This window comes from Arachis hypogaea, chromosome 3, assembly GCF_003086295.3.
Source record: "Arachis hypogaea cultivar Tifrunner chromosome 3, arahy.Tifrunner.gnm2.J5K5, whole genome shotgun sequence".
NCBI classification, from domain to species: Eukaryota; Viridiplantae; Streptophyta; class Magnoliopsida; order Fabales; family Fabaceae; genus Arachis; species Arachis hypogaea.
Window position 1 is genome coordinate 123049774 of NC_092038.1, and position 63812 is coordinate 123113585.

The 63812-nt window shown below is 39.8% G+C and overlaps 1 non-coding gene across 1 annotated transcript; it reads right to left on the reverse strand.

The window, feature by feature from the left end:
* Positions 1-43053: 43053 nt before the first annotated feature.
* LOC112793968 (small nucleolar RNA R71) lies at positions 43054-43161 on the reverse strand. Its single transcript, XR_003198652.1, has one exon. It is a non-coding gene; the product is annotated as a small nucleolar RNA R71 (small nucleolar RNA).
* Between the last annotated feature and the right edge of the window lie 20651 nt (positions 43162-63812).

Genomic DNA, 63812 nt, shown 5'->3' on the forward strand with positions numbered 1-63812 from the left:
TTTTTTTTTGACTGCTTTTTCTTGCTTCAAGAATCAATTTCATGATTTTTCAGATCATCAATAATATTTTTCGTGTTCCTCATTCTTTCAGGAGCCAATATTCATCAAATTCAAAGTACATATTATGCACTGTTCAAGCATTCATTCAGAGAACAAAAAGTATTGCCACCACATATAATTAATTATAAATTTTATTATTAAGAACTCGAAAAATATAGATTACTTCTTTATTCTAAAAAAATCTACTACTTTATTTATGCCTGATGATGATGAGAAAAATAAATTATAGCTTAATTGGAAATAAAATCAAAATAGACATACTAATTACTACTAAATATCTCCTAAGGTGAATTTCTATAATAATACTATCACTAAGCTAAAGCAGAAAAATTGGAACTCAGCAACCTGTTGTTTTGAGGAGTAGATGTTCCTCTAATCTGTGGGGTGTTGTTCAAGGATTAATTTTTGGCGCTTCAGCTCCCTTAGATCACGCCCTTGCTCTTCCTGTTCCTTGAGCAGTTTGCAAAGCATGCTACTTTGATTATTCTGTTCTTCCTTTATTTGATCCATAGCTTCTTGCAATCTGGAAATAGAAGCCTCAAGATGTTCCCAATATTCGAATTGGGGCAGTTCTGGGAGGGCTTCTTGTGCTCTCCTCTTGGCTGAATCCTCTTGTTGCTGTTGTCTGATGATTGATATTCCAGTGATTGGCCTTTCAATTGGGATATACTCTGTTATTCCCATCTTCACTCCAGCATCTTTGCAGAGCATAGAAATTAGGCTGGGATAGGCCAATCTGGCGTCCTTGGAATTCCTGTTTGCTATTTTGTATAGCTCACATGAGATCAGCTGATGGACTTCTACTTCTTTTCCCAACATGATGCAGTGAATCATTACTGCTCTTTTAATAGTGACTTCAGAACGATTGCTGGTGGGCAATATGGAACGTCCTACGAAATCCAGCCAACCTCTGGCTACTGGTTTCAGATCTTCCCTTTTGAGTTGAACTGGGATGCCAGTCGTGCTGGTGGTCCACTTGGCTCCAGGGATGCATATGTCCTCCAGAACCTTGTCCAGCCCTTTATTGACCCTCATCATTCTCCTATTAAAGGAGTCTGGGTCATCTTTCAGTTGGGGAAGCTTAAATATCTCCCTGATCTTGTCAGAATTGGTATGAATGATCTTTCCTCTGACTACAGTCCGATGGTCAAAGAGAGCAGCTCCAATTATTCTTTGCCTTTTTGTCTGCCATAGATTAGCATAAAATTCCTGAACCATGTTCCTTCCCACTTTCGTTTCAGGATTGGCCAGAATTTCCCAATTCCTGTTTCGAATTTGCTCTTGGATCTCCGGATATTCATCTTCTTTCAGATCAAATCTGACTTCCGGGATCACGGATCTGTGACTCATTATCTTGTAGTAATGATCTGAATGTTCTTTAGTTAAGAACTTCCCTTGATTCCAAAGTGGCTTTGGAGTGCTTTCTTTCTTGCCTCTTGGGTTGGGTTGTTTCCCTTTAGGAGCCATGATCTTAAGTGGGTATGTTTTTGTGATCACGGATAAAACACACCAAACTTAGAGCTTTGCTTGTCCTCAAGCAAAAGAGAAGAAAGAAGAGGGATAGAAGGAGAGCAAGTGTTGGATGATGATCAGGAGGAGGCGCCGAACTCAAAATATAGGGAGGGGGTGGGTAGTTTTCGAAAATAAGAAAAAGATAAGATAGAAGATATGATTTTAAAAGATATGATCAGAAAAAGATATAATTTAAAAAGAGAAAGATATGAGTAATAATTTTAAAAGATAAATCTGAAATTTTTAATTTTTGAAAAAGATTTAAAAAGAAAATTGAGTTTTGAAAACAAATTTTAAAAGAGATGGATTGGATTGGAAAGCCATTTGTTTTTTTGGGTTAAGATATACCTAAAATATTTGCAACATGGAATTTTAGAAATCAGGGTTTTTGGAAAACTAACTTTGATATGATGGATGACAATTTGGAACATGTTGATGCAAGAAATCATGAATTGAAACATAAAAATTTTGAAAAATTAGGATTAAAAATGAATTTGTTACCTTCTCCCACCATCCTGGCGTTAAACGCCCAAACGATGCATGTTTTGGGCGTTTAACGCCCACTTGTTGCTTCTCCTGGGCGTTCAACGCCCAGATGATGCTTCTTTCTGGCGTTGAACGCCAGGAAGTCCTTTGTCACTGGGCGTTTTTCTGAACGCCCAGGATGCTAACAGACTGGCGTTAAACGCCCAGAAGGTGCTTCTTTCTGGCGTTTAACGCCCAAAAGATGCTCCTTTCTGGCGTTTAACGCCCAGATGGCTACCCTTACTGGCGTTAAACGCCCAGTGGGTGCTTCTTTTGGGCGTTTAACGCCCAAAGTGTTTCTTACTGGCTTTCTCACACCAGTGAGCTTCCAAATTTCCCTGTAACTCTGTGACTTCAACCAATTGCTATTTCACCTTTGAAGATACTTGGACTCAAACCTGTAAAGAAAAGAAAATTTATTTAATTAGTGAATAAACTTTGTAAATGGCTGGGTTGCCTCCCAGCAAGCGCTTCTTTAATGTCATTAGCTGGACTATCAATGATCTTCAATTAAGTCTCAGTCTTGAGCATTCTTGCTCGAAATTACCTTCAAGATAGTGTTTAACTCTTTGTCCATTAATAATGAACTTTTTGTTAGAGTCACTATCCTGAAGTTCTATGTATCCATATGGTGATACGCTTGTGATTACATATGGACCTCTCCATCGGGATTTTAATTTCCCAGGGAATAATTTGAGCCTTGAATTAAATAGCAGAACTTTCTGTCCTGGCTCAAAGACTCTGGATGACAATTTCTTATCATGCTATCTTTTTGCTTTCTCCTTGTAAAATTTTGCATTCTCGAAAGCATTGAGTCTAAATTCCTCTAGCTCATTTAACTGGAGCAATCGTCTTTCTCCAGCTAACTTGGCATCAAGGTTCAGGAATCTGGTTGCCCAGTAGGCCTTGTGTTCCAGTTCCACTGGCAAGTGACACGCCTTTCCATACACAAGCTGGTATGGAGAGGTCCCTATGGGGGTCTTGAATGCTGTTCTGTATGCCCACAGAGCATCATCCAAGCTTCTTGCCCAATCCCTTCTACGGTTAATTACAGTCCGTTCCAGGATTCTTTTAAGTTCTCTATTTGAGACTTCAGCTTGCCCATTAGTTTGTGGGTGATATGGAGTAGCTACCCTGTGGCTGACTCCATAACGTACCAGAGCAGAGTAAAGCTGTTTATTACAGAAATGAGTTCCCCCATCACTGATTAACACTCTAGGGATACCAAATCTGCTGAAAATATGTTTCTAGAGGAATTTTAACACTGTTTTAGTGTCATTAGTGGGTGTTGCAATAGCCTCCACCCACTTGGATACATAATCCACTGCCACCAGAATATAAGTGTTTGAGTATGATGGTGGGAAAGGTCCCATGAAGTCAATGCCCCATACATCAAACAACTCAATCTCCAAGATTCCTTGTTGAGGCATGGCATAACTGTGAGGTAGGTTGCCTGATCTTTGGCAACTGTCACAATTAAGCACAAACGCTCGGGAATCTTTATAGAGAGTAGGCCAGTAGAAGCCACTTTGGAGGACTCTTGTGGCTGTTCGCTCACTTCCAAAATGTCCTCCATACTGTGATCCATGGCAATGCCAAAGGATATTCTGTGCTTCCTCTTTAGGCACACATCTACGGATTACTCCGTCCGCACATCTCTTGAAGAGATATGGTTCATCCCAAAGATAGTACTTTGCATCTGTGATTAATTTCTTTGATTGCACCCTACTGTACTCTTTGGATATGAATCTCACTGCCTTGTAGTTTGCAATGTCTGCAAACCATAGCACTTCCTGGATGGCAAACAGTTGCTCATCCGGAAAGGTTTTAGAGATCTCAGTGAGAGGGAGGGACGCCCCTTCCACTGGTTCTATTCGGGACAGGTGATCTGCCACTTGATTCTCTGTCCCTTTTCTGTCTCTTATTTCTATATCAAACTCTTGCAGAAGCAACACCCATCTGATGAGTCTGGGTTTTGAATCCTGCTTTGTGAGTAGATATTTAAGAGCAGCATGATCAGTGTACACAATCACTTTTGATCCTACTAAATAGGATCTGAATTTGTCAATGGCGTAAACCACTGCTAGTAGCTCTTTTTCTGTGGTTGTGTAATTCTTCTGTGCATCATTTAGAACACGGCTGGCATAGTAGATGACGTGCAGAAGCCTGTCATGCCTTTGTCCCAACACTGCACCAATGGCATGGTCACTGGCATCACACATTAATTCAAATGGTAATGTCCAGTCTGGTGCAGAGATGATTGGTGCAGTAACCAATTTAGCTTTCAGAGTCTCAAATGCCTGTAGACACTCTTTATCAAAGATAAATGGCGTGTCAGCAGCTAGCAGGTTGCTCAGAGGTTTTGCGATTTTTGAAAAATCCTTTATAAACCTCCTATAGAATCCTGCATGCCCCAGAAAGCTTCTGATTGCCTTAACATTAGCAGGTGGTGGTAATTTTTCAATTACTTCTACCTTAGCTTGATCCACCTCTATTCCCTTGTTCGAAATTTTGTGCCCAAGGACAATTCCTTCAGTCACCATAAAGTGACATTTTTCCCAGTTTAAAATCAGGTTAGTCTCTTGGCATCTTTTCAGGACAACTGCTAAATGGTTAAGGCAGGAGCTGAATGAGTCTCCAAATACTAAAAAGTCATCCATGAAGACTTCCAGGAATTTTTCCACCATATCAGAGAAAATTGAGAGCATGCACCTTTGAAAGGTTGCAGGTGCATTGCACAGGCCAAATGGCATCCTTCTGTATGCAAATACTCCAGATGGGCATGTGAATGCCGTTTTCTCCTGATCCTGGGGATCTACTGCAATTTGATTGTAACCTGAATATCCATCCAGGAAGCAGTAGTATTCATGACCTGCTAGTCTTTCTAGCATCTGGTCTATGAATGGTAAAGGAAAATGATCCTTTCTGGTGGCTGTATTGAGCCTTCTATAATCAATACACATACGCCACCCTGTAACTGTTCTTGTAGGAACCAGTTCATTTTTTTCATTATGAACCACTGTCATGCCTCCCTTCTTAGGGACGACTTGGACAGGGCTCACCCAGGGACTGTCAGAAATAGGATAAATAATCCCAGCCTCTAGTAATTTAGTGACCTCCTTCTGCACAACTTCCTTCATGGCTGGGTTCAGCCGCCTTTGTGGTTGGACCACTGGCTTGGCGTCATCTTCTAGTAAGATTTTGTGCATGCATCTTGCTGGGCTAATGCCCTTAAGATCACTGATGGACCACCCAAGAGCTGTCTTGTGTGTCCTTAGCACTTGAATTAGTGCTTCCTCTTCCTGTGGCTCTAAGGTAGAGCTTATAATTACAGGAAAGGTATCACCTTCTCCTAGAAATGCATATTTCAGGGATGGTGGTAATGGTTTAAGTTCGGGTTTTGGAGGTTTCTCCTCTTCTTGAGGGATTTTCAGAGGTTCTATTATCTTCTCTGATTCCTCCAAATCAGGCTGAACATCTTTAAAGATGTCTTCTAGCTCTGATTCGAGACTCTCAGCCATATTGGCCTCTCTTACCAGAGAGTCAATAATATCAACACTCATGCAGTCATTTGGGGTGTCAGGATGTTGCATGGCTTTGACAACATTCAACTTGAACTCCTCCTTATTGACTCTCAAGGTTACTTCCCCTTTTTGGACGTCAATGAGGGTTTGGCCAGTTGCTAGGAAAGGTCTTCCTAGAATGAGAGTTGCACTCTTGTGCTCCTCCATTTCCAGTACCACAAAGTCAGTAGGAAAGGCAAATGGCCCAACCTTGACAATCATGTCTTCAATCACTCCTGATGGTATTTAATGGAGCCATCAGCAAGTTGAAGACATATCCTGGTTGGTTTGATTTCTTCAGTTAAACCAAGCTTTCTGATAGTAGATGCAGGTATTAGGTTGATACTTGCCCCAAGATCACATAAAGCTTGCTTGGTACAAGTGCCCTCTAATGTGCATGGTATCATAAAGCTCCTAGGATCTTTAAGCTTCTCAGGTAAGCTTTTCAGAATGACTGTACTGCATTCTTCAGTGAGGTAAACTTTTTCAGTTTCCCTCCAATCCTTCTTATGACTTAAGATCTCTTTCATGAACTTAGCATAAGATGGTATTTGCTCAAGTGCTTCTGCAAACGGGATCTTTATTTCAAGAGTCTTGAGATAGTCTGCAAAGCGGGCAAATTGCTTATCCTGTTCCGCTTGGCGGAGTTTTTGAGGATAAGGCATCTTGGCTTTGTATTCCTCAACCTTAGTTGCTGCAGGTTTATTACCTACAGAAGTGGGTTGGGAAGCCTTTTTAGAAGGGTTGTTATCAGCACTTGTATGTGACTGATCACCCACTGGCATTTGAATGCTAGGGGTGGAAGCTGGAGTGGCGTTAGACGCCACTTCCTTATTCGTTACTGGCGTTTGAACGCCAGAACCATGTTCCCTTTGGGCGTTCAACGCCGGATACATGCTTGTTTCTGGCGTTGAACGCCAGGAATGAGCATGGTCTGGGCGTTCAGCGCCAGCATCATTCCTCTCTGGGCTCTGATTGTCCTCAGAGGGATTTTGAGTAGACATCTGTTCATTTCTTGGCTTCCTACTGCTTTGAAGTGAGGTATTTAATGTTTTCCCACTTCTTAATTGAACTGCTTGGCATTCTTCTGCTATTTGTTTTGACAGTTGCTTTTCTGTCTGCTTTAATTGCACTTCCATATTTCTGTTGGCCATTCTTGTCTCCTGTAATATTTCCTTGAATTCGGCTAGCTGTTGAGTTAGAAAGTCTAGTTGCTGATTAAATTCATTAGCCTGATCCACCGGACTGAGTTCTGCAGTTACTGTTTTAGCTTCTTCTTTCATGGAAGATTCACTGCTTAGGTACAGATGTTGATTTCTGGCAACTGTATCAATAAGCTCTTGAGCTTCTTCGATTGTTTTTCTCATGTGTATAGATCCACCAGCTGAGTGGTCTAGAGAAATCTGAGCTTTTTCTGTAAGCCCATAGTAGAAGATGTCTAATTGCACCCACTCTGAAAACATTTCAGAGGGGCATTTTCTTAGCATCTCTTTGTATCTCTCCCAGACATCATAAAGGGATTCATTATCTCCTTGTTTGAAGCCTTGGATGCTTAGCCTTAGCTGTGTCATCCGTTTTGGAGGGAAATAGTGATTCAGGAATTTTTCTGACAGCTGTTTCCATGTTTTTATGCTGTTCTTAGGCTGGTTATTTAACCACCTTTTAGCTTGATCTTTTACAGCAAATGGAAACAGTAATAATCTGTAGACATCCTGATCCACTTCTTTATCATGTACTGTGTCAGCAAATTGTAAAAATTGTGCCAGAAACTCTGTAGGCTCTTCATGTGGAAGACCAGAATACTGGCAGTTTTGCTGCACCATGATAATGAGCTGAGGATTCAACTCAAAGCTACTAACTCCAATGGAGGGTATATAGATACTACCCCCATATGAAGCAGTAGTGGGGTTAGCATATGACCCCAGAGTCCTCCTGGACTGATCATTCCCCCTTAATTCCATAATGGAATAAAAGAGATGGTATGTATGTTGCTATTGTCTATTTTATAAAAAAAATTAATTTTTATAAAATAAAATAAAAACGAAACAAAAGAAATTGAAAAATAATTTGAAATTGAAATCTGAATTTTATAAAAAATTTCGAAAAAGTAGTTCAAAATTAATTAGAAAAAAAATTTTGAATTTTGAATTTTATGATGAAAGAGAAAAACACACAAAAGACACAAGACTTAAAATTTTTAGATCTAGTGCTCCTTATTTTCGAAAATTTTTGGAGGGAAAACACCAAGGAACACCAAACTTAAAAATTTTAAGATCAAGACACAAGAAAACTCAAGAACACTTTGAAGATTCACAAGAACACCAAGAACAAAAGGAAGAACACCAAACTTAAAATTTTTAGAAAACTTTAATAAAATGTTCGAAAATTATAAAAAGATTAACAAGAAAACACCAAACTTAAAGTTTGGCACAAGATTCAATCCAAGAAAAATTATTTTTGAAAAAGGTTCCAAAGGGTATAACCAATTGCCAAGAACAACTTGAAGATCAAGGAAGAACCAAGAACACTAACACGAGATTTTTAAAGAAGATATAAAATATGCAATTAACACCAAACTTAGAATAAGACACTAAACTCACGAAAAATTAACAGTTAATTAAGAAAAATAATATTTTTGAAAAGAAATTTTTGAAAAGAAACTATCCTATTAGAATTTAATGACTCTATAAAAATAAATTATTCCTGATCTAAGAAATAAAATATGCCTTCAATTGTTCAAACTCAATAATCCCCGGCAACGGCGCCAAAAACTTGGTGCACGAATTTGTAATTCGCACAACTAACCAGCAAGTGCACTGGGTTGTCCAAGTAATACCTTACGTGAGTAAGGGTCGATCCCACGGAGATTATTGGTTTGAAGCAATCAATACTTATTTTATTTATCTTAATCAGGATATCAATAGGATTCTTTAACTTCGTATTTTAATAAAGAAAAAGGGTATAAAATAAATGATTATTACTTTAATAATGGAGAATAAAAACGTTACTTGTTGTGCAGTAATGAGAAATATGTTGGAGTTTTGGAGATGCTTTGTCCTCTGAATTTCTGCAATGTAATATTTAACTCAATTGTTTGTAAAGCACATCTACGGCAAGCTGCATGTAGGGTGTCACCATTGTCAGTGGCTACTTCCCATCCTCTCAGTGAAAACGTTCCTATGCTCTGTCACAGCACGGCTAATCATCTGTCGGTTCTCAATCAGGTTGGAATAGAATCCATTGATTCTTTTGCGTCTGTCACTAACGCCCATCCTTCAGGAGTTTGAAGCTCGTCACAGTCATTCAATCCCAGAATCCTACTCGGAATACCACAGACAAGGTTTAGACTTTCCGGATTCTCATGAATGCCGCCATCAATCCGGCTTATACCACGAAGATTCTGATTAAGGAATCTAAGAGAAGTTCATTCAGTCTGATGTAGAACGGAGGTGTTTGTCAGACACACGTTCATAGATTGAGAGAGGTGATGAATGTCACGGATCATCACCTCTTTCATAATTAAGCGCGAATAAACATCTTAGATCGGACCATACACACGTTTGAGTGAAATAGAAACAATTGCATTAATTCATCGAGACGCTGCAGAGCTCCTCACCCCCAACAATGGAGTTTAGAGACTCATTCCGTCACAAAGTATGTAATTCAGATCTGAAAATGTCATGAGGTACAAGATAGGTCTCTAAAAGTTGTTTAAATAGTAAACTAGTAACCTAGGTTTACAGAAAATGAGTAGACTAAGATAATTGGTGCAGAAATCCACTTCTGGGGCCCACTTGGTGTGTACTGGGGCTGAGACTAAAGCTATCCACGAGTAGAGGCCTTTCTTGGCGTTAAACTCCAGGTTATGACGTGTTTTGGGCGTTTAACTCCGGATCATGACGTTTTTCTGGCGTTTAACTCCAGACAGCAGCATGTACTTGGCGTTCAACGCCAAGTTACATCGTCTATCCTCTCGAGAAGTATGGACTATTATATATTGCTGGAAAGCCCTGGATGTCTACTTTCCAACGCCGTTGAGAGCGCGCCAATTGGACTCTTGTAGCTCCAGAAAATCCATTTCGAGTGCAGGGAGGTCAGGATCCAACAGCATCAGCAGTCCTTTTTCGGCCTAACTCAGATTTTTGCTCAGCTCTCTCAATTTCAGCCAGAAAATACCTGAAATCACAGAAAAATACACGCTCTCATAGTAAAGTCCAGAAATATGATTTTTTCCTAAAAACTAATATTATTCTACTAAAAACTAACTGAAACATGCTAAAATCTACATGAAATTACTCCCAAAAAGCGTATAAAATATCCGCTCATCAGTCAGCTGAGTAAGAAAATTACTGAACTCCCTCCTAGCACTCTTCCAAGCAATACAGAAGAGAATCCAAAAGAAGAGTGCAAGGCCATTAACATGACCTACATGTCCGAATTTGGAGAAGAGGAAGAAGCAGTGAGCGCCACTGAGGAAGGCCTCAATGGACGTTTACTGGCCTTCAATGAGTTTCCTAAATGAGGAACCATGGGAATCTGAGGCTCACACTGAGACCATAGAGATTCCATTGGATTTACTTCTGCCATTCATGAGCTCTGATGAGTATTCTTCCTCTGAGGAGGATGAAGATGTCACTGAAGAGCAAGTTGCCAAGTACCTTGGAGCAATCATGAAGCTAAAATGCTAAATGACAAGTTATTTGGTAATGAGACTTGGGAGGATGAACTCCCTTTGCTCACCAAAGAACTGGATAACTTTACTAGGCAGAGATTACCTCAAAAGAGACAGGACCCTGGGAAGTTCTCAATACCTTGTACAGTGGGCACCATGACCTTCAAGAAGGCTCTGTGTGACCTAGGGTCAAGTATAAACCTCATGCCTTTCTCTATAATGGAGAAGCTAGGGATCTTTGAGGTGCAAGCTGCAAAAATCTCACTAGAGATGGCACACAATTCAAGAAAACAAGCTTATGGACTTGTAGAGGATGTTCTGGTAAAAGTTGAAGACTATTACATCCCTGCTGATTTCATAGTCCTAGAGACTGGGAAGTGCATGGATGAATCCATCATCCTTGGCAGACCCTTCCTAGCCACAACAAAAGCTGTGATTGATGTTGATAGAGGAGAATTGATCATTCAAGTGAATGAAGAATCCCTTGTGTTTAAGGCTCAAGGATATCTCTCTGTAACGATGGAGAGGAAGCATGAAGAGCTTCTCTCAAAATAGAGCAAAACAGAGCCCCCACAGTTAAACTCTAAGTTTGGTGTTGGGAGGCCACAACCAAATTCTAAGTTTGGTGTTGAACCCACACATTCAAACTATAAGTTTGGTGTTGGAAGGTTCCAACATTTCTCTGAGCATCTGTGAGGCTCCATGAGAGCCCTCTGTCAAGCTACTGACATTAAAGAAGCGCTTGTTGGGAGGCAACCCAATGTTATATTTATCTATTTTTCCTTTGTTATTTCATGTTTTCTGTAGGTTGATGATCATGGGAAGTCACAAAATCAATTAAAAAAGCAAAAACAGACTGAAAAATAGAAAGAAAAACAACACACCCTAGAGGAAGACCTTGCTGGCGTTTAAACGCCAGTAAGGGCAGCAAATGGGTGTTTAACGCCCAGTCTGGCACCATTCTGGGCGTTTAACGCCAGAAAGGGGCACCAGACTGGCGTTAAACGCCAGGAAAGGGCAAGAAGTTGGCGTTAAATGCCAGAAATGGGCACCAGCCCGGTGTTTAACGCCAGAATTGGCAGAATGAGCATTTTTGCTCGCCACTTGGTGCAGGGATAAATTTTCCTTGACACCTCAGGATCTGTGGACCCCACAGGATCCCCACCTACCCCACCACTCTCTCTCTTCTTCACCCATTCACCAATCACCTCAATACCTCTTCCCCAAAAACCCCTCACCTATCAAATCCCACTATTCTCTTCACCACTCACATCCATCCTTTATAAAACCCCACCTACCTAACCATTCAAATTCAAACCACTTTCCCTCCCAAACCCACCCATACATGACCGAACCTTACCCCTCTCTCCACTCCTATATAAACCCATCTTCACCCCTTCATCTTCACACAACCTAAACACTACTTCTTCCCCTTTGGCCGAACCTCAAAGCCACATCCATCTCCTCTATTTCTTCTTCTTCTACTCTCTTCTTTTTTCTTTTGCTCGAGGACGAGCAAACCTTCTAAGTTTGGTGTGGTAAAAGCATTGCTTTTTGTTTTTCCATAACCATTTATGGCATCCAAGGCCGGAGAAACCTCTAGAAAGAGGAAAGGGAAGGCAAAAGCTTCCACCTCCGAGTCATGGTAGATGGAAAGATTCATCTCAAGGGTGCATCAAGACCACTTCTATGAAGTTGTGGCCTTGAAGAAAGTGATCCCCGAGGTCCCTTTCAAACTCAAAAAGAGTGAATATCCGGAGATCCGACATGAGATCCGAAGAAGAGGTTGGGAAGTTCTTACCAACCCCATTCAACAAGTCGAAATCTTAATGGTTCAAGAGTTCTATGCTAATGCATGGATCACCAAGAACCATGATCAAAGTGTGAACCCGGACGCAAAGAATTGGCTTACAATGGTTCGGGGGAAATACTTGGATTTTAGTCCGGAAAATGTAAGGTTGGCATTCAACTTGCCCATGATGCAAGGAGATGAACACCCTTACACTAGAAGGGTCAACTTTGATCAAAGGTTGGACCAAGTCCTCATAGACATTTGTGAAGAGGGCGCTCAATGGAAGAGAGATTCAAAAGGAAATCCGGTTCAACTAAGAAGGCATGACCTCAAGCCCGTGGCTAGAGGATGGTTGGAGTTTATCCAACGCTCAATCATTCCGACTAGCAACCAGTCCGAAGTTACTATAGACCGGGTTATCATGATTCATAGCATCATGATTGGAGAGGAAGTAGAAGTTCATGAGGTTATATCCCAAGAACTTTATAAGGTGGCCGACAAGTCCTCTACCTTGGCAAGGTTAGCCTTCCCTCATCTCATTTGTCACCTCTGTTATTCAGTTGGAGTTGACATAGAGGGAGACACCCTCATTGATGAGGACAAGCCCATCACTAAGAAAAGGATGGAGCAAACAAGAGACCCCTCTCATCATGAAATCCCTGAGATGCCTCAAGGGATGCACTTTCCTCCACAAAACTATTGGGAGCAAATCAACACCTCCCTAGGAGAATTGAGTTCCAACATGGGACAACTAAGGGTGGAGCACCAAGAACATTCCATCCTCCTCCATGAAATTAGAGAAGATTAAAGAATCATGAGAGAGGAGCAACAAAGGCAAGGAAGAGACATTAATGAGCTCAAGCACTCCATAAGATCTTCAAGAGGAAGAACAAGCCGCCATCACTAAGGTGGACCCGTTCTTTAATCTCCTTGTTCTTTATTTTCCTATTTTTCGAAAAATCATGCTTATGTTTATCTATGTTTGTGTCTTATGATCATTAGTGTCTTAGTGTCTATGCCTTAAAGTTATGAATGTCCTATAAATCCATCACCTTTCTTAAATGAAAAATGTTCTTAATTGAAAAAAGAGAAGAATTACATGAATTTTGAATTTTATAACAGATTAATTATTTTGATGTGGTGGCAATACTTTTGACTTCTGAATGTATGCTTGAACAGTGCATACGTCTTTTGAATTTGTTGTTCATGAATGTTGGCTCTTGAAAGAATGATGAAAAAGGAGACATGTTACTGAGGATCTGAAAAATCATAAAAATGATTCTTGAAGTAAGAAAAAGCAGTGAATATTCAAAAAAAAAACAAAAAAAGAAAGAAGGAGAGGAAAAAGAAAAAGAAATAAAGAAATAAAGTTGTGATCCAAGGCAAAAAGAGTGTGCTTAAGAACCCTGGACACCTCTAATTGGGGACTCTAGCAAAGCTGAGTCATAATCTGAAAAGGTTCACCCAGTTATGTGTCTGTGGCATGTATGTATCTGGTGGTAATACTGGAAGACAGAGTGCTTTGGGCCACGGCCAAGACTCATAAAGTAGATGTGTTCAAGAATCATCATACTTAACTAGGAGAATCAATAACACTATCTGGATTCTGAGTACCTAGAGAAGCCAATCATTCTGAATTTCAAACGATAAAGTGAGATGCCAAAACTGTTCAGAGGCAAAAAGCTAAAGCCCCGCTCATCTAATTAATACTGATCTTCATAGATGTTTTTGGAATTCATTGCATATTCTCTTCTGTTTATCTTATTTGATCTTCAGTTGCTTGAGGACAAGCAACAATTTAAGTTTGGTGTTGTGATGAGCGGATAATTTATACGCTTTTTGGCATTGTTTTTAGTATGTTTTTAGTATGATTTAGTTAGTTTTTAGTATATTTTTATTAGTTTTTAGTTAAAATTCACTTTTATGGACTTTACTATGAGTTTGTGTGTTTTTCTGTGATTTCAAGTATTTTCTGGCTGAAATTCAGGGACCTAAGCAAAAATCTGATTCAGAGGCTGAAAAGGACTGCAGATGTTGTTGGATTCTGACCTCCCTACACTCAAAGTGGATTTTCTGGCGCTATAGAAGCCTAATTGGCGCGCTCTCAACTGATTTGGAAAGTAGACATCCTGGGCTTTCCAGAAATGTATAATAGTCCATACTTTGCCCGCGATTTGATGGCCCAAACAGGTATTCCAAGTCAGCTCAAGAATTCGGGCGTAAAACGCCGGAACTGGCACAAGAATGGGAGTTAAACGCCCAAACTGGCACAAAAGCTGGCGTTTAACTCCAAGAAGAGTCTCTACACGAAAATGCTTCAATGCTCAGCCCAAGCACACACCAAGTGGGCCCGGAAGTGGATTTTTATGTCATTTACTCATCCTTGTAAACCCTAGGCTACTAGTTCTCTACAAATAGGACCTTTTGCTATTGTATTTTCATCTTTGGATCATTTTAGATCTTTTGATCATCTTTGGAAATCTAGTTCTTAGATCAGATCTTTAGATCTTTGAATCTTTTGATCACGTTATGGGAGGCTGGCCATTTGGCCATGCCTAGACCTTGTTCTTATGTATTTTCAACGGTGGAGTTTCTACACACCATAGATTAAGGTGTGGAGCTCTGCTGTACCTCGAGTATTAATGCAATTACTATTGTTCTTCTATTCAATTTAGCTCATTCTTGTTCTAAGATATTCATTCGCACCCAAGAACATGATGAATGTGATGATTATGTGACGCTCATCATCATTCTCACTTACGAACGTGTGCCTGACAACCACCTCCGTTCTACAAGCAAACAAGGCTTGAATGTTTATCTCTTGGATTTCTTAATCGGAATCTTCGTGGTATAAGCTAGAATTGATGGCGGCATTCAAGAGAATCCGGAAGGTCTAAACCTTGTCTGTGGTATTCTGAGTAGGATTCCATGATTGAATGACTGTGACGAGCTTCAAACTCCTGAAGGCTGGGCGTTAGTGACAGACACAAAAGAATCACTGGATTCTATTCCAACCTGATTGAGAACCGACAGATGATTAGCCGTGCTGTGACAGAGCGCGTTGAACATTTTCACTGAGAGGATGAGAGGTAGCCACTGACAACGGTGAAACCCTACATACAGCTTGCCATGGAAAGGAGTAAGAAGGATTGGATGAAGATAGTAAGAAAGCAGAGAGACGGAAGGGACAAAGCATCTTCATACGCTTATCTGAAATTCTCACCAATGAATTACATAAGTATCTCTATCTTTATTTTATGCTTTATTCATAAATCATTCATAACCATTTGAATCTGCCTGACTGAGATTTACAAGATGACCATAGCTTGCTTCATACCAACAATCTCCGTGGGATCGACCCTTACTCGCGCAAGGTTTATTACTTGGACGACCCAGTGCACTTGCTGGTTAGTTGTGCGAATTACATGGGCGTCCTCCTTATGTATGCAAATCTTTGAAGCCTGTTAAAGGAAAAGAAAAAGTTTCTTCTTATTCTAAAATTGAAAATAAGACTTATTCTTTTGATATTTCTAAGGCAGATCAAATATTTGAGGTTTTATTAAAAGATAAACAGCTTATTTTACCAGAAGGGAAAAAGATGCCTTCAGCTGATGAAATAAAGAATAAGAAATTTTGTAAGTTTCATCAGGTATTTTCACACACCACTAATAATTGCGTCCGTTTCAGGGATTTGATACAAAAAGCTATTGAGGAGGGAAGGTTGAAGTTTGAGGATAAAACTGCTATGAAGGTGGATGCTAAACCGTTTGCTACTGATTCAAATTACGTTGAGCCATTCAATTTGTCAGTCAACATGATAGAAATTGACGCTACAGTGACTAGTGCTCAAGATGAAAATAAAGACCTGAAAATTTTTTTAGCAAGACAAAAAGCCAGTTTATCCTCGTCCTGGTGAGGATTTGTTAAGATTTTTTATTGAGAATTAAAGAATCTGATATAGCACCATTGCTATGTACCCAAAGTGCAATGCTGTTTTTAACAAGGAGGCTGCAAAAGAGTTTGAAAAATACATAGTTGAAGAGAAAGAAAAGGCCGAGTTGAGAAAGAAGATTGCTGAAAAAGAAAATGAAACTAATGAGCTAAAGCAGAAGATAGCCGAGGGAAAACAAAAGTTGGGCGGTCAAACTCCTTTGAACAAGTGTGTCAACAATACTGGGATATAACCCATCAACCAGAAGATGAAGACTGTAGTCATGATTGATGGAAAACCTGATGGCTTTTCTTAAAAGACAAAAGTTCCTCCCACCAAAATTTCAAACAATAAATGGGTCCAGAATGTGAAAAATATGCAGAATCAACCTACTATTTTTGCAAGAGGAAAAAATAAATGGGTGAAGCCTAGACCTTTTAAGCCTAGGTACTACAAGTCTCAGTTATGGAACATGAATCATGCACAAGATGGAGGTAGTATATAAATTCCAAAAAATGTGCCTATTCCCTCAAAGCCAATTTATTCTTGTTATAATCCTAACATGCAGCAGGTTCCTAATTATTCTCCTTGGCCAAATTGTCAAAATATTCCAAAATATTCCCCTTTTACAACTTTTGAGCAAAAAGAGAATATACCTGAGTATGTTCCTTTGGATCCATACAAGGGACACAGTGTAGATTTTCCTCCTTTGCCAACTGATGAGCGGATAATTTATACGCTTTTTGGCATTGTTTTTAGTATGTTTTTAGTATAATCTAGTTAGTTTTTAGTATATTTTTATTAGTTTTTAGTTAAAATTCACTTTTCTGGACTTTACTATGAGTTTGTGTGTTTTTCTGTGATTTCAGGTATTTTTTGGCTGAAATTGAGGGTCCTGAGCAAAAATCTGATTCCGAGACCAAAAAGGACTACAGATGCTGTTGGATTCTGACCTCCCTGCACTCGAAGTGGATTTTCTGGAGCTACAGAAGCCCAATTGGCGCGCTCTCAACGGCGTTGGAAAGTAGACATCTTGGGCTTTCCAGCAATATATGATAGTCCATACTTTGCCCAAGATTTGATGGCCCAAACTGGCATGAAAGCTGGCGTTTAACTCCAGAAAAGGTCTCTACACGAAAATGCTTCATTGCTCAGCCCAAGCACACACCAAGTGGGCCCGGAAGTGGATTTTTATGTCATTTACTCATTTCTGTAAACCTTAGGCTACTAGTTTACTATTAATAGGATCTTTTGACATTGTATCTGGACCTCATGACACTTTACACCTTTCTTTGTGTACTTTCCACGGCATGAGTCTCTAAACCCCATGGTTGGGGGTGAGGAGCTCTGCTGTGTCTTGATGGATTAATGCAATTACTACTGTTTCTCATTCAATCATGCTTGCTTGCATTCTAAGATAATACTTGTTCTTAACCCGGATGAATGTGATGATCCGTGACAATCATCATCATTCTCAACTATGAACGCGTGCCTGACAACCACCTCCGTTCTACTTTAGATTAAGTAGTTATCTCTTGGATTCTTTAACCGGAATCTTCGTGGTATAAGCTAGAACTGATGGCGGCATTCAAGAGAATCCGGAAGGTCTAAACCTTGTCTGTGGTATTCTGAGTAGGATTCAATGATTGAATGACTGTGACGTGCTTCAAACTCCTAGCAGGCGGGGCGTTAGTGACAGACGCAAAAGAATCACTGGATTCTATTCCGGCCTGACCGAGAACCGACAGATAATTAGCTATGCTGTGACAGAGCATAGGAACATTTTCACTGAGAGGATGGGAGGTAGCCATTGACAACGGTGAAACCCTACATACAGCTTGCCATGGAAGGAGCCTTGCGTGCTTGAAGAAGAAGACAGTAGGAAAGCAGAGATTCATAAGACAGAGCATCTCCAAAACCTCAATCTATTCCCCATTACTGCAAAACAAGTAACCATTTCATGTTATTTTGCTTTTCACAATCAATCCTGATAATTTCTAATATCCTGACTAAGATTTACAAGATAACCATAGCTTGCTTCAAGCCGACAATCTCCGTGGGATCGACCCTTGCTCACGCAAGGTATTACTTGGACGACCCAGTGCACTTGCTGGATAGTTGTGCGGAGTTGCAAAAGTGTGATTGCAATTTCGTGCACCAAGTTTTTGGCGCCGTTGCCGGGGATTGTTCGAGTTTGGACAACTGACGGCTTATCTTGTTGCTTAGATTAGGACTGTTTTATTTTTGTTGGTTTAGAGTCTTTTAGTTGAGTCTAGTTTCATATTTTAAGTTTGGTGTCAATTGCATGCTTTTGTTTTTCTTTTAATTTTCGATTTTTGCATGTTCTTAGTCCCTTTTTGATTCATAAAAATTCTAAGTTTGGTGTCCTCTTTGTGTTTTTCCCTTAAAAATTTTCAAAAAATTAGTGTTTGATTTTATAAAAATTTTAAGTTTGGTGTCCTTTTGTGTTTTTCTCTTTCCTCTTTTCAAAAATCAAATCTTTTTCATAAAAATTTTTCAATCATATCTTTTTAATTGCTATTTTCAAAATCTTTTTCATTAACTAATTGATTCAGTTCTCAATTTGCTTTGATCTTATTTTCTTTTTGATTTTCGAATTTTCACTTTAATTTTCTTTTGTTTTATTTTATCTTTTTCGTTTAATCAAAAAAAAAATATTTTATCCATCATGGACCTAAGTGGAATTGATCAGTCCAAAAGGACTCTGGGGTCATATGCTAACCCCATTACAGCTGCATATGGGAGTAGCATATGTACACCTCCCATCAAAGCAAGCAGCTTTGAGCTAAATCCTCAACTCATTATCATAGTGCAGCAAAATTGCCAGTATTCCGGTCTTCCACAGGAAGAACCTACTGAGTTTCTGGCACAGTTCTTACAAATTGCTGACACAGTATATGATAAAGAGGTGGATCAGGATGTCTACAGACTATTACTGTTTCCATTTGCTGTAAAAGATCAAGCTAAGAGGTGGTTGAATAACCAACCTACAGCAAGCATAAAGACATGGAAACAATTGTCAGACAAATTCCTGAATCACTTTTACCCTCCAAAGAGGATGACACAGCTAAGGCTGGACATCCAAGGCTTTAAACAAGAGGATAATGAATCCCTTTATAATGCCTGGGAGAGGTATAGAGGTATGCTAAGGAAATGTCCCTCTGAAATGTTTTCAGAGTGGGTACAGTTAGACATTTTCTACTATGGGCTTACAGAAAAAGCTCAGATGTCTTTAGACCACTCAGCTGGTGGATCTATACACATGAGGAAGACAATTGAAGAAGCTCAAGAGCTTATAGACACTGTTGCTAGAAACCAATATTTGTACTCTAGCAATGAGTTCTCTCCAAAAGAGGAAGTCATGGCAGTAGTCAATGACCCTAGTCCTCAAGAACAGATAATTGAGCTTAAACAACAATTGCTCCTGATGACAGAACAGTTAGCAGACTTTAAAGAGAGGCTCCATGAAACTAAAGTTGCTAACAAGAGCATAGAACTGCAGTTAAATCAAGCAAAACAGCAAATATCTAAACAGATAACAGAGGAATGTCAAGCAGTTCAACTGAGGAGTGGGAAGACACTGAATAACACTGCTCAAAAGAACAAAAAGCCAAACAAGGAACAATTGACAGAGGATAACCAAACCACTGTGCAAAATCCCTCTGAGGACAGTAAGAGCCTAGAGAGGAATGTTATTGGCGTTCAAATGCCAGAAAGGGAAGGAAAGCTGGCGTTAAACGCCCATTCCTTGCCCAGTTCTGGCGTTCAAATGCCAGAAAAGGGGGAAAAGTTGGCGTTAAACGCCCACTTTCCACCCAATCCTGGCGTTCAAACGCCAAGGGAAAATCAGACACCTGAGAGTGCTGACAGTAATCCCTCAAACAAGGCTTCTTCAACTACTTCTGTAAGGAATAAACCTGCAGCATCTAAGGTTGAAGAATATAGAGCCAAGATGCCTTATCCTCAGAAACTCCGCCAAGCGGAACAGGATAAGCAATTTGCCCGCTTTGCAGACTATCTAAGGACTCTTGAAATAAAGATTCCGTTTGCAGAGGCACTTGAGCAAATACCTTCTTATGCTAAGTTCATGAAAGAGATCTTAAGCCATAAGAAGGATTGGAGAGAAACTGAAAAAGTTTTTCTCACTGAAGAATGCAGTGCAGTCATATTAAAGAGCTTACCAGAAAAGCTTCAAGATCCAGGAAGCTTTATGATACCATGCACATTAGAAGGTGCTTGCACCAAGACAGCCCTATGTGATCTTGGAGCAAGCATCAATCTAATACCTGCATCCACTATCAGAAAGCTTGGGTTGACTGGAGAAGTCAAACCAACCCGGATATGCCTCCAACTTGCTGATGGCTCTATTAAATATCCATCAGGCATAATAGAGGATATGATTGTCAAGGTTGGACCATTTGCCTTTCCAACTGACTTTGTGGTGCTGGAAATGGAGGAGCACAAGAGTGCAACTCTCATTCTAGGAAGACCTTTCCTAGCAACTGGACGAACTCTCATTGATGTATAAAAAGGGGAAGTAACCTTGAGAGTCAATGAGGATGAGTTCAAGTTGAATGCTGTAAAAGCCATGCAGCATCCAGACACACCAAATGACTGCATGGGCGCTGACATTATTGACTCTCTGGTAGAAGAGATCAATATGGCTGAAAGCCTAGAATCAGAGCTTGAGGACATCTTCAAAGATGCTCAACCTGATCAAGAAGAACCAGAGAAAGCAAAGGAATTTTCGAAAATTCCTCAGGAGGAGGATAAGCCTCCCAAACCTGAACTCAACCCACTACCACCATCCCTGAAATATGCATTTCTGGGAGGGGGTGAAACTTTTCCAGTGATTATAAGCTCTGCTTTAAATCCACAGGAAGAGGAAGCACTGATTCAAGTACTAAGGACACACAAGACAGCTCTTGGGTGGTCCATAAGTGATCTTAAGGGCATTAGCCCAGCTAGATGCATGCACAAAATCCTGTTGGAGGATAATGCCAAACCAGTGGTCCAACCACAAAGGAGGCTAAATCCAGCCATGAAGGAGGTGGTGCAGAAAGAGGTCACTAAATTACTAGAGGCTGGGATTATTTATCCTATTTCTGATAGCCCCTGGGTGAGCCCTGTCCAAGTTGTCCCCAAAAAGGGAGGCATGACAGTGGTTCATAATGAAAAAAATGAACTGGTTCCTACAAGAACCGTCACAGGGTGGCGTATGTGTATTGACTACAGAAGGCTCAATACAGCCACCAGAAAGGATCATTTTCCTTTACCATTCATAGACCAAATGCTAGAAAGACTAGCTGGGCATGACTATTACTGCTTTTTGGATGGCTATTCAGGCTACAACCAAATTGCAGTAGATCCTCAGGACCAAGAGAAAACAGCATTCACTTGCCCTTCTGGCGTGTTTGCCTATAGAAGGATGCCTTTTGGTCTGTGCAATGCACCTGCAACCTTTCAGAGGTGCATGCTCTCTATCTTCTCAGATATGGTAGAGAAATTTCTGGAAGTCTTCATGGATGACTTCTCAGTATATGGAGACTCATTCAGCTCCTGTCTTAACCACCTAGCACTTGTCCTGAAAAGATGCCAAGAGACTAACCTGGTTTTAAACTGGGAGAAATGTCACTTTATGGTGACTGAAGGAATTGTCCTTGGGCACAAAATTTCAAGCAGGGGAATAGAGGTGGATAAGGCAAAGGTAGAGGTAATTGAAAAATTACCACCACCTGCCAATGTTAAGGCAATCAGAAGCTTTCTGGGGCATGCAGGATTTTACAGAAGGTTTATAAAGGATTTTTCGAAAATTGCAAAACCTCTGAGTAATCTGCTAGCTGCTGACACCCCATTTGTGTTTGACACACAGTGTCTGCAGGCGTTTGAGACCCTGAAAGCTAAGCTGGTCACAGCACCAGTCATCTCTGCACCAGATTGGACATTGCCATTTGAATTAATGTGTGATGCCAGTGACCATGCCATTGGTGCAGTGTTGGGACAGAGGCATAACAAGCTTCTGCACGTCATTTATTATGCCAGCCGTGTTCTAAATGATGCACAGAAGAATTACACAACCACAGAAAAAGAGTTACTTGCAGTGGTCTATGCCATTGACAAGTTTAGATCCTATCTAGTGGGATCCAAAGTGGTTGTGTACACTGACCATGCTGCTCTTAAATACTTACTCACAAAGCAGGATTCAAAACCCAGACTTATAAGATGGGTGTTGCTTCTGCAAGAGTTTGATATAGAAATAAGAGACAGAAAAGGGACAGAGAACCAAGTAGCTGATCATCTGTCCCGGATAGAACCAGTAGCTGGGGCGTCCCTCCCTTCTACTGAGATCTCTGAGACTTTCCCAGATGAGCAACTCTTTGCCATTCAGGAAGCTCCATGGTTTGCAGATATTGCAAATTATAAAGCTGTGAGGTTCATACCCAAAGAGTACAGCAGCGTGCAAAGAAAGAAATTAATTTCAGATGCCAAGTACTACCTCTGGGATGAACCATATCTCTTTAAGAGATGTGCTGACGGAGTGATCCGCAGATGTGTACCCAGAGAAGAAGCACAAAGGATCCTATGGCATTGCCATGGATCACAGTATGGAGGACATTTTGGAAGTGAGCGAACAGCCACTAAAGTCCTCTAATGTGGCTTCTACTGGCCTACTCTCTATAAAGATTTCCGAGAGTTTGTGCGTAACTGTGACAGTTGCCAAAGAGCTGGTAACTTGCCTCATGGATATGCCATGCCTCAACAAGGGATATTAGAGATAGAATTGTTTGATGTATGGGGAATTAACTTCATGGGGCCATTCCCACTATCATACTCAAACACTTACATTCTGGTGGCAGTGGACTATGTATCTAAGTGGGTAGAAGCAATTGCTACACCCACTAATGATACCAAGACCGTGCTGAAATTCCTCCAGAAACACATCTTCAGCAGATTTGGTGTTCCCAGAGTACTAATCAGTGACGGAGGCACTCATTTCTGCAATAGACAACTATACTCTGCTATGGTTAGATATGGAATTAGCCACAAAGTGGCAACTCCGTATCATCCACAGACAAATGGGCAAGCTGAAGTCTCTAACAGAGAGCTAAAGAGAATCCTGGAACGGACTGTGATCGCCCGGAGAAAGGATTGGGCAAAGAGCTTGGATGATGCTCTATGGGCATACAGAACAGCATTCAAGACTCCTATAGGAACCTCTCCATACCAACTGGTGTATGGGAAGGCCTGTCATCTGCCTGTGGAACTGGAACATAAAGCCTACTGGGCAACCAGATTCCTAAACATGGATGCACAGTTAGCTGGTGAAAAGAGACTGCTCCAGCTAAATGAGCTAGAGGAGTTCAGACTCAATGCCTTTGAAAATGCAAAAATTTATAAGGAAAAGGCAAAGAAATGGCATGACAAGAAGTTGTCAACCAGAGTCTTTGAGCCAGGACAAAAAGTCCTGCTCTTCAACTCTAGGCTCAGACTGTTTCCAGGAAAACTCAAATCCCGGTGGAGGGGTCCGTATGTGATTACAGGAGTTTCACCGTATGGATATGTTGAGCTTCAGGATATTGATTCTGACAAAAAATTCATTGTTAATGGACAAAGAATCAAGCATTATCTTGAAGGCAACTTTGAGCAGGAATGCTCAAAACTGAGACTTGAGTGATTCTCAGTAAAGGTCCAGCTAAAGACAGTAAAGAAGCACTTGCTGGGAGGCAACCCAGTCATTAGGAGGTTATATGATTTGTTCTTACAGAGGCAAGTATCAAAAATGAAGGAATTCACAGAGTTACAGAAGGATTCAGCTCAAAAAGCAGAGAAAAAGAGCTTACTGGCGGAAAAACGCCAGTAAGGGGCATTTTGGGCGTTAAACGCCAGAATGGGTACCATTCTGGGCGTTTAACGCCAGGAATGGTGCCATTTTGGGCGTTAAACGCCAGAATGGGCACCATTCTGGGCGTTTAACGCCAGGTGTGCAGCATCCTGGGCGTTCAGAAAAACGCCCAGTGATAAAGGATTTCTGGCGTTTAACGCCAGCCAGGGCACCTGGCTGGGCGTTAAACGCCCAAAAGGGGCACCAAATGGGCGTTAAACGCCAGAATGGGTGCCATTCTGGGAGTTTAACGCCAGTAAGGTGGGGGGACCACAATTTTGTTTTCAAATCAAATTTTTTCAAACTTTCCTTTTCTTACCCATATTTTTCTACAAAAATGCATTTCAATCTCTCATCATTCACTTTCAAATTTTCAAATATCCAAAATCACTCTTCAAACCTCTCAAATCATTCCCAAATTTTGTTCAAAAAAATCACCCTTTTCTCAATTTCTTTCCATATCTTCTCAAATCTCCTTTCAAATTTCTCTTTTTCGAAAACAACTCCCCTCCCCACCTTATAAATACACGTTTGGCTCCCTCTCTCCACCACACCATTCGAATTTCCTCTTCTTCTCTCTCTCTTCTTTCTTTTCTTTTGCTTGAGGACAAGCAAGCCTCTAAGTTTGGTGTGCTTTTCCGTGATCACTAAGCCAAGATTCTTCAAGATCATGGCTCCTAAGGGAAAACAAACCAATTTAAGAGGAAAGAAAGAGAATAATCCAAAGAATCTTTGGAATCAAGAGAAGTTCTTAACCAAAGAACATGAAGACCATTATCACAAAATAATGGGTCTGAGGTCAGTGATCCTGGAAGTTAAATTTGATCTGAAAGAAGATGAATATCCGGGGATCCAAGAGCAAATTCGAAACAGAGGATGGGAAGTTCTAACCAATCCTGAAATAAAGGTTGGAAGGAACATGGTTCAGGAATTCTACTCAAATCTGTGGCTAACAGATAAGCAGAGAATGACTGGAACTGCTTACCATACCTACAGAACCATGGTCAGAGGGAAAGTTATGTACTTCCATCTGGACAAAATAAGAGAAATCTTCAAACTACCTCAACTGCAAGATGATCCTGATTCCTTCAATAGAAGGATGGTGAGAGCAGATAAAGGGTTGGATCAAGTTCTAGAGGACATATGCCTCCCGGGAACTAAGTGGATAACCAATTCAAAGGGTGTCCCAAACCAACTCAAGAGGGGAGACCTCAAACCAATTGCAAGAGGTTGGCTAGACTTTATTGGGCGTTCCATATTGCCCACTAGCAACCGTTCTGAGGTCACCATCAAGAGAGCAGTGATGATTCATTGCATTATGCTTGGAAAAGAAGTGGAGGTTCATCATGTGATTGCTTGTGAGATCTACACAATTGCAAACAAGAATTCCACTGAAGCCAAATTGGCTTACCCAAGCTTGATCTCATTGCTCTGTAAAGAGGCTGGGGTGAAGATGGGAGTAGATGAGTTCATACCCATTGAACACCCAATCACCAAGAAGTCAATGGAAGGACAAATGCAAGACAACTCTATCAAGAGGAGGGCGCAGGAATTCCTCCCTGAATTCCTAAGAATTGACTACTAGACCAGCCTAGAAGCATCTATCACCAAGCTGCAAGAGACTATGGAGCAACTGAAGGAAGAACAGCAGAATCAGAACTGCATGCTCTGCAAATTGCTGAAGGAACAAGAGAAGCAGGGGCGTGAACTCCAAGAGTTGAAACGCCAAAAGCTCTCCTCTCAAGTTGAGGGAGCATCCACTTCTCAAAATCAAGGTTGTTGAGTCCTAACTCTGTGAAAACCTCTATCATTAGGAGCCTATGTTTTTGCATTTTTTTTCTCTTGTTTTGTTCTCCATGTTAATTTTTTTAGTCTAATCTTATATCTATTTTTGAGTCTTGTTCTTAATTCATAATTAATAAAATTGAAATTTTATGCCTTAAAGCTATGAATGTCCTATGAATCCATCACCTCTCTTAAATGAAAAATGTTTTAATCACAAAAGAACAAGAAGTACAGGATTTCGAAATTTATCCTTGAAACTAGTTGAATTATATTGATGTGGTGACAATACTTTTTGTTTTCTGAATGAATGCTTGAACAGTGCATATGTCTCTTGAATTTGTTGTTTTGAGAATGTTAAAATTGTTGGCTCTTGAAAGAATGAGGAAAAAAGAGAACTATTATTGAGGATCTAAAAAATCATCAGATTAACTCTTGAAGCAAGAAAGAGCAGTGAAAAAAAAATTCGAAAAAAAAGAAAAAAAAAGAAAAGAAAGAAAGAAAAAGAAAAAGAAAGAAATAAATGTGTGATCCAAGGCAAAAAGAGTATGCTTAAGAACCCTGGACACCTCTAATTGGGGACTCTAGCAAAGCTGAGTCACAATCTGAAAGGGTTCACCCAATCATGTGTCTGTGGCATGTATGTATCCGGTGGTAATACTGGAAGACAGAGTGCTTTGGGCCACAGCCAAGACTCATACACTAGCTATGTTCAAGAATCATTGTACTCAACTAGGAGAATCAATAACACTATCTGAGTTCTGAGTTCTTATAGATGCCAATCATTCTGAACTTCAAGGGATAGAGTGAGATGCCAAAACTGTTCGGAGGCAAAAAGCTACTAGTCCCGCTCATCTAATTGGAGCTATGTTTCCTTGATATTTTGGAGTCTATAGTATATTCTCTTCTTTTTATCCTATTTTGATTTTCAGTTGCTTGGGGACAAGCAACAATTTAAGTTTGGTGTTGTGATGAGCGGATAATTTATACGCTTTTTGGCATTGTTTTTAGTATGTTTTTAGTATAATCTAGTTAGTTTTTAGTATATTTTTATTAGTTTTTAGTTAAAATTCACTTTTCTGGACTTTACTATGAGTTTGTGTGTTTTTCTGTGATTTCAGGTATTTTCTGGCTGAAATTGAGGGTCCTGAGCAAAAATCTGATTCCGAGACCAAAAAGGACTACAGATGCTGTTGGATTCTGACCTCCCTGCACTCGAAGTGGATTTTCTGGAGCTACAGAAGCTCAATTGGCGCGCTCTCAACGGCGTTGGAAAGTAGACATCCTGGGCTTTCCAGAAATATATGATAGTCCATACTTTGCCCAAGATTTGATGGCCCAAACTGGCATGAAAGCTGGCGTTTAACTCCAGAAAAGGTCTCTACACGAAAATGCTTCATTGCTCAGCCCAAGCACACACCAAGTGGGCCCGGAAGTGGATTTTTATGTCATTTACTCATTTCTGTAAACCATAGGCTACTAGTTTACTATTAATAGGATCTTTTGACATTGTATTTGGACCTCATGACACTTTACACCTTTCTTTGTGTACTTTCCACGGCATGAGTCTCTAAACCCCATGGTTGGGGGTGAGGAGCTCTGCTGTGTCTTGATGGATTAATGCAATTACTACTGTTTCTCATTCAATCATGCTTGCTTCCATTCTAAGATAATACTTGTTCTTAACCCGGATGAATGTGATGATCCGTGACAATCATCATCATTCTCAACTATGAACGCGTGCCTGACAACCACCTCCGTTCTACTTTAGATTAAGTAGTTATCTCTTGGATTCTTTAATCGGAATCTTCGTGGTATAAGCTAGAACTGATGGCGGCATTCAAGAGAATCCGGAAGGTCTAAACCTTGTCTGTGGTATTCTGAGTAGGATTCAATGATTGAATGACTGTGACGTGCTTCAAACTCCTAGCAGGCGGGGCGTTAGTGACAGACGCAAAAGAATCACTGGATTCTATTCTGGCCTGACCGAGAACCGACAGATGATTAGCCATGCTGTGACAGAGCATAGGAACATTTTCACTGAGAGGATGGGAGGTAGCCATTGACAACGGTGAAACCCTACATACAGCTTGCCATGTAAGGAGCCTTGCGTGCTTGAAGAAGAAGACAGTAGGAAAGCAGAGATTCAGAAGACAGAGCCTCTCCAAAACCTCAACCTATTCCCCATTACTGCAAAATAAGTAACCATTTCATGTTCTTTTGCTTTTCACAATCAATCCTGATAATTTCTAATATCCTGACTAAGATTTACAAGATAACCATAGCTTGCTTCAAGCCGACAATCTCCGTGGGATCGACCCTTGCTCACGCAAGGTATTACTTGGACGACCCAGTGCACTTGCTGGTTAGTTGTGCGGAGTTGCAAAAGTGTGATTGCAATTTCATGCACCACCAACCATGACCAAGTCTACAGAAACAAACAATTCTTCTAATCACCCTAAATGCAATAAAAATGTAAAGAAGAATCTTGCTAGAAAGTAGGTAATGGTTGGAAACAAGGGAGAAAAGGATGAAGATTTAATTACTAATAATTTTGACACTGGTTTTAATGACATCTTTGAAGCAATATTTGGTGTTAAGCAACCTATAGCTGTGGTGTCAATACTGCCTGAGGAGTATAGTCAAGTCCAGGAAGTAGAGTCATTAGAAGATGATTGTTATGATGTCTTTCCTGGAAGCGAATGCTTATTGTTACATGACAATATGTGTGGTGGAGGATTGTTTGAGAAGCCTACTAAAAATGACAAGGAACACTTGCGTCCACTACATATTAAGGCTCGTATTTATGGAAGGATAGTCAATAAGATTTTGGTTGACAGGGGAGCTGCTATCAATCTCATGCCTGAAAGAATGACGGGAAGGCTTGGAAAGACTAAAAAAGATCTTATTAAAAGTAGCATTGGGGTAACAGAATTTAACAGAAGGACTTCTTCTGTTAGAGGTGTGGTTCTACTGTCCAATGAGGTTGGTTCTGTCAATAGGCCAACTCTATTTGTTGTTGTTCCTTCTAAGGCTGGTTTTAACTTATTTTTGGGACGTGATTGGATTCATGGAATGTGTTCATACCCTGGGTCGAGCTGTCTGACCCGGGATGTTCTACAGACAAAGCGACCGACCTCTTCAGGTCATGACGACCCGACCACTTCTCAGAGAGTTCGGCCAAATCACTAGGAAAGCCCAAAGAAGGGCTATAACAGAGGACAACGTACCAAAGCCCAAGGCAGCCCAAGCCCGCAGGGAGAAGGGCGGTTCCTTTGAAGATAAGATGACCTCACTCGAAAGATAAAGATAAGATAAGATAACTAACTTATATTATCTAAGAAGGTCACTCTACACTATTATAAATACACTGGAGTACCCAGTATAACTCATACTCTGATTCTACTCAATACCTGCTTAATACCCTTGCTAACTTAAGCATCAGAGTCCCTTGCAAGTACCCCCCACCCTCCGGGGACGAAGGATCAGCACCACCATCAAGTCCAACAAGTCAGACACAACAGCTCTGACTAGTACAGAAGATCTCGTCCGAGATCGACCTACAGTTTCAGGTAACCCTCGGAACATTGGCGCCATTGCCGGGGACCTGGAAGTCATCCCATCATCATGGCGGATGACCATGACAATGACCACACTTCAGATCTAGAAGATAGAACACCGCACAAAAATGCGGACACCACACCAAAAGATGCTTCCCAATTTGACAACAAGAAGAACTCTCCAAACGCGGGAGCCATGGACACACTTTAAGACCATTTAAAACAACTTGAAGAAGAAGCCCTACGTCAACGAGAGACCGAGAAAGACCTACAGAGGGAAATAAGGCGACACCGAGAATTGGAGGACAAAGTCCTAAAACTTGAAGCCGATATCAAGACCAAGGCCAACTGATCCTCCCTTGAGGAAAGCTCTCGCAGGGAACAAGATCCATTCACCAAAGAGATCATAAAGACCAAAATCCCAAAAGACTTTAAACTCCCGGATATGACCTTAAACGATGGCACTACAGACCCCGGCCACCATTTTAGCAATTTCAGAAGTAGAATGTACCTCACTGATGCCTCAGATGCAGTTCGTTGCAAAGCATTTTCGACTACTTTGACGAAGACAGTAATTAGATGGTTCGACAATCTACCGCCTAGGTCCATCTTGAGTTTCAATGACTTGGCCAAAAAATTTTTGTCCAGATTCTCTATCCAAAAAGACAAACCTAAACACGCTCCAAGTCTATTAGGAATCAGGCAAGGAGAACGGGAAACCCTTCGTAACTACATGGAAAGATTCAACAAGACATACCTAGACATACAGAACCTACCAACAGAGGCCCGCCATTATGGGCCTCATTAATGGCTTGCGAGAAAGACCTTTTAGCCAATCTATATCAAAAAAATACCCCACATCTCTGAACAAGGTGCAAGAACGAGCAGAAAAATACATCAACATAGAGGAAAATTCTCGATTAGGAGAGACCTCGAAAGCTGGATTCGCCTCCCGGGATATGAACAAAGATTCCCAAAAGAAGGAAGATCGACATGGAGAGAAAATAAAAAATACCACAATTACACCCCCTTAGGGTGTCTCTTGTGGATGTTTATAGAGAGGTTTGCAACACTGAAAAAATACCCCCAGCTCAGCCACTCAAAGGCAAAAAAGGAGGAGGAAACTGGGCTGAATATTGTGAATACCATTGGATCCGCGGGTATTCCACCAATGAGTGTTTTGATTTAAAAAATGTCATAGAGAAACTAGTAAGAGAAGGAAATCTAGATCGATATCTGGTCACCCGTGATGAGGAGCAAAGAAAAAGAAGAAGAGCAGAAGATGTTGGACAAATCGCGCGATCACCTTGTACATCAGAAAGACATGTCCACATGATACACGGCGGATTCGCCGGGGGAGGAATCTCCAAATCATCTCACAAAAGACATCTCAAAGACGTATATCATGTCGCAAGAAATGAGGAAGTACCCGACATCCTCGTGATTACTTTCACCAAAGAAGACGCATCCGGCATCACATCAGGATATGACGATCCCATGGTCATCACTACTATACTGGCAAGCACAAATCTCCACCGCACGCTAATAGACCAGGGGAGCTCTGCCGATATCTTATTCAAAACTGCCTTCGACAAACTTGGCTTGGAAGAAAAAAACTCAGAGCATATCCGGACAGCCTGTTCGGACTAGGAAATACCACAGTTCAACCGATGGGATACATCTCGCTACACACGACTTTCAGAAAAGAAAGCCAGTCAATAACACTTAAGATAGATTACATCGTAGTCGACGTAAGTTCAGCCTACAATGCCCTAATATATCAGACAATGTTGAATCAGCTTGGTGCAATAGTCTCAACTCCACATCTATGCATGAAGTTCCCAACTGTAGGGGGGATAGCTATGATAAAAGCAAATCAGAACATGGCGCGCCGCTGTTACAACGAAAGTCTGAACCTCAGAGGCAGAGGAGAAGAATTCCACATGATCGAACTCAGTGGAATTTAGAGACGGGAAGAACTCCGCCCACAACCTGAGGGTGAAATAGAGAAAATCCAGATCGGGGATACCCCAGACCAAACGACCAATATCGGCACACTCCTAAAAGGAGCCATAAAAGAAGCACTCATACAGTTTCTGCAAGATAACGTCGACCTCTTTGCGTGGAAGGCCGCAGACATGCCAGGCATAGATCCCAAGTTAATATGCCACAAGCTAGCAGTCTACCCAGGATCTCGGCCAGTGCAACAGAGGCGTAGAAAGCTGGGACCAGAATGCTCTCAAGCTGTGGAAGAGCAGGTACAAGCTCTACTGGAGGCAGGTTTCATAAGAGAAGTCAAATACCCACTATGGCTTGCTAACGTCGTCTTGGTGAAAAAATCAAACGGGAAGTGGCGAATGTGCACTAACTACATCGATCTCAACAAAGCCTGCCCAAAAGATCCTTATCCACTCCCCAGCATCGACGCACTGGTCGACGCCTCCTCCGGATATAAATACCTCTCCTTTATGGACGCATACTCGGGATACAACCAAATCTTAATGTATCCACCCGACTAAGAAAAAACCTCATTCTTAACCCCAAAGGCAAACTACTGCTACATGTCATGCCCTTCGGTCTTAAAAATGCAGGAGCCACTTATCAAAGATTAATGAATAAAGTTTTTTCGGACCACATCAGAAAAATAATGGAAGTCTGTGTGGACAACATGCTAGTAAAGACACGAAGTGAAGAGATGTTATTGTCCGATCTGACCCAAGTATTCGACACTATAAGACGGCATGGTATGCGACTCAATCCTGCAAAATGCACCTTCGGAGTAGACGCCGATAAATTCTTGGGTTTTATGATCACACAGAGAGGAATCGAGGTAAACCCGGACAAATGCCGGGCCATACTCGACATGAAAAGTCTGACTTGTGTCAAAGAGGTACAACAACTCAACGGGAGGTTGGCAGCCTTGTCCAGATTCCTGGCCGGATCGGCAATAAGATCTCTCCCTTTCTACGCCACTCTAAGGAAAGGAAAAGAGTTTGAATGGACAGCGGAGTGCGAGCAAGCCTTCCAAGATTTCAAAAGATTCCTGGGACAGCCACCTATACTAACTCGACCACGGGAACGAGAGCCACTCATAGTGTACCTCGCGGTCGGAAGTCAGGCGATAGCTTCAGCACTAGTCCGAGAAGACGACAGCGGGCAACAGCCCGTATACTTCATCAGCAAAGCATTACAAGGATCCGAGCTGAACTATCAGAAAATAGAAAAATTTGCTTACGCTCTCATACTAACATCACGATGACTTCGCCCATACTTCTAAGCCCACACCATTAAAGTTCGGACCAACTAGCCCATAAAAGAGATCTTACAGAAAACAGACCTGGCGGGCAGAATCTTGCAATGGACAGTTGAGTTGTTTGAATTTGATCTCCAATATGAAGCTCGGACGGCCATCAAATCACAATACCTGGCCGACTTCATCGCGAAATTCACGGATACACCAGAAATTCCCACAGAATGGAATCTCTACGTGGACGGTTCTTAAAAAAATAGGAAGCGGTGCGGGTGTGATAATTGAAAGCGACCAGGGAACCCAAATCGAACTCTCCCTCAAATTTGGGTTCCCTGCCTCAAACAATCAAGCAAAATATGAGGCACTATTAGCTGGTTTGAAGCTGGCTAGGGAGGTCGGAGCTCAAAAGCTTATCATCTTCAGCGACTCACAGGTAGTTACTTCACAAATAGCAGGAAGCTACCAAGCCAAAGATCCCATCATGAAAAAGTACCTGGACAGAACCAGAGAGCAGCTCAGACAATTTGGAGAATATAAGGTCTGTCACATACCCCGAGAACAGAATGCCTGAGCCGACGCACTCTCAAAACTAGCCAGCACTAAACCAGGGGGCAACAATAGAAGCCTCATCTAAGAAATTCTACAGAATCCATCAATCTCAGAAGAAGAAAAAGTCCTGGCCATAACAGGTTGCGATCAAGGATGGATGACTCCCATAATTAACTACCTCAAAACTGAAACACTCCCCACAGAGGAAAAAGAGGCAAAAAGGTTAAAACGGGAGGCACAATATTACACTATCATAAATAATACTTTATACAAAAGAGGGATTTCAATACCACTTCTAAAATGCGTGCCGACTTCCAACACAAAGGAAGTCCTAGAAGAAGTACACAGTGGCATTTGTGGCAATCACCTCGGTTCGCAGGCACTTGCCAAAAAAGTACTTCGGACAAGATTCTATTGGCCAACTCTACAAAAGGAAGCCAAAGAATTTGTAAAGACATGTTCATCATGTCAAAAACACGCCAACTTTCACATCGCCCCACCAGAGGAACTCATCAGCGTAACCTCACCTTGGCCATTCGCAAAATGGGGACTAGATCTTCTCGGACCCTTTCCTCAAGGATCGGGACAAGTCAAATTCCTCATAGTGGGAATAGACTACTTCACAAAGTGGACTAAAGCAGAACCCCTAGATAACGCCACTGCTCAAAGAAGTCAAAAATTCTTATATAGAAATATTGTCACAAGGTTTGGGGTTCCATACTCCATCACCACATACAATGGTACTCAGTTCACAGATGCAGGCTTCAGAAAGCTAGCGACTGACTTGAATATAAGACAACAATTCACATCTGTTGAACATCCCCAAGCCAATGAACAAGCTGAAGCTGCCAACAAAGTCATACTGGCTGGGCTGAAGCGGAGATTACAGGATGCAAAGGGAGCCTGGGCCGAGGAGCTCTCACAGGTCTTATGGTCATATCGAACAACGCCACATTCTACCACAAAGGAATCACCCTTCTAATTAGCATATGGAATGGAGGCAATGATCCTAATAGAGATTGAAGAAAGGTCACCTAGAGTGATCCACTATAGCGAAGAAGCCAACTTCCAACTTCAAAGGGAATAGCTCGACCTACTTCCAGAAGTCCAAGAAAAAGCTCGGATAAAGGAAGAGGCATTAAAGCGACGAATGGCTTCCCGATACAATCAAAAGGTAATACAGTGGGCCTTTGCTGAGAACGACCTCATTCTAATCCGAAACAACATTGGAATAACTCGACCTGGAGAAGGAAAGCTGGTAGCAAATTGGAAAGGACCCTACCGAGTCATAGAAGTGCTGGGAAAGGGCTACTACAGGCTTTCTGAACTCGACGGGCGAGAGCTTCCTAGGTCATGGCATGTCTGCAACCTAAGAAGGTACTATAGTTAAGGATGATAAAGGACCTTGGGACAAGGCGCACTCTTTTTCCTGAAAAGGTTTTTTAACGAGGCACCAAGCCAAGACCTACAAATCACCCGACTTAGGAAATTAACCCCCCGCATGTATATATTTGCATTTTCTTTTAATAAAATCTGTTTAGATTTTCTACAAACGCTCAAGCCGCATTATTCTGAAACATTCATCGTCTGATTATAAAGCTACAGATCGACAGAAAGTGAAAATCAAATTCACTGCGCGATCGCGATAAAGACCAAAGATGAAAACCAAATTCATTAAAAGGTCGACCTAACGAGGGTTAAAACCCAAACTCTATAAAATCGGCAAAGATGAAAATAGAATAATGTAAGAAGTTATAGAAAGTGATCCATAGAAAGGACCTGACGAGGTCCTAATAAAATGGATTGTTATAAAATAACTTAAAGACTGGCCGGCATAAAGAAGTCAGACCAGCCACAATAACCAAAGTTATAAGTAAAGCCCTGGAAAGAGGTCTGGCCAGCCTTATAAAAGAGGATTACTATAACTTAGAAGAGTCTGACATGATGAAGTCGGACTCCCACGAACAAGTTATAAAGGTAATCCCTGAAAGAGACCTAAACAAGGTCCAAGAAAGAGGATTACCAAGTAACTCGACAGGGCCCGACATGACAAAGTCGGCCCAAAATATAAAGTTACAAAGATAATCCCTGAAAGAGACCTGAACAAGGTCTAAGAAAGAGGATTACCAAGTAATTTGACAGGGCCCGACATGACAAAGTCGGCCCAAAATATAAAGTTACAAAGATAATCCCTGAAAGAGACCTGAACAAAGGTCCAAGAAAGAGGATTACAAAGTAACTCGACAGGGTCCGACATGACAAGTCGGCCCAAAATATAAAGCTACAAAGGTAATCCCTGAAAGAGACCTGAACAAAGGTCCAAGAAAGAGGATTACAAAGTAACTCAACGTGGCCCGACGAGACGAAGCCAGCCCGAAACATAACTCTACAAAAGTAACCCCTAAAAGAGGGTCACTAACAACTCTTTGGACAAAATCAACGTAACAAAATCAGCAACCTCAGCGAACTAAAGGACAAAATAAATTGCTAAAAATAGCATCAAAGAAAACAAGTCAATCCAGAAAGATCAGTCAAAGGAAAAGTTCTAAAATACTCCCAAGACCTAGAAAAGGTACTAAGCCGAGTGCAAGCAGGCCTAATATAAAAACTGCTAGTTAAGATAAAAGGCAAACTTCAGAGGCCACCAGAAGCAACCCCAAAAGTTCGGAAACTACTCCTTTTTTAATAAAGTTGCTAAACAAAGCAACTAAAAGGGTATCAACAGTCATCAAAATATCATTTGCAAAATAGAAATTTTTAAAAGCCCACAAGCCGGGCTATCTACAACGAGCAAGAAGAAAATTCATTTAACATTCGAAGGCTTCTCAGCAGCATCAACTCGGGGTGAAGGAGGACGAGTCTGAAGAGGCACCGTATCCACCGTCCCATCATCCCGGTTCAAGATTTGGCAATCTGGTTCCCCCTCTGGGCGATTGATCTCAGCAGTGGAAGTCGGAGAAGTCGGCGCAACAGAGGTCTTGGTAGCGGACAGTGAAGGATGATCATCATTATCATCATCAAGATCGTCAGGAACAATCTTACCATCCCTAACAATGTTGTCCAGGCTAAAAAGGGAAAGGTTGAGATCTGGCGCGAGAACTTGAACTTGCTCCTTCAGATTCTCATAAGCAGCAGTAACACTGCCTACAAGATGACTTTGAAGTTCGGTATAATCGGCCCGGACAGATTCCAAGCTACCCATGAGCTCCATCATCTCTCTAAGGTGGTAACATAGCTATCCTTATATTTTAACATCATATCCTCAGCCAGTTGCACAGTAGCCGCCAGACAAATAGCCCGAGCCTTTTCCCCCTTCAACTCCTTTTCCAGCTCGGCCACTTTCGCCTTGAACTCCTCCTTCAAACCCTTAATTCGGTCAAACTTTGATTTTGCCTCCTCCATAAAGGCCTTGGTAGCATAGATAGGAAGATTTTGAGCAGTCCAGTATAAAGACGCTCCCATATGTGCTAGTGTAATACCACTCCGAGTAATGAAGTCTAAATGACGAAGAATGGATACATCGTCAGTAGGCATGACACCATAAGGAGCAATCTGTTGATCCACAAATCCGACAGCATCAAAGTCGGGAGCACCCAGATTAAAAGGCTCGACAGTCCGAGGTCTTTTTGGAGGAGGAGCGGTGGAAGGAGAGGAGGTACCAGCAGAAGCTTGTGAAGGATCAACTAAACAAACTCGAGGAGTGGGGATAACCTTCCTCGGCTCAAGAGAACTTGTAACCGAATGCTTAGATGAAACCTGAGAAGATCCCTCCCCGGCCGCCTTGGCTGAGGCATTCTGAGCTATAGTAGCCTTCCTTGCCCTTTTAAAGGCCTTCATGGATTCATTATTTTTAATCATCTCTACAAATAAAAAACCAAGCTACGAGTCAGAAAAAGATCCCATAAGAGACAAACTCGACAAAACAATAAGCAAAACCAAATGAAAGTATGGACCACTACCCAGCTCAGCTTAGAGGAGGGAGGGGTTAGCTAAAAATTTATTTGTGTCAAGATGAGGAGGCTGCCCTCAGTTTTCTTCCAGCACAGTCACAAAAGCTCGTTCGGCCTCATCTAACATCTCCCATGAATATCGTGATACCACTACATTCTTTTGCCACTCTAAAGGAAAGATGGGTTCATCATTTTCATCCAGGAAAAAGGGTCGAGCTCCTTCAACAGCTCAGACCCTAAAAAAGTAATTTTTGAAATCGCGAAAAGATTCATCAAACATGGAGAAAACCTTTTTCCCTTGGGAAGCTCGGAAAGAAACCCAAGCAGCCTTCTTTTTCACTACACCAGGCTTTGTCAAGACGAAAAGATAAAAGAAGAGAGATTGTGAAGCAGGGATACCAAACTCATGACACAACAGCTGAAAGATTTTTATAAAACCCTAGGAATTAGGGTGAAGTTGGGATGGAGCTACATTATAGGACCATAACAAGTCGGTCTCAAAGGAGGTAAAAGGAAGAGTAATATTCATTTGACTAAAAAAGAAGTCGTAGGCATAGAAAAAGGACGCTCTCCAATAACTCGGGTAGAAAAACAGACCCTTTCCTCAGAAGTTGGAGACACGAGCTCATAATTCTTCTCATCACTACCATTGCCACAAATCCAATGAAATTGCCTAAGTTGTTGACAGAATTCTGAATCAACCAACGAGACACACAGAAGGACCATAGAATCCACCCAACTGGCGATACCTTCGGGAACTTGGGAAGATGTCTCAATAATATTTTTGCGAGAAGACATGAGGTCAACTAGTCCTACAAGAAGAAAAGAATATTGGATTACTCATCTCGGTACACTAATCAAACACCACGAGCATGAATGGAGGTAACTTAAAACTAAAGTACATAGGTGTTAGAAAGCGAACCAGAACAACAAAGGAAACCTCAGGACCCACTCCAAAAAGGATCCAGGGGCATCCTAGCGGGGCAGATTAAAGACTCGAAAAAATCTACAAGCCTACAGAAAGATAAAGCCTCTATTTCAACAAAAAATGACGCTTCGGAAGGCCATAAACCAAATAAAGTCATTTCAGTCCATCAGCAAAGGGAACTACCAAAACAGCAAGAACATGCCAAAGCAAAAAAAAATTGTCAAAGACTCAATCTTTCATCAAAAATCAAAATAAACCATTTTACACAGAAACAGGCAATAACATGCAAAACCTTCAACTGTCAAGGGAACACCAGAGAAGAAACAGCCAGAAATCGCAGCGACAAAAAAGTATAGAAAGGCGAAAAGGTTCAAACTTTCCAAAAATTTACTCAAGTAAAAACCCTACTGTACTAGGAAAACAAAACAATGCAAGCAAAAGAGAGGATGAACCAACCTGAAAAAAGGAGAAGCGTACAGAGGGAAGATTGAAGACGAAGCTGTCGTCGAAAACAAAGAGAGCACCTACGATCACCAAGCAACGTCGCAAAAAGAAACGCGAAAGGGCAAAACAACAAGCGAAAATAGAAAAGTGAGAAAGAAAAGGGGAAGTTACAGAGAAGAGGAAAAACTATTTCTGTGTGTAAAGTTCAAAATAAAAGAAAAGAAACGGGGCATTGAAAACCAATTAATGAGAGCATTAAAACCCTCGTGCATTCCCAAGGCTAGGACGCTAATACAAAAGTGCGGGCTCTCAAAGGAAATGAAACGTTCCGCATTCAAAAAGGAACTCTACAAGGATAAAGTCGAAAAATGCTCGAGTTCGGCTTCACCCGAGAAGGTTCGAAGTCCTAAAAACTAAGACTCGACCTCCAAATAAAGACCGAGCTCGAGCAGGGGCACTGTTCATACCCTGGGTCGAGCTGTCCGACCCGGGATGTTCTACAGACAAAGAGACCGACCTCTTCAGGTCAGGCCGACCCGACCTCTTCTCAGAGAGTTCGGCCAAATCACTATGAAAGCCCAAAGAAGGGCCCTAACAGAGGACCGCGTACCAAAGCCCAAGGCAGCCCAAGCCCGCAGGGAGAAGGGTGGTTTTTTTGAAGATAAGATGACCTCACTCGAAAGATAAAGATAAGATAAGATAACTAACTTATCTTATCTAAGAAGGTCACTCTACACTATTATAAATACATTGGAGCACCCAGGTATAACTCATACTCTGATTCTACTCAATACCTGCTTAATACCCTTGCTAACTTAAGCATCGGAGTCCCTTGCAGGTATCCCCCCACCCTCCGGGGACGAAAGATCAGCACCACCATCAAGTCTAACAAGTCGGACACAACAGCTCTGACTAGTACAGAAGATCTCGTTCGAGATCGACCTACAGTTTCAGGTAACCCTTGGAACAGAATGGGTGCTATTCCATCCACTTTACATCAAAAATTAATTTTCTGGAATGAAGATGGAGGAGTGGAGGAAGTTCTGGCTAATAATAGTACATGTTACTATGATGAGATGTATGTGGAGTTCAGGATGTATAATCTTGGAGTCAAGCCGCTGACGATTGACACCAATGCATTTAATCCTGAAGATATTGAGACGTGCAAAATAGATATGAATGATTTTATGTTGGTCCCTAAGGCTGGGGTGGATACGGCCTCAGGAGAAACTTAGATGAGCTTGACGAGCCAACTGGCTCCACTGTCAGCCTATATGGTAGACAGAGAAGGGTGCATTGACAGTGTACTTTATGATTGTATATATGATGATGGTCGTTTAGGTTTTGAAAAAAAATAACACTGACACTGTAAAAAAGGTTAAAGTGCAGGATCCTTTGGAGGAAGTAGATATTGGTAACGGTGATCATCCTAGACCAACATATGTGAGCAAGATGCTGCCTGATGATTTTAAACAAGAAATGGTGGAAATTTTGAAGGAATATTACGACTGTTTTGCATGGGATTATGCAAAAATGCCAGGCTTGAATCGTGAATTAGTAGAACATTAATTGCCATTGAAAGCCAATGTCAAGCCTGTCAAGCAGCCACCAAGGAGATTTGCTCCTGAAGTCGTGCAGAAGATTAAAGAAGAGATTGAAAGACTTCTTAAGGCTAAGTTTATAAGGACAGTAAGGTATGTCAACTGGATTTCTAATGTTGTTCCTGTCATGAAAAAGAATGGAAAATTAAGGGTTTGCATTGATTTTAGAGATTTAAATTCTGCAACACCAAAAGATGAATATCCAATGCCTATAGCTGATATGTTGATAGATTCTACTACTGTTCATGAAATGTTAAGTTTTATGGATGGATATTCAAGTTATAATCAAATATACATAGTTGAAGAAGATGTGTCAAAAACAGCATTTAGATGTCCAGGTGCTTTAGGAACTTTTGAATGGGTTGTGATGCCATTTGGGCTAAAAAATGCTGGTACAACTTATCAAAGGACGATGAATAAAATTTTTCACGATTTTATTAGAAATTTTATGGAAATTTATGTTGATGATGTGGTTGTCAAATCAAATGCTAAAAAAGAGCATCTAGAAAATTTAAAAAAAAAAGCATTTGAAAGAATGAAAAAGCATAAATTGAAAATGAATCCCTTAAAATGTGGCTTTGGTGTGAGTGCAGGGAATTTTCTTGGTTTCTTGGTGCAGAAAAAAGGGGATTGAAATTGACAAAAATAAGGCAAAGGCTATCTTAGAGGCTCTCCCTCCAGCTAACAAAAAGCAACTGCAAGTATTTTTAGGGAAGGTCAATTACCTCATAAGGTTCATTTCCAATCTGTCAGAAAAAATCAAGGTTTTTGTGCCTCTGATCAAGCTGAAAAAAGAGGAAGAGTTCCAGTGGAAGACAGAGCATCAAGAAGCTTTTGACAACATCAAGCAGTATTTGAGTAATCCTCCTATTATGACACCTCCAAGGCACGGAGCACCTCTAAAACTTTACGTGTCAGCTTCTGAAGTAACAATTGGTGGAATGCTGACTCAAGAAGATGAAAATGGCAACAAAAGAGTGATTTATTACCTAAGTCGTGTGCTAAATGATGTAGAGAGCCGTTATTCTCCAATTGAGAAACATTATTTAGGTTTATATTTTTCTTGTCTAAAACTTAAGTACTATTTGATTCCTAGGAATGCTTATGTAATTTCTAAGTTTGATGTTTTTAAATATATGTTGTCTTCTCCAATATTGCATGGTAGATTAGGAAAATGGATGTTGGCCTTAACGGAATTTTCTTTATATTTTGTTCCTGCAAGGGCTGTTAAGGGTCAGGTTCTAGCTGATTTCCTAGTTGACCATCCTTGTATTGACATTGATGAAAGTTTACTCAGTTTCGTTGGTTTGGTGCCTTGGAAATTATATTTTGACGGTTCATACCATAAGGGTGGTGTTGGTATAGGAATTTTAATTATTTCTCCAAGCGGCAAGCCAAGTAAATTCCTCTTTGAATTGAATTATTCATGTTTCAATAATGAGGCAGAGTATGAAGCATTAATAATGGGATTGGAATTATTATTGGAAAAAGGAGTTAAAAATGTGGAAATTTTTGGAGATTCACAGCTTATAGTCCATCAAATATCACTTGAGTATATGTGTGTTAGTGAAAATTTAAGAAAGTATTTCGATGTGGCCTGATGCGGGCAGAAATTGGCGAATTAAAAATTATTAAAATATATACGTTGCAAGTATAGTTCTTAACTCGCCAGAAATCCACTTATCAATTTAGAAAGGTGTCACAGAAATTTAAAATTAAAATACTGGGAGTATGAATTCCAGGTCGTCTCCCAACGAGTTGCATAAAAGTGTGCTATTTTATTAACCAGATGTTTTCAAAAAGGTTTGAGTTGAGTAAACAGGAAATTAAATTGGAGAATTTGAATAATGTAAATAAAAGCCTTGACTGGGAGTTGATTAGTTGGAAGCCCCATTATTGTTGGATTGCCCTCTAGTCACTAACACCAATCCCTTTTAATTAAGTGGGTTGCAACTTGTGAACGGACATAGCATTCCAATTTGTTTGACTTTCCCTTACCTAGCAAGAGATAACTAAACAGGATAACCTTTAATTATCAATTAATCTAGAGAGTAATCCAACAATAATGGGGCTTCCAACTAATCAACTCCCAGTCAAGGCTTTTATTTACATTATTCAAATTCTCCAATTTAATTTCCTGTTTACTCAACTCAAACCTTTTTGAAAACATCTGGTTAATAAAATAGCACACTTTTCTGCAACTCGTTGGGAGACGACCTGGGATTCATACTCCCAGTATTTTAATTTTAAATTTCTGTGACACCTTTCTAAATTGATAAGTGGATTTCTGGCGAGTTAAGAACTATACTTGCAACGTATATATTTTAATAATTTTTAATTCGCCAATTTCTGCCCGCATCAATTTTTGGCGCCGTTGCCGGGGAGTTGCAACACTGTGCTAATTTATTGATTGGTATTTATTTTTATTGAAATTTTTCTTTTCATTCTATCACTATGAGCTGTACGTTTTTTTCGTTAAATGATGCGTTCACTTCCTGATCCAAGCTTGCCAGTATTTGACCCTGAAATTGAAAGAACTCTTTTACGTATAAGGCAAGCTCGGCGTCGGTGACTCCTCTTTGAGGATGAACCTGAACCGTCATCTAAGGAAGAAACAAGCCCCCTCTCTACTGATCCAGTTCATTTACGTGCAGGTGACATGGCAGCGCCCAGAAGAGTCACTATCCAGGAGGAAGGAGCCCCTGATTTTATGCTCCAACCATTTCAGGCACACCACCCAGCAGTAGCTGTACATTTTGAAATAAAGTTTTCACTACTCAACTTGATACCCAAGTTTCATGGCTTACCTGCTCAAGAGCCTATCAAGCATCTTAGGGATTTCCAGACTGCTTGTTCTACTGTTAAGCGTGATGGCACTGATGAAATCTCCATTCTGTTGAAAGCCTTCCCATTTTCTCTGGAGGGAAAGGCAAGAGAGTGGTACTACACTCAACCCGTAACAACTGTTTCCAACTGGGATACACTTAGGGGGGAGTTTCTGGATAAATTCTTTCCAGCTAAAGTTGCCGATAAGCTAAGGAAGGACATGTCTATGATTGTTCAGGATGAATCTGAGACCCTCTATGAATACTTGGAACGCTTCAATAATCTTCGAGACACATGCCCCCATCATATGATTGACAAGATAGTGTTGCTCGGCTACTTTACACAGGGTTTGAAATCTCAAGATAGGACCACACTAGAAGGTGCTAGCAATGGTTCTATGAAAAAGTATAAGACTACGGAAGAAGCATGGCAATTGATCAGCGACTTAGCTGACTCTACTAGGAATCATAGGCAGAGACAAAGTCGGTCAAGAGCTGTTGCAGAGGTATCCACTAGTAAAGAGACTGCTGCTATAGCTCAGAGCTTATGTGAAATGACTAACTTGTTGAAGCAGATGCAACTGAATCAACAACAGCCTCAGCAAGTTCAGCCTTCTCCACCACAGCACAGCCAGCAGTTGGTTCCACAAAAAGTATGTGGAATCTGTGTATATTACAGTCACTATACCGATGAGTGTCTACAAATCCAACCAGAAGATAACACTGTAGCAGTCACTCATAACTTTCATGACCGTCCCAATCATGGGTACAATCAAGGTGGCAACTATAACCAAGGATGGCAGGATAATTTTAACCAAGGTTGGAAAGACAATTCTAACCAGGGTTGGAGGGACAATTATAACAGAGAAGGCAGAGATAATAATGGAAATCAGAGGTGGAATAACAATAACAACTTCAGGCAGCAGAATCAGAATTAGTCCTACAGAGCACCTCATTTAAGACAGCCTCAAGCATCTCAGCAGACCTCTCAGATCACTTACCCATCTTCATCTCCTAATGATGAGTTACTATAATCCATTGATCGGAGACAACAGGCCATGGAAAACAACCTTACTTCTACTCAGAATGGTTTGAATTTTACTTTGCAAGCCCTTGTCTCACAGATTGGATCAATGAACAACTCCAACAACCAGTCCTCAAGCTCTGGTGGACTCCCCTCTCAACCATTACCCAACCCAAAGGGTGGTATTAATGCCATCACCCTAAGGTTCGGAACCACATTGCAAGAGAGGAATCGGGAAGAGCCAACTCCATCTGAACACACCTCAGCTGAAGAGGTAGTGAAAATAGAAGATGTTGAAGAAGAAAAGAGCATGCAAGACATGGCTGAAGAAGAAGACTCCAAATCACAGGAAGAAGCACCAAAGGGGGCAGATAATATAGAGGACGTCGTTCCTATTCCATTTCCATAACTTGCAAGGAAGCCCAGGAAGCAGTTGGAACCTAATCCCAAAATGGTAGAAATTTTCAAAAAGGTTGAGGTAACTGTTTCCCCTTTTTGATGTCATTCAACAGGTACCTAAATATGCAAAGTTTTTAAAAGATTTGTGCATACATAAAGACAAAATTAATGAACTAGAAACTATCCCTTTAGGAAGTTCTATATCTGCTTTAATGGGAAATATACCTGAAAAATGTAGTGATCCAGGCCATGCATGGTTAACTGTACCATTGGAGGTGTGATATTTTCTGACTGCATGTGTGATTTAGGAGCATGTATTAGTATAATGTCTTTATCTGTATATGATGTTTTGAGGCTCACTCCCTTAAAGAGGTCGGCAGCTCGTTTTGTGTTAGCAGATAAAAGTATTATTACAGTGGCTGAAGTTGTTGAAGATGTATTGGTGGGCATAAAAGGCCTCACTTTCCCCATTGATTTTTACATCCTGGAGATGCCCCGAAATGACTCAGAGAAGCCATCATCAATCCTACTCAGAAGACCTTTCTTGAAGACCTCGAAGTTCAAATTAGATGCTTTTGCAAGCACATACTCTTTTGAAATAGACGGCCGAGTAGTAAGCTTCAATCTGAATGGAGTTATGAAACACCCTCCAGAAGATTGTTCTATCTTCCAGTGTGACATCATAGATGAAACCGTAGCTGAAGTTCACCAGGAAGAGTTTGAAGATAAGTATATAGGACAAGGTCCAAGTGTGGGGAATTCCGAGGACAATGCAGGCACTCTACCACTGCCACTAGTTCCAGATAATCCAGAGCCAGACCATAAGTTAGAATTGAAACCTCTCCCTCCACACCTCAAATACGCTTACCTCGAGGACAAGCAGAAGTTTCCAGTTATCATTGCACAGGACCTCACTTCTCAGCAGGAAGAGCAGTTACTTAGTGTGCTGAGGAAGCACAAAAAAGTAATTGGGTGGAGTTTAGCAGACATAGTAGGCATCAACCCTCAAGTTTGTGAGCACAAGATATTTTTAGAAGAAGGAACAAGACCTGTTCGTCAACCCCAAAGAAGATTGAACCCCACTATTTTAGAGGTTGTCAAGAAGGAAGTGACCAGACTATTAGAGACAGGTATTATCTACCCCATCTCAAACAGTGAATGGGTGAGCCTAGTGCAAGTGGTGCCCAAGAAGTCTGGAGTCACTACAGTGAAGAATGAGCATGGAGAGCTCATAGCAACCAGAGTACATAATGCTTGGAGAGTCTACATTGATTACAGACGTCTCAACCAAGCCACCCGTAAGGATCACTGCCCACTTCCATTCATTGATCAAATGCTGGATCGCCTGTCAGGTAAATCCCATTATTGCTTTTTAGATGGTTACACAGGCTATTTCCAGATTCATATAGCTTCTGAGGATCAAGAAAAGACCACTTTTACATGTCCTTTTGGGATTTATGCTTACAAGAGAATGCCCTTTGGCTTGTGCAATGCACCAGCTACTTTCCAGAGGTGCATGATGAGTCTTTTCTCTAATCTTATTGAGGACTGTATGGAGGTTTTTATGGACGATTTTAGCGTTTATGGTGATTCTTTTAACCTTTGCTTGGATAGTTTATCTAGAGTATTAGATAGATGTGTCAGTACAAACCTTGTATTGAATTTTGAAAAATGTCATTTTATGGTTAAACAAAGAATCCTACTGGGACATGTTGTATCTAATACTGGCATTTCTGTAGATCCAGCAAAGGTGGATGTTATTTCTAGTTTGCCTTACCCCTCTTCTGTGAGGGAAGTCCGTTCGTTCCTTGGACATGCAGGTTTTTACCGAAGATTCATTAAGGACTTTAGTAAGGTAGCACTTCCCCTATCCAGATTACTGCAGAAAGATATTGAGTTCGAGTTCAGTGAGGATTGCAAACAAGCGTTTGACAAGCTGAAAACCGCCCTGACTCAAGCTCCAATTGTGAGAGGACCAGACTGGAGCCAGCCATTTGAAATCATGTGTGATGCTTCCAACCATGCAGTAGGAGTAGTGCTGGCTCAGCGTGAAGGTAAGGATACTTTTGTTATTGCTTATGCGTCTAAGACTTTAGACACTGCCCAGTCCAATTATAGTACTACTGAGAAAGAGCTTCTTGCTATTATTTTTGCTCTGGATAAATTCCGAGCTTATTTACTTGGTACTAGAGTAGTAGTGTATTCGAACCATGCATCTTTAAAGTATCTATTAGCTAAAAAGGAGTCCAAACCAAGGCTCATACATTGGATACTGCTATTACAAGAATTTGATTTAGAAATAAAGGATAGGAGTGGTAACCAGAATCTAGTGGCAGACCACTTGAGTCGCCTTGAGCACATTAAGGATGATTCTACTCCTATAGATGATAATTTTCCATTTGATAACCTGCAAGCAGTATCTGAGGTAGTCCCTTGGTACACACCTGTAGCTAATTATCTAGTTAGCCGCACATTTCCTCTACACTTTTCTAAGCATCAAAGGGACAAGCTGAAAAGCGAGTCTAAATATTATATATGGGATGATCCATATTTATGGAGATGTGGCGCTGATCAGGTAATTAGACGTTGTGTGCCTGAATCAGAATTCCAGTCCATTTTAGAGGCATGTCACTCATCTGAGAGTGGAGGACATTTTGGCCCTCAAAGAACAGCTAGAAAGATCTTAGACTGTGAATTTTAGTGGCCTACTCTTTTTAGAGACGCTGCTGAGTTTTGTAAATCTTGTCTCCCATGCCAAAAATTTGGTAATATATCCAGGAGGGATGAGATGCCTCAACAAATTATGCTTTTCTGTGAAATTTTTTATTTTTGGGGGATTGACTTCATGGGTCCATTTCCAAATTCTAATGGTTATTTTTATATATTGTTAGCTGTGGATTACGTTTCCAAATGGGTGGAACCAATTCCTACCCGCACTGATGATGCTAACACTGTTGTTTCCTTTGTGAGAAACCATATTATTTGCCGCTTTGGATCACCACGAGCAATCGTGAGCGATCAAGGCACCCATTTTTGTAATAGGAGACTAACAGGATTAATGAAGAAGCATGGGATAATTCATAAGGTTGCAACAGCATACCATCCTCAGACCAATGGGCAAGCCGAGGTGTCAAACAGAGAGATAAAGCGTATCTTGCAGAAGATAGTCAAACCTCATAGAAAAGACTGGAGCACCAGGTTACAAGATGCACTATGGGCATATAGGACAGCATATAAAACACCCATTGGGATGAGTCCTTTCCGCTTAGTTTATGGAAAAGCTTGTCATCTCCCAGTTGAAGTAGAGCACAGAGCCTTTTGGGCAGTCAAGGAGTGCAACATGGGAATTGAGAAAGCCGGAGTTGAAAGGAAGTTGCAACTGCAAGAACTGGAGAGCCTTCGCCTAGAAGCTTATGAAAACTCAAGAATATACAAGGAGAATATGAAGGCTGTACATGATCAGCACATCAAGAGAAAAGAATTCCAACCTGGGGATTTAGTCCTCCTTTACAAATCTCGACTGAGGCTCATGCCAGGCAAGTTGAGATCAAGATGGGAAGGTCCATACAGAGTAGAGAAGGCCGAACCATACGAAGTTTATCACCTAAGCCATCCTTCAAGCTTTGAACTTATCAAAGTTAATGGACAACGTCTGAAGCTGTACCATGGCGAGAAGATGCAGAAAAACAAGGAACTTGAGATCTTCCTCTTGGAAGATCCCCACTTAGCAGAAGATTGAGCTAGTGGAGTGTCCAACTTACGGACGTTAAAGCAAAGTGCTAGGTGGGAGACAACCCACCATGGTATGATCATTCTTTTTCTTTATTTTTAGTTTTTCCTATTCAATAACTCTTCTCTTTATCAGTACTTTCGTGCATCTGCATTTACATACTTTTATTTCTCTAAAAAAAATGCCACGCGACGCGACCGCATTAGCGACGTGTCCGCGTCGCAAGGAGAGGGGAGAAAATAAAAAACAAACAGAGAGTCACGCTGAAGCATGGCTGGAGGCATGCCAGTGGCACAAATCGTCCCACGCGACTGCATCGCTGACGCATCCACGTCACATGGGAATAATGGCCTCCCATGCAACCGCGTACCCTGATTTTCGACGTAAAAAGGGTGCACAACAAATTATTGTGCGAGAGTGGTGCTGGATTGGTGCTGGACGCACAATCCCTATCACGCGACCGCGTCGCCGACGCGTCCGCGTCATTCCTTTCTGAAGCCCACTCGTGCGATCGCATGTCCCACGCGATCGCGTCACCCCAAATTTGGCAAATATATAAATTCGAACAGAGAGTTGTGCAGGCGCGAGGCTGCCCTCGCGCTAGAAGCATAACATGGGTCACGCGACCGCGTCAACTGAATTAAAGCGCAGTCACGCGAACGCGTGCCCCACGCGGCCGCGTCGCTTGCGCCGCACAGCTCAACCTAAATTGCCAAAATATCTTATCTTTCTCTTCTCCAAATCCTAATTTTTCTTTTCCCTCCTTATTTCTTCTTTCTCGCTTCTTCATTCTATCTCACCTTTCACTCTCTCTCTCTCTCACCTCCATTAACAAGGTTTTATTTTCTTCTTCCCTCCTTTCTTTTCTATCATTCTTCTTATTTTATATGTTATTTTCTTTTCTTTTCTTTTTCTTTTTATTATCCATATTTTCTTTCTTCTTCTTTCCTTTTTACATGGTGTTAGAAATTTATTTGAGTCATTATTCCTCATTATATGCTTGTGGATTGTTGCAAATTATTTGGCAATTATATATTATTTTCTTTAAAGAGTTGCTTGCATGTTTACTTTAATACTTTCTATACCTTATTTACCATGGATGCTATGTGTTTGTGAAAAAGCCCATATGACATTATGCACTTTTCTACATTTTCCTATCCTACTATTCAATGCATGCTTTTCACAAATTCCCTTTACTATTTTATTAATTGCATTTAATTGCCAATACAAACGTGATAGTTTGTTATGAAGTGATACTTGATCTATGCTACTCATGCCCTTGCCGGCATGCCAATAAACATCTTGCATCTACTTCCCTATCGTGCACTTATTCTATTCCCTTTCTTGATCTTTTCACATGTTGTCATGACCATGTGTTTATTTCATTCATCTTTACTGTGCACTGATTATCACTCACTCAATCCCCTTCCTTGCTTTATCACTTTAGATTTAACTTACTTTCTCTTTCCTTTTTCAGAATGGCCACCAAGAAAGGCAAAGAGAAAGCTACCCCTAAACCCACCGCAAGGAAAGGAACGAAGAGATCATTAGTGGCAGAGCCTTCTTCAACTGCAGTCAAGCCCTCAACAAAAAGAATTAAAAGGATTATCAAGGTTGATGAAAAGGAAAGAGCCTTCCCAGCAAAGGACACTGCACGATTCCCAAATCGCTACTGTGAGCAGATGTTTCCTGTTCTGGCAGCTCGAAATTACAACAATGAACACCTTCTTATCCTTCCGCCTCGTATTGCTGAATTTGTTGAGCCACAAATTACACAAAGACATTGGGGATTCTTACAGAGACAACCACGTCAGGTTAATCTTTCTTGGGTTGTTGAGTTCTACTTCAACTTCCACCTGCCGACTCTGCAGTCCGTTTATTTACGCTAGAGGCAAGTCCCCATTACAGAAGAGGCCATTTAGCAAGCCTTAGATCTCCCCTCTGCTCCAGAAGGATTGGATGCTTTTCAGAAAGCCGCAATCAAGCGCCAGGCATACACCTTTGACTGGGACGCTGTTCTCAGAGTTATCACTCGACCTGGCAGTAAATGGATCTTCAGATACCATCGTTCCCATCCTAAGGGAATCTCGGCTTCCGCACTCACCTTAGAGGCTCACGTATGGGCACAGATTATGTCCCATTACGTCTTTTCGAGTACTCATGAGTCCTCCTTCACGGCAGACATGGCCGTTCTACTATGGTGCATCCTCACAGACCAGCCTCTTAATTTACCAAGACATATCCGGAATGCTATGGAACATGTGCAGATCGCGGGCAACCTACCTTTCCCCGCATTGGTCTCTGATCTTATCTCAGCAGCTGGAGTATCCTACAGAGCTGGAGACACCAAAACCATTCTTCCACGGGATGATCAGTATGTCCCTAACGTGAGATATCTCAGGCCACAACTTGCCACTACCAGCCAGTCCACAGAGGATGCTGCAGCTCCTCCACCATCTACTAGTTAGCTACTGCACCAAATCCTGAAGCGATTGGACCAACAAGAAAAGAAAGCAAAGCTCTGAGAATGCTGCAACCACCGCTGTTTCAAATACCTCAAGGAGCTACTTACAGGCAATCACCGACCCAATGACGATCCAGGCACTCCGGACTCCACTTCTTTCACCAGCACGGGGAGCCACGACGGCTCCGACTGTGGAGACACTGCCACCAGCCCACCACTGTTCCTGACAGATGGCACCGAGGATGGTGCAAATCCTTAAGTGTGGGGAGGTCGGTCAGTACCTGACTTCCGGAGGTAATTTCTCTTCCCTAGCACCAATAAATTAGGATATTTTAGTTAGATTTTCCTTTTTTTATAGAATAGGACAAATTGCATAGTAATAGATTAGTTGCATGCATGTTCTACTTGATTGAAAAGACAATAAGTTTCTTCTAAGACTCTATCTTTGGAACAAAATTTCACTAATTTTAATTAAAAAAAAATTTTATGATAAATCTGCTTGAAGTTGTATTTGGAACATGATTTTGAGCTAAAGAACACACAACCTGTGAAAATTTGAGCCTTTATGCATGGTTACATTATGTAACCATAATTATTTTATTCTTGTGTGTTTACTTCTCTATGATTGTAATCTACATTTTGTTTCATCCTATATGTCCAATATTTATTATGTTTGTATGCTTGCATATGATTGAGGACATTATTTGTTTAAACTCACTTATCCAAATTAAGCCTACCCTTTTCAATTACCTTTGTTAACCACATTTAGCCTTTAAATCCCAATTGTTCTATATTTTACCACATTACTAGCCTTAAGCGGAAAAACAATTGTATATCCCAAATTGAATCTTTGGTTAACTTAATATAGAATTGTGTATGCTAGTTAAGTATGGGAAATTGTGGGAACAAAAGTTATTAAGGGAATGTGTCATGATAATACAATGGGAATTTGGATACCTACTCATGTGAAACTATAAGAATTAAAAATCTATGTGCATTGATAAGCTATGTTTATTTTTATGTCTATATCAAAAAAATGCAAAAAAATTAATAAATAAATAAGGGGACAAAATTACCCCAATGCTGAATTAAGAATTCAAAGATCAATGCACGTATGATAAAAATAAAAAAATTGATACATGAGTATGGAATGTAAAAGGGAATTCTGGGTAGCTAGGTATGAATTCTAAGGTTATATAAAATATATAGGTTGTGTTAAAGCTTGGGTTAATTAAAGATTCAATTTATAAGGTCACTTAACCATATATGTATCCCTACTCTTACCTTGGCCCCATTACAACCTTGAAAAGACCTCATGATGTTTGCATTGGTATATTAACTGTTGTTGATTGGTTAGGAGAAGAACAAAAGTTAGAGAGCATGATTAGAGAAGGATAGAGTGATTACCCTATACACTAGAGAGATTAGAGCATACATACATCATCAGTGAGGGTTCAATTCTTGAATTTCCATGTTCCCTGCTTTCATAAGCTATCTTCTTGCACTTTTATCTGTCTTACTGTATAATGATAGAATTAGTGGAATTTGATTTGTAATTGTTTTGAAGAGCTTATTTATTTTTGATCAAGTGGGCAAGAATCATATAGTTGCATTCATATATATAGGTTGCATTTCATCGCATGAGTTTCTACATGTTCATACTTATTTATCTTATCTCCTTCAGTTAAGCATGAGGACATGCTAATCTTTCTTTTAAGCTTTCCAACTCAAGGGTTCCTTTCAATCAACTCCCCATCAAGTTAGGGAACTACTCGCTCATTGTGAATGTAAAATTCATAACATATGAAAAGGAATTAAAGAAAGACATTGTAAATAAAAATCAAAATAATCAATTAAAAATAAAAGTAATCCTTGTATTAAATAATCCTAAAAATATTTCAATGGTAAAATTAAACAAAGCAAATGACATGGAAGAGTAAATCCAAGTAAAGAAAACGAACTAGAATGACGAAGTCTTGATGAGGTAATAACTCTTCTCAGTATCCCAATGCAAAAAGTGGCAGAAAAATAAAATCCTAAGAACTATGAATGTGTAGAGAGAAAAACCTAGAAGAGGAGTAAAAACTAGATCTAAAACTAAAACTGTCTAGAATGAATTGTTGTCCCTGGTTTCTGCATGTTCTCTGGCTCTAGTCTGCTGTTCTGGGCCAAAAACTGGGTCAAAATAGGGTCCAAATTTGCCCCCCAGCGAATTCTGCAGATTATGCAGATCACGCACGTCACGCGATCGCGTCATCCATGCGGACGTGTCATTCGCGTTTTTTTCCTGCCACGCGTTCGCGTCATCCACGCTTCCGCGTCACTTGTGCTTTTCCAATCCACGCGGTCGCGTGTGCCATGCGGCCGCGTCACTGCGATTTCTCCTCTTTCGCGCGAACGCGTGAGCCATGCGGCCGCGTCACTTCTTGCTTGTTATCTCCTCAATTTCTCGTGTTCCTTTCATTTTTGCTAGCTTCCTTTCCAATCTCCAACTCATTCATGCCCTATAAAGCCTGAAACACTTAACACACAGATTACGGCATCAAATAGAATAAAGGAGAATTAAAATGCATAATTAAAAGTCTCTAGGAAGCAGTTTTCAATCATGTAATAATTTCATAAAGGAAATATAAATGCATGCTAAATTAATGGATAAGTGGGTAAGGATCATGATAAAACCACACAATATAAACCATAAAATAGTGGTTTATCATGGCCACAAAGTTGTTGAGCGAGTTTGACAATGTCATTGTAAGACACGTTCCAAGGGAGTTAAATCAAGAAGCAAATGAATTAACTCAAATTGCTTCAAGATATAAGATCAAGCCCTCAACACTAGAAAAATTGGTAAGGATAAAGGGCATATTTATGCCTGTGAGAGAAAGAGAAGTGTTGTCATTAGAAAAACTAGACCCAGAAGATTGGAGAGCACCAATTATGGAGTATTTAGAAAATCCAAGCCTTAGTGTCGATAGAAAACTTAAATACAGGGCTCAAAGTTATGTTCTAATGAATAATGTCTTGTTTAAGAAATCTGTTGATGGAAATCTCTTGACATGTTTGGGAGAAAAAGAAGCATATTTGGCTCTTGCTGAAGTGCATAAGGGAATTTGTGGTGCCCATCAATCAGGGAAAAAAATGAAATGGGAGATAAATAGGAGAAGATTGTATTGGCCAACTATTCAAAGAGAGTGTATAAATTATGCCAGGTCCTATGAAGAACACCAAAAACATGGAAGCCTTCAACATTTTCCAGCGTCAGAATTGCATGTTATAATTAAGCCATGGCCATTTAGAGGTTGGGCTCTAGATCCTATCAGACAGATTCACCCACCTTCTTCTAAAGGTCATAAGTTCATTTTGGTTGGTGTTGATTATTTTTCTAAATGGGTAGAGACTATCCCTTTAAGGAAGGTGACTCACAATGAAATAATAGATTTTATTGAGGAGCATATTGTGCATAGGTTTGGAATTTCTCAGTCTATTACCACTGATCAAGGAACCATGTTTATTGGGAAAAAAGGTCATGGAATATGTCAAATCTAGGGATATAAAAATACTTTCTTCTACACCATATTATGCCCAAGCCAATGGACAAGGGGAGGCAGCGAATAAAATTCTGATTGCATTAATTAAAAAACACATTGGAAGGCAGGCAAGAAATTGGCACCAAACTCTCAGTCAAGTTCTTTGGGCTTACCGAAATTCTCCAAGAGGTGCTACTAGAAATACCCCGTATAAGCTAGTTTACGGTCATGATGCAGTATTGCCGATTGATATTAATCTGCAAAGTATAAGGGTGACTAGACAAGATGAGATACCCGTAGTAGATTATTTGAATTCTTTATATGATGAGCTCAATGAACTAGATGACTAAAGGTTGAGAGCTTTAGTGCGGGTAATTCGACAAAAAGAGATTATGTCAAAATCATACAACTGCCATGTTAAAGCAAAGACATTTGCAGTTGGAGATTTAGTGTGGAAAACAATTTTGCCTATAGAAAAAAAAGTCAAAAACTTATGGTAAATGGTCTCTTACTTGGGAAGGACCTTATGTAGTTGACAAGATTTATCCTGGAAATGCCTATAAGATTATTAAAGTCGGATCAGGAAGAAGAATTCCTTCAATAAATGGCAAATATCTAAAAGTATATAGGTCAGGCATACATGAGATAAACATTCCACATGTTTAAGGACACGAGAATATCCAGTTGAAGTGTCAAAAAAGAAAGAATAAAGAGCTAACTAATTTTTGCAATTCAGTTTTTTAAAAGCTAACATGTCCTTGTGATTTCTCCAAATTGTAAGTTCCATTGACAGTGTAAAGCATTCAGATTATGAGACAAATGTGTCCAAAGCATTAATTTAAAATAAGAGTCAATACAGAGAATGACATATCATTTTCTGAGTGCAGTATAGTGCATGCCAACATATAGAACTAAAAGTTTAGTGAATAAACATGTATGAAGCTAGAGGTATGTCAATAAATGCACATTTGATTTAATTTGACAGCACTTGAGGCGAATGCACACAAGATGGCATGTACCAGTTCAACCTGACATGAACAGATATGGAGGTCACCCCAAATGGAATACAAGAAAGGTCACTGTGATATTAATAATTGGTTCAGTATGAAGTAATGTAATAACTTCCCAAAAGATAGCAAGTGTCCAGTGTCCAAAATAAGAATAGAGAGCATATAAAGGCAAGTAATAAACAAAAATCTAAAAGTTCAACAAGTGATAACTGCAAGGACATATTAAAATCACAAGGGTTCACATAAGAGATACAAGACTAAGTGTCAAAGATCTCCTTCAAGCGAGTAACTTCAGTTTGGAGAACGGTCTGGAAGATACTAGCTTCTTTGGCAGCTTCCTGTGAAGAGAGCATTTTCTCTTCAAGTGACTGTAAGGCTGCATTGTTACTGTCAAGCATGTTATTTGCTTTGGCAAATTGAGCCTCATTCTTCATCAAAGCAGCATCCAGCCTATCTTTTACTCCTCTCTTGATAATCAGCTGTTGTTCCAAGTCTCGAATCTTCTCATATAACTCAAGAGCCCGGTCTTTAGCTTTTGCAATATGGGCAGCCAGGGTAGCTTTGGCAGTCTTAAAAGAGGAGGTGTCTTGTTTTAACTTAGAAAGAGCTTCAGTTGATTGTTGATATGATGAGATGGCTACTTGAGAATCTGGAAATTTGGCATAAAGGTCCTCATAAACCTTCTGCAAGTGAGCCAACAAAGGATCAATAGTCTCAGGATGTGATGTAGTTGAAAAAGTCTGAAGAATATCAGAAAGTTGAGCCTTAAACTGCGGATCAGTAGCAAGTGTCAAAACAGGTTTAGATAGAATGACACTGAGTTGTTGGGCCAATGGAAGCAAGATGGAATTGTTAATTATCTTGGTTGTAGGAGGTGTAAGTTGACGTTGAATGGTGGAACAAGATTCAACTATGGCCTTTTGTGTATCCATGCTACATGCATATGCCTCATTTAAACTTTCTAAATCAGCCAATAGACCATTCACCACATTAGGGGTCTGAGCATGAATGGAAGTGATTAGTATTTGTTTTTCTGACTGCTCACTTGGGGGATTTCATAAATTTGAAGCTAAACAAAAATGCAAAAATAAGTGTTAACATAAAAAAAAGAAAGAAATTAAACTTATGTGGGTTTAATTTGGTTTAAGCAGTAAGCAGGGATTTAACATGAAACAAGACGTAATACTGCTTGCCAACACTCATGAATAAAAGAGAGATAGCAACATAGCAGAATTGAAAAAAAATAGGATTCAACAATCAAATCACAATTTGAATCAAAGAATATAAAAAAAGAATGTTCTTCAGAGTAAGATTCTAGTACTCATAGTCATAAATAACACAAGGGATATTTTACATGCCATTTTTGGGGTTAGGGTTCTTCACAATCATTAATGGAAAAGAAAAGATAGAGATGGAGCTAGCAGTAAAACCTTACCTGGAATATTGGAAGAATTAAGTATAATCAAACCCTTGTGAACAGAGAAAGTCAATCGTAGTAGATGAAATTTGGGAGAGTACGTGGGGGGTACAGAGTTGAAGAAGAAGCTTAACACTAACGTATTCTCTTTCTCACATGTATCACAAGAAGATAAGAGTACTGAGTGATTTCACTTTTTGTTTAGCCAATTTAAAAATAAATAAATAAATAAACAAAATAACAAAGAAAAGGGGAAAGAATATAGTACTCTTATGTGCTTTCTAAGTGATGTCTCAAAATTTCATTCTTATCAACACTTATTGTTGTCATTTATATGTATTTAAAAATAATAAAAAAATTAATAAAAAATGAAAAATAAATAAATAAACATACGTTTATATATACTTCTTTTATTATTATAAACAACAAAATTTTTCACTTTCAATCACTGTATGACTTCAAGTGAAAATTTTAGGGGCATTATGTTAGAAAAAATATAATTTTTATAAGAAAATTATAAAAAGAAATAATTAGTTACTTGGTAATGTTTCTATATATAATATTTATATCTATTTTAAATTAAATTAGATCATTTGGCAGTTGGCTATCTATTTAATTTTTGAAATTCACAAGAGGTGCGAGAACAGTTACAAGAAATTCAAATTTTTCGCAAGTGGTGTACAAATGGTAACTGTTAGCTGACAAGGTTAGTCTATAAATAGAGCTTTAGGAAAATATTGTAGGTAGTTCAGTTCTTCTTGGAAAACACTTAGAAACACAAAATGCTCTCAGCCCCTTGGCATCACAGAGTAAAATTGGGAATCTTAAGTAATTCCTCTGAACTCAAACACTTGTACTTTGCTTTTTCCCATTTTTTTATTAATAAAATTTCTTTACTTTTACGACTTCTTCTCTTTTACATTCATGTCTCTTCTTTCATCTTCTTTTTAATTTCCTGTTTGTTTCAATTTCTGTAATTTATTTTGCCACAGGCACCTTGCATTTATATGTTTATTTGTTGCTTTTATTCCTTTTAATATTATTTGACGTTACAATTGCGATATTGAGATACCCACATTTTCTTTTAAACATTAACAAAAATTTGAGTAAAACACATTGTAAGGCACGTTCCAAGGGAGTTAAATCAAGAAGCGAATGAATTAGCTCAAATTGCTTCAAGATATAAGATCAAGTCCTCAACACTAGAAAAATTGGTAAGGATAAAGAATATATTTATGCCTTTGAGAGAAAGCGAAGTGTTGTGATTAGAAAAATTAGACCCGGAAGATTGGAGAGTACCAATCGTGGAATATTTAGAAAATCCAAGTCTTAGTGTCGATAGAAAACTTAAACATAGGGCTCAAAGTTATGTTCTAATAAATAATGTCATGTTTAAGAAATCTGTTGATGGAAACATCTTGACATGTTTGGGAGAAAAAGAAGCGTATTTGGCTCTTGTTGAAGTGCACAAGGGAATCTATGGTGCCCATCAGTCAGGGAAAAAAATAAAATGGGTGACAAATAGGAGAAGATTGTATTGGCGAACCATTCAAAGAGATTGTATAAATTATGCTAGGTCTTGTGAGAAATGCCAAAAACATGGGAGCCTTCAACATATTCCAGTGTCAGAATTGCGTGTTATAATTAAACCATGGCCGTTTAGAGGTTGGGCTTTAGATCTGATTGGGCAGATTCACCCACCTTCTTCTAAAGGTCATAAGTTCATTTTAGTTGGTGTTGATTATTTTTTTAAATGGGTAGAGCCTATCCCTTTAAGGGAGGTGACTCACAATGAAATAATTGATTTTATTGAGGAGCATATTGTGCATAGGTTTGAAATTCCACAATCTATTATCACTGATCAAAGAACAATGTTTATTGGAAAAAAGGTTATGGAATATGCCAAGTCTAGGGATATAAAAATGCTCTCTTCTACAGCGTATTATGTCCAAGCCAATAGACAAGTGGAGGCAGCGAATAAAATTCTGATTGCATTAATTAAAAAACACATTGGAAGACAGCCAAAAAATTTGCACCAAACTCTCAGTCAAGTTCTTTGGGCTTATCGAAATTCTCCAAGAGGTTCTACTAGAACCACCCTATATAAGTTAGTTTATGGTCATGATGCGGTGTTGCCAATTGATATTAATCTGCAAAGTATAAGGGTGTCTAGACAAGATGAGATACTAATAGTAGATTATTGGAATTCTTTGCATGATGAGCTCAATGAACTAGATGACGAAAGGTTGAGAGCTTTAGAGCGGGTTATTCGAAAAAAAGAGATTATGTCAAAATCTACAACCGCCGTGTTAAAGCAAAGACATTTGCAGTTGCAGATTTAGGGTGGAAAATAATTTTGCCTATAGAAAAAAAGTCAAAAACTTATGGTAAGTGGTCTCCAACTTGGGAAGGACCTTATGTAGTTGACAAGATTTATTCTAGAAATGCCTATAAGATTATTGAAGTCGGATCAGGAAGAAGAATTCCTTCAATAAATGGCAAATATTTAAAAGTATATAGGCCAGGCATACATGAGATAAACATTCCACATGTTTAATGACACAAAAATATCCAATTGAAGTGTCAAAGGAAAAAAAATAAAGAGCTAACTAATATTTGCAATTCAGTTTGTAAAAGCTAACATGTCCTTGTGATTTCTTTGAATTGCAAGTTTCATTGACAGTGTAAAGCATTAAGATTATGAGACAAATATGTGTCCAAAGCATCAATTTAAAATGAGAGTCAATACAGAAAATAACTTATCATTTTGTGAGTACAATATAGTACATGCCAACATATAAAACTAAAAGTTTAGTGAATAAACCTGTATGAAGCTAGAGGCATGTCAATAAATACATATTTGATTTAATTTGACAGCACTTGAGGCGAATGCACACAAGATGGCATGCACCAGTGCAACCTGACATGGACAGATATGGAGGTCATCCCAAATGAAATACAAAAGAGGTCACTGTGATATTAATAATTGGTTTAGTGTGAAGTAATGTAGTGACTTCCCAAAAAATAGCAAGTGTCCAGTCTCCAAAATAAGGATAGAGTGCATACAAAAGCAAGTAATAAACAAAACTCTAAAAGTCCAAAAAAGTGAAGATTGCAGGGACATATTAATATCACAAAGATTCACATAAGAAATACAAGACTAAGTTTCAAAGATCTCCTTCAAGCGAGTAACTTCAGTTTGGAGAGTAGTTTGGAAGTTCTTGGCTTCCTTGGTAGCTTCCTGTGAGGAGAGCATCTTCTCTTCAAGTGACTGTAAGGCCGCATTACTACTGTCAAGCATGCTACTTGCTTTGACAAATTGACCCTCATTCTTTATCAAAGCAGAATCCAACCTATTTTTTACTCCTCTCTTGACAGTCAACTGTTGTTCTAAGTCTCGAATCTCCTCAGATAACTCATGATCTTGATCTTTAGCTTTTGCAATATGGACAGCCAGAGTAGTTTTGGCAGTCTCAAAAGAGGAGGTGTCTTGTTTCAACTTAGAAAGAGCTTCAGTTGATTCTTGATATGATGAGATAGCTGCTTGAGAATCCGAAAATTTGATATAAAGATCCTCATAAACCTTTTGCAAGTGAGCCAACAAAGGATCAATAGTCTTAGGATGTGGTGTAATTGAAAAAGTTTGAAGAATATCAAAAAGTTGAGCCTTAAAGTGCGGATCAGTAGCAAGTGTCAAAACAGGTTTAGATAGAATGACATTGAGTTGTTGGGCCAATGGAAGCAGGATGGAATTATTGATAATCTTGGTTGTGGGAGGTGTAGTATGGAGCTGCTCTGTTAGAAGGTAACTTTGAATGGTAGAGCAAGATTCAACTACGGCCTTCTGTGTATCCATGCTACATTCATATGCTTCATTTATACTTTCTAAACCAGCCAATAAATCTTTCACCACATTAGGGGTCTGAGCGTAAATAGAAGTGATTGGTATTTATTTTTCTGACCGCTCACTTGGAGGGATTTCAAAATTTTGAAGCTAAACAAAATGCAAAAGAAAGTGTTAACATAAAAAAAAGAAGAGATACAAGGAAGAGATATTAATAATCAGGCTAAATGACATGCCATACTTTGTTGGCATTGGCTATAGGTGTAGGCTTGTTAGATGTGACAGCCATCAGATTTTCAGTACTAGGCACAATCAAAGAAATGGTAGGAGCCACAATAACCTAAAGCAAGAAGTGAAATGAGGACAAAGGTAATTAACGAGATTTAAAAAAAAATCAGCATGAGAGATATCATCATCGTGTAAGTTCTTTAAGATAATGCTATTTTAATATGGAGAATGTGAAAATATATAAAAATACCTGAGAAGCAAGTTGACCACTGGGGCTAAAAGCATCGACATCATCTTCCGAAGAGAACTTACTCACTGATTTATCACTAGACGAGGTGTTCTCGTTTTTCCCTTTATTGTGCTGAGAGATTACCTGTCTATCAAGATTGTCAGTGGATGTATTTGATATGTCATCCTTATCATCACTATTTGAAGATGTTGACACTTCAATTGGTTCAAGTCTTCTTTTTACCCGGCGGCTTGAGTAATTAAAATTGAATTTCTTTTTTCCTACAAGCCTACCAGAAGACTTTCTCAAAGGAGGATTGGCAGCAAGTGGGGTAGTTGTTTTCTCTGTAAAAAAAGAAATAATAATAATAATAATAATAATAATAATAATAATAATAATAATAATAATAATAATAATAAAATAGGTGCTAGTGTGATATTCTTAGAAGGCATTATGCATGAAGAAAATAACACATAGAGGACCATAATTTTTGAAATCATAATAAGCAAATGATTTAGTTGTAATTATCTTTTTTGACGATTGGTGCTCTTCTCACTTGTTGCATTATAAGAACAGTGGTCATCCTTTGACAACAGGTACTGAAAGCAACTTTAATGGAAGAGTAATTAGTTTTTCACCAAGAAAAGAATGACTATGTGGTCAACAGACAAGGTTTAAAAGGGAATAGGTGGAATTTATTTCTCCGCGAAGTATTATCTTTCTGAATATGCAACAGATCTTCTAGTGAGGTAGCTTTGACATGCAAAGATTGTGGCTCTTGAAGATGGTAACAAGATGGAATGGCCTGAGCTAACCCAAATTGTTTAGAAACAGCGTTTGGCATATAGACCGCTATTCTTTGGTCATCTTCACCTGGGAATCCAGCAAAAAATAATTGGGGAGTCAAGAACTGTGATCAAATAATGATGCTTTCCTTTTGTGTAACCCTAGCTGAGGTAAGAGATCATGTCAACCATTCTGGACCAGTTTGACAATTAGCAAAGGGAGTCGGATTGATGTTATGGTCTTTCTTTGGCAAGTGATAGAAAGCACGAAAGAAGTATTTCATCTTATCATGTGAGGCCATTAACTTGTCAGGAAAGACTAAGTTGAGCAGACGGTGTCCGGCAATCACAAAATCTGTAGGACCTTTTTGGGTCGAACGTGGTTGTAGCTCAGATTCAAAAATAGCGGACAGCCACAATTGAAAAAACCAAAGGGGACCGTCAACATTAGTGATTCTTTTATTCTCCTCATAAGGGATGTGATCCAATCTAGAGTGAGATATAGTCGAACCAGGAATAATTTGGCTAAACACAGCCTCTTACCTTCAGCTAACATAATGGCCAATGGGAGATAAGTGACTTCAACTTGAATACTTCAGGAACAGAAAATAACGCCGCTCAACCAATAGAGAAGGAAGGCTATGTGCTTATTATCAAAAACAAGCTCTCCATCTTGACCTTTGTTATTAAGAATGAAGCTCTGATAGGTGGTGGAAGAGATACCAATGGCATACTCAACTCCTATGGTTGACCGAATAGTAGTTAAAATTTTCTCTCCCAAGAGAGGTAGGCCGGTTATTACAGCTACATCCAGAAGAGTAGGAGTAATCATACCGTATGGGGTGTGAAAAGTATGAGAAGTCTCATCCCAGAAATACAATGCATCACCCATTAGTCCTGAATTAACAGTGTAAGAGTTTTTACTAAGCTGAATTAGGTCATATATCCCTATCTCTTTCCACAAGGTCATCTTCTCAGTTTCAACCCTACCTAACCAAGCATGGTAACCTTCAATGTTGGTCTTTGGGGGATTTCTGAATAGCCTGTTGTTGGAGTCAAAGTATCCAATAGGAATGGAGTCTTGAAAAGTAATAGGTTTTCTTTGAGGGTGACCAGGAAAAGCATTTTTTTATCTTATTTGCTACTTTAAGAGAGACAATAGGGCCAACGAAAGCTGAATCTACACCGTCAATGGTTAAAGAGAGTAGCACTTGAGATTCCTATATCTTTGATTTTGAGGCCTCTAATTCAGGAGCAAAATCTTTGCCATTTTTTATGATAGGCTTATCACAAATGGCCACTTTAGATGAAGAAGGAGGACTTGTTGACAGATGGTGGCTTGAGGTTGCCATAACAATGCAGATTGAAAAAAATCCAAGTATTGGGTGCCGAGGTTGTCAATGATCAACAAACAAGTTGTAAAGGTAGAAAAAAATGAAATTGAACTTATATGGGTGTAATTTGGTTTAAGCAGTAAGCAAGGATTTAACATGAAACAAGACTTAATACTACTTGCCAACATTCATGAATAAAAAAATCCATAAATGAAACATGAAAAAATTCATTATCTACTAGATTGATCATTGTTAAAAGTAAAGAGAATGTGTATATAATCTAAGCAAATCCCTTTGTTTTCTATTGCATTTGTGTAACGTTGCTTTAGAGCATTGCCAAGGATCCTAGAATTGCATTCATCATTAAAAAATCCAATGAAAAAAATGATGCAAAAGCTAAATTGTTCTTAATTAATATGACCACAAGATAGCAATTGTTTCTACTTACATTAAAAAAATCTAGTTAAATTAAAATAGATCATATTAGTGAACGGGCCACTTACTGTTAGAAAGAAGCTGACAAATATATACACAAAGAAGTCTGGTAAAGCATCTCTTTCAGCAAAACATCGAGGATTATAAGACAGTTGAATCAATGGAAAGCAAATTAAACCAGTCAAGTTACTGGGTTACTGGTGTAACACCCCAATTACCCTAAGCTTTACCTCTAGCCGTAAAGCAAAGGTTAATTAGAGGTTACGACAGTCCTAAGGCTTATACATATTTATATATAGAAGGAATTAATATATTCTAGAAGCCTGATGAAGGATTAAGCTCAAAAACAGAATTACAAAAGCGTGAAACGTTCACACGAAGCCAAAGCATAAGATACAAGGTATAGGTATAAGAGAATAAAACACATATAAATACAAGAATATAATAATCATAGAGAACTAGCTACAGCTTGCGGAGTTTAAGCCGACTAGTTACAAATAGAGAGATACAGAGTTTTAGAATCAAAATAGCTTATACAC